The sequence below is a fragment of the Chondrus crispus genome, genomic scaffold, assembly GCF_000350225.1.
Source record: "Chondrus crispus Stackhouse genomic scaffold, scaffold_215, whole genome shotgun sequence".
NCBI lineage: Eukaryota > Rhodophyta > Florideophyceae > Gigartinales > Gigartinaceae > Chondrus > Chondrus crispus.
This window is the reverse complement of record NW_005179089.1, coordinates 2,327-74,068: the sequence shown is the minus strand read 5'-3', so window position 1 is coordinate 74,068 and position 71,742 is coordinate 2,327. Positions and strand designations below refer to the sequence as shown.

At 50.1% G+C, this 71,742-nt stretch overlaps 4 protein-coding genes across 4 annotated transcripts; 1 reads left to right on the top strand and 3 right to left on the bottom strand.

Moving 5' to 3' along the window:
* Positions 1–44,679: 44,679 nt before the first annotated feature.
* On the bottom strand, positions 44,680–46,227 carry CHC_T00008538001 (Serine/threonine protein kinase). Its single transcript, XM_005715389.1, has one exon. The coding sequence runs from the start codon at positions 46,225–46,227 to the stop codon at positions 44,680–44,682; it is 1,548 nt and encodes a 515-aa protein (XP_005715446.1).
* Positions 46,228–50,076: 3,849 nt separating this feature from the next.
* On the bottom strand, positions 50,077–53,547 carry CHC_T00008484001 (WD40-repeat containing protein). Its single transcript, XM_005715388.1, has one exon. The coding sequence runs from the start codon at positions 53,545–53,547 to the stop codon at positions 50,077–50,079; it is 3,471 nt and encodes a 1,156-aa protein (XP_005715445.1).
* Positions 53,548–59,646: 6,099 nt separating this feature from the next.
* On the bottom strand, positions 59,647–59,817 carry CHC_T00004147001 (hypothetical protein). Its single transcript, XM_005715387.1, has one exon. It carries the CDS (start codon positions 59,815–59,817, stop codon positions 59,647–59,649), a length of 171 nt encoding a protein of 56 aa, XP_005715444.1.
* Positions 59,818–62,211: 2,394 nt separating this feature from the next.
* On the top strand, positions 62,212–64,683 carry CHC_T00008589001 (Serine/threonine protein kinase). The gene has a single exon (XM_005715386.1). It carries the CDS (start codon positions 62,212–62,214, stop codon positions 64,681–64,683), a length of 2,472 nt encoding a protein of 823 aa, XP_005715443.1.
* The last annotated feature ends 7,059 nt before the right edge of the window (positions 64,684–71,742 follow it).

Sequence of the window (71,742 nt, the reverse complement as noted above, 5' to 3'; positions counted from 1 at the left end):
CTGTTTGACCCCGCCTTGAAGGTGGGATCAAACAGCCTAACTTGCGGAAGTTGCACACCAATCTAGTTCCCTTCTATTTGGCAAGTAAACATCCAGCGCAAAGGAATAAGAAAAAACTAACTAAGAACTTGGACGCTGTGCGGCATCTTCGCAGCCTTATGGAGCCGAAAATCACGGGGAGGTAGAATCCGAAAGCTATCTATAGCATGTCAAGTCTTTCTCAAAATCACAAGCTGAGTAGTTTTTGCCCGTGATATAGTCTTGAGGAAGGAGTTTGCATTTCCAGGCAAACTCAGTACGTTCCGGAAATTGGTATGTTCTTATTCTGTTGTCGCTTATTTGCTAACAAGAGTGTACTACAGTTGGTGCTTTTGTAGATGATGAGGGTCTAAATAAGTGATGTTCCGCTACTGAAGGGGAGCCGGACTGTCCCAAACGGACTCTCAGCGTGGGTGATTTAGATTCAGAAGGGGATTTATCATGGAGTGTGGCATCTTCGTTCCAGTGGAAACCCAAAATTTTGAAGCCGGAATATTTACTAGCTTCTTGGATAGAACCCAAAAGTCTACAGAAACGTCTGACTTTGGCCATTGTTCTACCAACTGCGACAAAAGCTGGTATGTTCAGTTGTTATGTAGATCTGAGTAGCAGGAAAGTTTTCGAAATGTCGGTAATTTGGCCGAGACCGCTGGCCACCGTTGAACTCATGCATAAAACATGGCTACCTTCTACGCGCCCGAATCGCATTCAGGCGTATCACCCCAAAATTTGAGCTTTCCAGGCTGCTTTGAAAGAGTTGAAGAGGAATTGTGGGAAGGACGCCGTATCTACAGCTAGGATATAGGTTTGCCGCTTCCGGTAGAGACGCATATTCACGAAAATGTTAGTTCAGCGCGGAGGGATACTTCTACGAAGTTGGTCTATGTGGAATTGAAAGCGGCGGTGGAAATGTATGGACTTCTCAACGACCAGCGGGTCTTCGAAGTTGTTGGAAATAATATTTTCTGGTAAATTCGAATTTCTCGCTGCTCCCAGGTAGTCGAGGCGTCCATCCGCTCGTGCGTGCTTGCGCCCAGGACCGATACTACGCTATCACACGCTAGCCGGGCCTTTGTCCAGGTGCATTGGCTGGTTGTAATCACCGACATAGCCGATTGAGGATCTCATCCGACCGCGCGAACACCTTCCTCCGCTCGAGAGTTTTTATGAGACACGATCCGTTTTCTCCGCCGCCGTCGATGTGCGCTTTGGTTTAATTTAAAAGTACGCGTCTATCATACAGCACAATAGTACAGTACGTACTGTACTGCACCGTTCTCTGCGTGTCGTTCTGTACCGTGGAGCTTTCAGCTCTCGGGGCCGCCAGTGCGCGGGTATGTGGCGTACTGTAGGGCACGAAATCAACATGATCTTTTCTATCCCTAAATCGAATTCGCGGCAATACTCAATATCGTTTGCGATTATGCTACAGCCCTGCAACATATCACGATGTAGTTTCCGGTTCATTCTTTAGAGATACGGCCCAGGATAGGAGGGCTCGACGCAGTTGAGGAATTACATCTTTCGTATCGTTGCCGGGGATGGCGCGCAACGGTATGCTTCTTCAACCTACGATATGAGGCCTTTTGCTTGAATGATAACCTATTTAGCCCTCTGCCACAGGGTGACAATTAAGGACATGCGGCCGATTGTGTGCAAATCCGGTCCTAATCAACTGAAGGATTTAATGTATTTTCTTGAACCCTTCTTACAGAAAATGAAGCAAATTACAAAGGGAGTTCCCTGTGACCTCTGAAATAGACACGAAATCTTCGGTCGATACCATAAAATTCAACTCGAGGGTTATCTCACGGTTTTATGCAAGCTATACTGTGTAAAGGGGTACAACAGGCTTTGGGGTTTATCTAATGCCTCATCAAAGGCAGTTTCGTCAGGCACGAGTAAGTCCCCAGATTTGAGAGAGAGGCCTCTAGTAGAAGGCGTGTATTTCGACGTCCCTTCGATTTGATATCGCTAGGTGAAGCAAAGATAGAAACTGTTGTTGGACAGAGTGGGTCTCCTCAACTGTCGATTCTGGGAGGCTCACAGAAAGAGTTGAGTAATCCGTGCAAATCGTCGGGCATAAACGGGAAATCACCGCTGTTCCTGCGATCAGCCCTTATTCCGTACATAGGTGTGCTGCTCGACTATATACATCTTCTACTCATCAATATTGCCAGTAGCCCAGTGGAACTGATACATGAGAAGGAATGGGTGAAAAAGAGAAAGAGAGGGAGATGGAGGCCGCCCTGTTAGACTTTGGGAGCGAAGTTGCCCCTGAGAGTCGTCGATCCGTCCGTTGCGGCATGGAGGAATGTTCAAAGCTGGATAGCGGAAGTTCTGGGTACTTTAATCTTCCCTAGTTGTCTTTCATGACCTTTCGCCGGAAGATTTTATGAGAGAATGGCATCTCCTCGTACAAATTCTTGAACTTTGCAGACGACCACACCTTCCAGAAGCAGATGTTGATAACCCCGAGAAGTTATGCAGAAAAGTACACTGCCTTCTATGAAGCAACATTTTACAACGGGGTACCGAAGCAAGTCCGATCATGCAAGATGACGGTACACAAGGTGCTGCATCTCGTTTATTCTGTGCGAAATTGCGGTTCTCTGCTCTGCTGTGTCCGAGTTTCCTATGGCAAGCTTTATTGGAGAGGCTTTCCAGGGCCTGGATGCCACGCAATTGGCGGCGGAGTCCCGACCTGGAGTTCTGGAACTTTCAAGCTTCATGCATTACCTGCTAATTTTGAACTGGTATTTCGTCCGGGAGGTTACGTGGTGTGCAAAATGCCACGCGACATCCTCGAGAAGAACTACACCACATATCCAGCCTACCAGAGTTTAATGAACTTCTGCTGTGCCACCCTTCGAGAGCTTCTATTATTGATGCCTTACATGCGAGGTTCGATGAGAATGTGTTCAACCTTTTGGAAGACATGTATATCAATCGGATTGAAATGGACTGGGACAGTGCGCGTAAACTCTAGATGCTACATCCCAATTGAACTCTATGGAGCAGAATGTCGTTTCGTACCCAGGTATCGGGCGAGTTCCCTGTGGTCCATGCACGTTGCACGGCACAGCACTTCGGACAGGAACGAATAAATAACTGATATATTGTTCGAAAATACAAACATGGAAGGCTACAAAAAGCACATTAGCACTGAAATATGGGCAGGTTTTAAAGTTTGTGGGAAATCTGATTGTGTTTCAGGGAGTGGGAATGAAGTTTTCGCTTGCACTTGTGGAGTGGGATGCGGCTGGCTTACAGAAGAGAGGGCAGGGTAAGTATACGCCAAACGTGGACGCGTCCATCCTCACCTTTTCTTCGACACAGTTTTTGAGCACGTAGATGTCATTCAACTACATATTTCAGCGGCAAAGAAGACCAGGGCCGTTGGGCGGCGCAAGAAGCACAAAGCTTACTTGGCAGATGGGGGTTCATTCGGGGGCTTCTGAAGGAAAGCGGCCATGCGATTCGATGGGGATTTGGAAACGGAATATGAATTACATAATGATGCGATGGTCCCAATGGTGATTGCGGGGGTTTTGAGGACGACAAATATTCGAAGAGGTGGTGGGCGTTGATAGAAAGACAACGACACATTTGTAACCGTCCCTTTTGTCGTAAAGTCGAGCAGATGAACAGGTCAAATCAAATCCAAGAATCATGTGCTATCTGACTCTTTCAATGGGCAAAACTAACAATTCATCATTGATTTGTTTTCAGCCGCAATATATGTATGGGAGCATGCTTTGCGAGAATTGTTCCACTACCAGAGCATAAAGGTACATGATGTAGCGCGCATAGAGAGACATGAGTGGTCCGTGAAGAGACAAGCTCTTGTCGGGGAAACGGAAGTTTTGTAAATTAGAGCAGGAACAAATCCAAGTAGGGGTCCATGGGTGGAGCACGGACTGGCACAGCAATAGTCCGTCTGGGTCCACTAACTTGTGTTAACACACCAATGCATTGAGTCTTACTACACCGTTGTCAGAAAATGTTAAATGTGGAACTATAGCAGTCATGAACCACTTACGGACCATACTGATGGATCAATGATTAGATCTAATCCACTAATGATGAAATTTGTTTCCGCTTGGGAGATTCTTCGGACGTTCTGGTGAAGAAGAAGTGGTCAAGTCTCTCGAAAGTGTGAAAATGCCGTACCCTTCCTTCTCAAATGTGTTCCAGCCCAGCGGGCTCCCTTGAACGCTGACCTTAGAAAAGACAGCGCCTCGTGGCGTTGGCTTGAGATAGGCAAAGATAAGTGGCCCTCACTTTTTGAGGGCCACTTCCGAAATAGCAGTCGTCCGAGCGACTCCCTCAACGACTTGAAGAATAGTGATCGACATATTTCTATAGCCGTAGATGAACTGCGCCAACGCATCAGCTGTTTTGGAGTATCCATATGTTTGAGACTATCGAACCGGGCAGGTTGCACATTGTAATCCTTGTCGGAGATGATCCGACCACACCACATGACCTGCTTGGCAAGAAACACAACTTTATTGCAGAAATGAAAATGCTGTGCTTGCTACAAATCTCAAAACATGTCTCAAGAAGGCTAAGCAAGGGGTCTTCGCCCTGGGAGTGTAGATTAGAATCATGAAGCCAAGCGTTCATACAATGCTGTTGTGACTGAAACAGGGGTTCGGCAGTGCTTCGGAAATACGATTTTGCGTTGCCGAGACGTAGGAGTACATGCCTAAAAGCCTATAATCCGTTCGGAGTGCCCGCCTGGCATGCTTTATATGAGTTCTCGTGAAGGGGTAATTGCCAGTACCCCGGAGCAAAACCCAGTGTTGCAAAGCATATGCTGCCCCGAAAGTCTTGTATTTCAGAGTCCAAGCAGGACATCATCCATGACTCTTTGAAAGTGGCTGCATTGACCGGCCCGATGTAAATGACCCTACGCATATCGGATTTTGATCCTGGTTTAGGGAAAAGCAGAGGAGCGGCTTGACATTCACCTGTCTCAATTTTGAAGAAAATCCATGGCTTGGAGAGGGTCTGTGTCCTTTGCAAAATCTCGCAGTGCTTGAGGATATTTGCGGGTTTTTATCTTAATGTAGCGCTCTTTTTCTACAAGACGAAATCTAATAGTTAGGGAGGCGAATTGTCATCACGGCCAAGCAATGTCGGGCAGATTGGAACAAATGAAGGGAAAAAAGCCCGTAGTCGTCACAAGAGATGTATACCGATGACGTTATTCGGTGTAAGTGCTAGATTAGTGTCACGATATGAATAGTGTCACTCACACTAACGCATACCAGAGACCGGAAACACGGTGTAAGAGAATGCGCCTAGAAGAATTCGAACCGTTAAATAGAATTTATGTCACATTCAAATTTGCGTTCAAGTTGCATTTGAATCATGCGAATGATCGTCACGTAAGCAAGCATTTCCCTCGTCATTAATAGTGGCTGCGGAAGACTGTACTTAACACGTGGATACGGAATTGATGGAGAGAGGCGAGGAGAGAGCTGCAGGGGCGTCTGAAACATGCCATCGAAAATAAGCACATCCCGATTTGAATCATTACAGACTTCGTTGAGGAGGCACTCGCGTGAAGTCGCCTTCACTTCTTACACACAGATTAATACATGTCTGCAAAATTCCTTCATTTGCGCCGGACCCATCTCACCGCGGCCATCAACTCTACTTCTATCAATCGAAATCCCTATCTGTTCTGTATTTTCGGTACCTCCTACAAGGTGCCACTCCAGTTTCACCGATTTGTCGTTGCTTTTGGACCGGCAATAGCAGATCGCGAATCGAGAACTTCGAATGCAAAACCTTAACGAGATCTAACATATTCAATTCAATGTTAATTTTAGTAATGTCAGTGAAAGTAACAGCATTTTCACCTAAATAGTGCAAGTACGGAAATAGTATTACTAACACTAATACATGTTTAGGGGTCGAGATTTATATAACGGAAATAACATCAGTGACACTAAATACTGTTCCCAGTATAGCGGACTGGCACCGAGAGTATAGTAGACTGAATCATGTACTCAGTTGTACCACCATGCAAGCAAGCCGGCAACAAAGCAAGTGTGCCCGACTTAGAGACCCCGGCTCAGTTCTTCGAGCTTCTAAAATTAATGTATTCTGTCGAAAACGAAATAAGCAGTACGCCGAAAGCTAAGTGTTGTGAAAACGGGGACTTCGCATGTATCTGTGATTAAATTGCGCCACTAACTTTTATAGTAATAGAAGCCCAGAATCAGTGCCAGTTGAAAGTGACACAGTCCTCTTGGGCACCACTGTATAATGCATTTTTCATCACTAATTATTTCGTGGCTCAATATCGTGACCCCTCAACACCGAACAGAGATATACGTGTGTCCTCATGTCTCAATTACTGGCGACTAGTACTAATTCACAGTACCAGTCAACTTCCCTTTCTTTCCGAAGCATCTACATGAGCAGATTTTATTGTGGACAGATGAGAGCGAGACACAGACACAGATAGGAGTTACAGGATCCAACCGCCTGTCATTACAGTCAAACATTAATATCTGCTCTTCCGTTCCTGAGCGATACAAGATATCTAGACTGCTACCACTCCGATACCGCCAAACCAGAGTGCCCTAACGTCTTGCAGTTATGGGCTCAGACCTGCCGTCATGACCGCCCGTCTCTTGAGACATTAGGACGCCCCCATGGACAGATGGGAAGGGATCTCAGAAGGTTACTATTATGCAGTAATGTTATGGAAACAATTTCATGATGCCCTACTTCTCAACAATCCGAACAGAATTCCCCAATGTTACATGGAATTGTTCTACAGTTGCAACTATATGGACGAGCTAAGTATATTATGAAAGCGATACCTATTGCAGAAATTACCTCTGAAGAAGGTTCAGTGGTTATAGCTAAGAAGATCCACAAAGTTGATATGCTCTCAAATGTTTCAGAGAGTTACGATCGAGTCACGAAACTACTTCAGACGACATGTAGGTCCTCTGAATATTTAAAAAACTTCGAATCTGGCCTCAATGCTCTTGCTTGTGGATTCAATGATACGTCTGACACGCAAGTGTAGTGCAATTGTGTACCACGACCACCCTGGATAGATGTGAACCGAACAGGGAGCAGGTGCTACTGTAGAGAGCGGGCGTACACGCGCCCGCCGCGGAGGACAGCAGTACCCCACGGATCACACGCGGTACAACCGCTGGAAGTGATCGTGGCCACCGGCACACGTGTTAAATCCCTGCGGTGGTTGGTCAATAAGTCATAGTTAATGGCACAAAGTAAGTAAGTGTGTACAGTAGTTGGTATACAGTAAGTAGCAGCTACTGTAGCGGTACAGGTGTCCTGGCGTCACACTTAGTGGTTAAGACCGGGGGTATGTGCTCCGTCCCAGAAAAGAGGAGGCAGAATTGCCTCCCTTCCCTTTACGGCTCTAAGCTATCACTGATCTTGGTTTCCCTTAGGGCTCAGGCTTCTTACCCGTGACCGGCCGTCCGGTTATAGCATCTCCGACCGGCCGAGCGTCACCGGCCACATGTGCCTTCCGTCTTTTCGAGTCCATCCGTACGGTTTGCGTTCGGGCGTGGGTAACGCAGCGGCGAGCGCCCCCTTGCCTGTAACCCCTTCGTTTTCGAGTGGTCGGGACGAGTATAGTTATACCACAACAACCTTCGCTTCTCCCTGAGTCATTTGTATCATTCATGCTACTCGAAAACAGCAACATTGATAACAACCAACGAATTTCTATCTTTGCTGCCTCTGCTCCACGGCCAACTGATGAAGACGATAATACCATACTTGACGAGATATCATATGAGAATGTGGCGTCGATCACACGCTTATCAGATAACCTGAAGCACCAAAGGGATGCTACCAATGATACTATTTACGCTCATAGCGCATAAATAATTAGTGTGTGACAGCCTAAACATCGTAAGAGATTAGCACCGCTTGAACTTGCTGATTTAAGAGAAAAGTCTATTTGTCGCGCCTGTGGCGCAAACGGGCATTGGGTGTCTGATGGATTATGCAAGTCTTCCGATGACTCAAGCAAGATATCTGTGGTCAAGCCACATAACTGCATTGATAATAATAGGGACGAGAACAGCAGCAACAGTAGCGGAAGTTTTGCATTCTTCAAGGCCAATGTACGCAATGACACCCCGTCAAATATTGCAGGACCTCTAGTTGATGAAGGTGCTCCCTACAGTGGCCTTGGCGTACAAAAGTTCCTCGAGAATGCTGAAGATATCATGATTGGATGGAACGAAAACATCGATCCACTCCCCGAAAGTGTACGGCACAGGCTGTACTCGCAGTATGGCAAAGGAAACCATTCCAGTACTCGGCGTCGCATCATTGGCTCCATTCTACTATCTATGGTTTCAGATTAAAATGAAAAAATTGATGTGGTTCACCTGGTCCTTGAAGGATCTTCGCAGTGGGTAATTGGGAGCACCTTCACATGCATGGCATATATCATCGACTGTAGCATAAAAACCCTCAAAGGAGAGGGGTGTATGCACAGTTCGAAGAAGAACCTGACGGGCTAGAAAACGGGGGAAGCACAACCAGCTCCGGACCTGGAACGAACCGGGAACCGGGCCCGGGTAGCGTAGTAGAGCCAGACGGATGAGGATGCGCACACGCGCGGGCCGATCTGCGCCTCGACGCCCAGGAGCAACGCTGGTTGACGTACCAGCCTTCACGGGCCGAGGCGGATCTAGGCTCGCTCGTGTGCTCGCACGTTCTCTACCCGCTGGGTCCCGTCTAAACGCGCGCGAAAACGGAGGAGCGCGTCTAGAATAGGCTGGCGGGCGGACCTTGACAGTGGCCCGTGGACAACTCCGTGCTTGTTCCCCTCCGTCGCTGTCGGTCCGCGCGCGTATTTATCGTAACATTACAGTACCGACGTACTGTAATGGACTACTGTAGTGCAGGTCGGCCTAAGCAGTAATACTGTCAGCCGCCGGGGCTGATAGTACACGTAATACCCGTATGTTCGCGTGCTTCGTTCACTCGTGATTCACGTGTGTGCGCGCGTGCTCCGTCCCGGGGGGGTACACGTGGACACGCGCGGTGGCACTGTAAAGCGACGGGCTCTACATCTGATCTCAATCTTGATCTAATCTAAATATAATCCCCCAGGCTGGTTATACTACATCCACCTGACCGGAAAATATATCCGTTTCATGCATTCGCCTGACCACTCGTACTCTATTGTACAGCTCATAGACCATGGAGCCCACAGCTTCACACCCAAACACAAGTTTTCCATGGCAACATTATCTCAGTCAACGACAAAGACACTGGATCGCTATGTACACAGTCCGCTACAGTCTCCAATAATGAAATTGGAAACATTATTAGGCATGTGCATGAACATGTCTGTGGACATGCCAGCTATGAGGATATCCACATCTTTCTTCAACGCAGCAATCTATGGATGATCAACAACAAAATAGTTATTGCTATCCATAATCGAAGATTGTCCTCACTGCATCATAGCCAAGGCTCCAACTGGCCTTCGCCCAGTTTCACTTTCACGCGTCAACTCAAGGTTCAATGAGTCTGTGTGCGTCTATCATTTCTTTATCGATGGCATTATAATATTCCATGTCATGGATAAGGCTACCAGATACTCAGTCGCTGCAACTGTGGAGTCGACAAAAATCTCTGAAGCAATTTTCATGTTCGATACCACCTGCGGCAATCAATACTGGTGCCCTGTGACTTTGTTCGGAGACGAAGAGTTTCATAGAGAAGCATTAAGAGCCACTTGAACTTTCACAACATTGCGTTTATTACAATACAAGCACACCGTCACAACAAATTAAAACATCAGGTAATACGAGACATCTATCTAGATAGATGTCTCGTATTACCTGATGTTTTAATTCAAATGGGTTTTTTGTTGGGAGATCTCCCACTCAAGGCTCATCTTCCCACTACTTCTTCAGAGCTACTTGTGATCAACGCTATACGCGTTTCAAATGATCTGTCCGGAAACGATGTTACTTCATCATATGAACATGCACACGGCTACACGAGGCCACTACATTCGTCCGATCCTACACCACTACCACCTGACATAGTCGAAGCGCACAAAGAACTCATTGCTAAGCGCAAACTCAATCTGATTCAGCAATCTCACGCCATCAAAGAGAATCGTATAAACACTGGGGATCTTGTGCAAGTTTTTGTCAAGAAAGAAAACGGTTAAACGTGGATCATGGTCGCAGCCCAAACGTGTACTACAGTACAATCATAACTCACGTGCACTTACTGTTGCTGGCAAAGGGGACAAATTTATGAAAGTGGCATTTGAGGATGTCAGATATGCATTGGCTCTACATGATCTAACCCAGTTACTACAAGAGGCAATGGATGTATGCGATGAGTTAGTAACTGATGATATAGCTAATGTATCTGACATCTCGACCAATGACTACCGAACGCCTGGTACAATTGCAGGAAGTGACGACTTTGCCGATGTCAACAATGGCTCCTCCGTGGGGCACCCAATAACGGATCAATTCCTCACATACACCCCTTGTGCAGGGACCGTGCAGTCAGCAAAAATCGAGTTGCCACCTGATACATCCATATCCAGCTCTATCCAAGAAGATATATGCTCGTATGAATCTCGATTTGGAAGCAAAGAATTCATGAAACACGAAGCAGAAGGCTTGCCCTCTCACATCATTCACAACACTTACGCTATGGAGGAAAACGCATCCCTCAAATCGTGTACACAAATTCACCGCTCAAAGGTCCCTAACGATGCAAATTTCATAGGAAGCCACGTTTTTGTACAGAATGAAAACGCTTGATGGCAACTCCAAGATTTGTAAATCCCGCATCGCCCTACATGAGAATCATGACAAAGAAAACTTAATCTGAAAACCGACTCTGCGTCATGCCCTCCGCTTGGTTTCCGTCTTATTATGTCCATATTCGTGATACACCATTGGTTTATGTAAAAATAGATGTGAAAAGCCCCTTCCTATGGTCTGGAAAGGCTAGGAGAAATGTCTATGTCACGCCGCCCCGCGAATGCAAAGAGAAGACATTCATCTGATTGCTGGATGTTGCCATGTACGGACTCGTCAATGAAAATGCTATATAGCAGCGGCATTCAGACGAAACGCTCCTCGATATCGGTCTGCATGCACTTGGTCATATCCCTCAAGTAAGTTTTCTCAAAATCGGGAAGACACTATTGATGGTTGTAGCAAAGGTCGTGGATGATATTCGTGAGGCTAGTTTCGACAAAAGAAGAGGCACTCTATCTAAAGGCTCAAAATCTGTTTACACACTAGGTACTGTGATTCACTTTCCACGGCAGTTCAAATTCTTTGGAATATCAGTCTCACAAGATGCCAACGCGAGTATAACCATCTGTAACGATGACAAACTACAGCATATAGCACCATATTGTTGATGTTAACTGCGAGCCACGACATTGCTGGCCTGAGTTGTTTAATGGCGTGGGAAGGACAAGTCCTACGTCTCGAGATATAGGTCGGTGTACTTTCGTGATTCCTTTTATGATTTGTACTGTACGTAGGTTCCACTCTCCGTTGCAAACGGCAACTGAGTCTTAGCCAGCCATCGTATTTGTAAGCTGCGTTTACTCTTTGCTCCCTCTAGGCTCCCCGTTCATGAGCCATTGACTATCATCAATAAAGTGTGACTTACTGCGTACTTGGAGTTCTTCTCGCTGAAAGGCTGAAGTATTCTATGAGTGCTAGGCCCGGCTAAGTGCCGTAGTCAACCTGGGAGATACACAACGGGCCCGCCCGGTCGCCGGCGGGATCAGAAGAATGGCTTCCCAATCCCTGCGACGATAGAAACGAGGAGTGCTGCGATATTTCTTTATCCTTCATCCACCATTACCCCTATTATTTCATCTCTGTCTCTTTCCCTTATCTACTATCCGTTACCTACAAAACCTCCTTGCCAAATTATATCCCGCGAGTAGTATCGCGCCAATTGCCTCCCCAGGCTACGAAGGAAGAATACTCATGACAACCTGAACGCTGTGGAGCAGCACTCTTTCGAGTCAGTCAATGGTTCTTTCGGATTTCTCCGTATGCGTGTGAGCCCATTTGCGGGGTTTTCTCTAGCAATTTGCAGCAAAATGGGCCCGGCAACAGTGCATGACCTTAACCGCCAAAGCGTCCAACTAAATGACGTGACACGTGTAGTATAACGACCGGCGCGCGCGTGCGGAGGTTATTATCCGGGCGGCCGTGTACGGAGCACACGTAAGCGGGTGTTCCCACATGTAGGGAGCGCGCGTGTATACCTACCGGTCGTGGCGTGGCGAACGTGTACAGTAACACACGTGTCGTCCGTGCGGTAGTCTGTAAGCATCACGCGTGTACAGTAGTGCACACGTGTAGTAGCAGCGTCCGAGCGGTAGTATTAATTATGGTGCTAGCTTTTTAATTGTGTACAGTACCCGGCACGCACTAGGCGGCAGGTACTGTACTACTGTACTGGGACAGGTGTCCGAGGCGTCCTTCTGAGGGGTTAAGACCTGACACCCGTCCTCACCAGTAAACTAGGCGAAGCTCGCCCCCGTCCCTTTCGCGCCCATATACGACCGTTCGGTAGTTCTATCCGCGAGCTGGCTTCAAACCCGTTACTAGTCGCTCCCGTTTACCCACCACGGGGCAACTGCAGGTAACCGGCCAGTGAGCCCCTCCCTTTTCGCGAGCTCGCCCGTATCCGATCTATTCGCGCCGCGCGTCCGCGTCGCGTGCTCCTTCTCTAAAGCCTCCGCATCTCACCCAACCCATGGCAGAGAGGAGTTATCCAACAAAACGCGTATGGGTAAAACATCGGCCTAAAAAGGCCCCTCTGCGAAAGGGCAACATGAGCTCTTCTTTATTGTGTTTGCTGATGCGGGGAGACCTTCAAGACATGGTAAACCAGGTTTTGTTGGTGGGTTGTTGATTGAAAATCTCAAGGCTGGATCCACAGTGCACACAATATCGTGGATCTCACACTTGTCCAATCCCTCTGTAAAATCCAAGCTTCGTCGGAGGTCCTCGCAGCTGCATGCGACATTGATGAGGGCAAGATCATTTCAGATTCCTATACTAATCTACTCGGTGTTACAGTTCACCATCATGTCTTTGTGGGTTCCAACGATCTTTTCAATGCACTGTCAACTAGCCGAGTTCCTGAGGAAAAGCCTATTACAGGAGAAACCGTACTCTTGAGATACAACTCTGAGAAGCAACATGTTAAAAAAGATCATCTAGATTCCCGGGTGTACCAATACATCAGGTCCGCTAATTAAGAAATATTCGGCTCTCAAGCACCCCTTTAAACTCATGCTGTTCAGTCGGGAACTTCCTATTGACTTTGACAAATGTGAATGTCGTGATTTATCTGCTCCATTTGGGTGATTACTTTCAAAACGGGTGGAATGTGTAATTCTTTGTTCATCACTGATTATTTCGCGGCTCATTATCGTGACGCCTCAGCAAAGAACAGAGATATACCTGAGTCCTCATTCTTCAATTACTGTCAAATAGTACTAACTCAGAGTACCAGTCAACTTCCCTTTCTTTCCGTAGCGTCTACATAAGCAGATTCTATTGTAGACAGAGGAGGGCGAAACACAGACACAGAGAGGAGCTACAGGATCCAACCTGTAGTCATTACGGATAAACGTTAATATCTGCTCTTCAGTTCCTGAGCGAGACAAGATATCTGTAATATAACCCCCCCTTGGGGCTTTTTTAGTAGATTAGATCAACAACAGGATCCAATACTGTAGAGCCCGACGCTCTACAGTACTACCGCGCGTGGCCACGTGTACCCCTAGGGTACAGGGCACACGCCTGTACACGTGCACACGTGTACCGCGCGTGAAGGAAGCGCGCACACACACGTGTACTGTCAGCCCCGATGGCTGGCAGTATTACAGTGCGGATCGACCTGCACTACTGTGGTGTTATGATAAGCTACGTTGTATATTAAATATGGGGCGGACCGGCGGCGGTGAAGGGGAACAAGCACGGACTTGTCACCCACCGACCGTCAAGGTCCGACTTCCCGCTTATTCTAAGTGTAGTGCAATACCCGGCATGGGAAAGGGATATCAGGGGGGGTACTGTAGTCTGGATTAGGGGACTTAAGTGTGATTCATTTTACAGTATTATTTTAATTAATTATTTTAATTTAGTTACAAATTAATTATCTAACATTATATTAGATTTAGGATCTAGCGCCGAGAGCTACTGTGGTGGCTCCGGAGGGGGGATATATACCTTAGCCCTCTGACTCACGAGTCAGTAAAGGTAACCCGAGTTGCCGGAGTTGAATGTCGCCTTGGTCGAAGTCCGTCTCTACCAAGACGCTCCCTTTTACCTAAGCCTACGGCATCCTTCAGCGCTCGGGGGTCCCCTTCCTTTTTCCTTTATTTCCCTATCCTAATATCCCTTAATCTTGAGTTGGTCCCACCTTGTAAGATTGCAGTCCGCAAAGTGACGTCATTAGCCATCGGGCTTCTGTGTTGGTGCACCAGTGGTGCTTTTCTCAGAGTTGGTTCCATCGGAATCCGGTTGAGACCGATCCAGTGTTCGTACCTTGCCATCGGGCAGTACGAAGGTATAGAGCTGCTATTGTTGTCCGTTCCGTCGGAGGCTCTTGCGACGACGCCTTCGACGAAGATCTTATCTCCTATATAAGATAGCGTTGGTTCCATCGGAATATGGTTGCGACCGATCCGGTATTGGTACTTTGCCATCGGGCAGTACGACGGTGTAGCGCTGCTACGTTTTCTTCTTTCCCGACGGGCTACGTTGCGACCTCCCCATCGAAGACCTTATCAAGGGTATAAGGTGTACAAGGCGCTCTACGAGCATTGGATTTACGACCCATCGGACCAGGTTTACCTAGACACCCCTCCGAACTCGTCGAGCAGTTGCCTTTACAAGACTCTACCACCATTTACTGATCTTGGGCTGGGCCCTTCTCTTTGCCCCCTATCAGGGATCCGAGCTACTGCGGGCCGCAAACCCGCTTAAAGAGTACAGGGAGCTTCGAGCACTCCGTAGCGCTGTGCCGTTGGCAGTTGTTGTTTGTGTAGGACCGTCGGACCTTGGTCTCTGCCTGACAGGCGCATTGCACTACACTAAGGTAAGGTTCCCTAATTATCTTAGAGCGGCACCGCGCGCGGGTTGAGGACGCGCGCGACACGTCCACGAGCCGGATCCGCCTCCGCCTGTCGGTACTGCATCGTTACCCAGTATCGCGCCGGGGCGTCGAGGCGTCGAACCGCTCGCGCATGCCCGCGTCCTCCCCGTTCCCGCTCTACCACGCTACCCTGGCCCGCTGCCCGGTGTCGTTAGCTGGTGTCCCGCTTCACTCCGTCTTATCGCCCCCCTCCAGGGTCTCGGTCGAACTGTGCATACACCCCTCTCGCTGGGGGTGTTTATGCTACAATATCCAGACTGCTACCACTCCGATACCGCCACACCAGAGTGCGCCTAACTTATTACAACCACCATTAGCCTTGCCCGACGAGATACGGTCTGCTCACTTGAGGGCCGTTCTGAACGAAGAGTTGCCTGCGCCAGCACCCGAGCACCCGGATATTTGGCATGAATGGATTGGTTGAACGGAAGAAAAAGCATTTCCAGTATTTTTCAACCAATACATTCGTGCCAAGCTTCATGGTGCCCGGGTGCTGGCACCGCCTACTCTTCGTTACCCCTGTGCTGAAATTTGTAGACGGTTTTAACATGCCCCAAATGGGTCATTTTAGCATAGCTCGACAGTGCGTCGGATTTAATGTTCGAAGCCTGTCTCAGTCAAATGCTGGGAGTGTGCTGACGACACAGATATAAGTTTCGTCTGTCTTCATCAGAGAGACATGGCCGGGCACGTAGTAGGCAAAAGAAATTTGGACCGCTGAGGGAACGGGGCAGAAAACCATCCAAAAGTGTTGGAGCACTCACCAAGAAATACCTGCACCGTCTCATTGAGTAATGTGATGGTATGCAAATTTTCATACGTCTACTAACCTGTAATAATTTTTTAGACGCTTGGTAGAATTGTAGACGGATACACAAACACCGTCTACAAGAATAGGAGACATCTACTGTTTGGGTAGCGTTTTGTAGAGTATGTATCATGTGTGAGATCACTCAAGTTATGTTATTTACTGTGTAGAGTTTCTACCTGCTAATGTTACGTTGTCGGACGTTTGTAAGACTTGACTCGAAGTCACGCTTCTCCGCAGCACTTGGGCGAGCTCGTTTAAGCTGACTTGTTCTGTGCCATTGGTCCCAGCAGCCGCTGCAAATTGCTTGAAGACAAACTCTGCACCACTGCACTTGGCGAGAACCTTTCCTTTTCACCTTTGATTTTCCGTCCCTTACTCCTCCCAAGTCCCAGCTGCAGGGGACACAGTTTTAGAGATTTGGTTGCTTTTGCGATGGAGTTTGAGTGAGTTGCTCTCTTTTATTTTACGAAGTCCAGAAAAACAACTTCCCTTTTGTAGCCATTCTATTCTCTCAATGTTTTGCTCCAAGTCTCACAGTCTTAAGTGTGCCTCTGCGCAACGTCTGAACAGTAGAAACCTTACGAAAGATGCGTAACCAACATAAACAGCACTCATTATCACCTTACCAAGGATATTACCTATCAAGATGTGACCAGACAAAGACATAGAAAATAATCAAATCAACTTAACCCCTCTGTAGGGACTACAAAACGCCTTACGTATTTTGGATAGAGTCCTTGCGAGAGAATCAGCATAACCTCAACACCCCCTCTTGATCGAAACAAAGACATTTCCAGAATCTGTTTTGCTTTGCGGTACGGATTTGATTGCAAGTCCGGCCCTTTGTTTCTCAACCTTGAGACGTAACAAGGGTTTTGTGAATATATCTGCCAACATTTCGTCCGTTGAGCGGTACTTTACACAGAGCACCATTCTCCACAAGGCCCTTCACGAAGTTGAAACGCACAGCCACATGCTTTGCACCTCTAATCCCAGAATTGATCCAGGACACAGCACCTTGGTTGTCTTCCCAAACGGTTATGGGAAGATTCGTTCCCTCATCCAACTTTTCCAACAGCTCTTGCACCCAAACAAACACCTTCGAGGCCTCACTCAGGGCAATAAATTTGGCTTCCGTGCTTCAAAGGGCAACGGACTTCTGTTTTTTGTCCTCCAGTACACTGTAGTGTCTCCGATCTTCAACACCACCCCCGTTGTAGATTTTCGATCCCCTAGATCTCCAGCCCAATCGGCATCGGAGAAGGCAACGAAACCACCCGGAGTAGGACTTAATTGAAGTGCGAAGTCCTTTGTTCCCTTCAAGTAGCGCAAGATGCTCTTGAGCTAAACCATGTGACCCGTTCTGGGTGATGCGCAGTGTCTAGAGAGAATACCAACAGCCGCAGCAATGTCGGGGCATGTCCTGGTGCTGAGAAAAAGCAGTGCACCAATCATCTCTTGAAACTCACGCTGGGGAAACGCATCATCGCCTTCCGTACCATTCGATCCGCAAATCCTGGGTGTGCTTACGGCTTTGCATTCTTGCATTCCAAACCGTTCCAGCAACTGCAGTATGTAATGAAGCTGTGACAGAGATGCCCCGAAATCATCCCGCTTGAACGCCACTCCTAAAAAGAGACGAAGCGCTCCCATGTCCTTGACCTCCAAATGCCTGGCTAGCTCTGTCTTAACGTCTTCGACATCGAAGAGCTCTTGTCCAATGATGATTATGTCATCCACATACAGTAGAAGCCATACCATTCTTCGACGGTATACACACTCATCACAGCGAATTGATGTGAATCCTATTTGATGCATTACTCGTCGGCACTTGTCATGCCAAAGTTTGGGCGCTTGTTTCAACCCATAAAGTCCTTTCTGCAGCAGTAAAACCTCTCCATTTTGACACAGCCTGAAACCCTTGGGGGCCGAATATACAGCTCTTTATCCATCTCACCGTGTAAGAACGCTGTGGCCACATCCATCTGATGAACAAAATACCCCCTCTGAACCGCAATTGCTAGGAAAACCCGCACAGTCGTGAAGTCAACGACTGGGGCGTATATGTTCTTAACAATCCCTTGCAAGTACCCTTCACAACGAGTCTGGAAGTATACTTGACGACTTTACCATCCTGCCCAAACTTCCTCGTCAACACAAATCGCGTTCGCAGTGGCTTGATACCCTCCCGCAAGCGCATTTTCTTCCAAGTCTTGTGCTTTTGAAGTAAATTTAACTCATCGTCGATGGCAGCTTGCCATTGTGCATAATCCGGTGAAGGGAGGGCTTCCTCAACACTGAAAGGGTCTGCTCCAATAGCTAAATTTGATGAACCGGGATTGTAAAACTGCGTCTGTGATCTGTTTCGGGCAGGGTACTTGGTGTTGGGTAGTGGCAACGCGCCCGGATCTCTTCCTGTACCGACATGACCATCAAGTGCATCTTCCGTCCCCACTCCATCCAACGTTGGGTCTCCCGCGACTGGACTCTGCGGATAATGTGTCAAAATCTCCAAGTCTAGCACCTGTGACGGACGATCAGGGACTCGCTCACGCTCAACTTGGATATATTCTGGCGCACTGCAGGAGACGTGCTGCAAGGGAGGGTTCTGTTGTGTAGGACTTGGAGGAGAAAGCTATTCACAATGATCATCATCTGACCATGACCGAGCCGGGAATTTTGTCTCATCGAAATGAACATGCCTCACTATGACAGACTGTTGTTGGCTGTTTATCCAAACCTTGTACCTATTGCGATCAAGGCACCGCAGGAAAATTCCTTCTTCGCTTTTGCTGTCCACTTTTTGGCGCTTCTCCCTCCGAACATATGCCCAAGCGAGGCAACCGAACACTCTCAAGCGATCGACGCGAGGTTTGAAGCTATGAAACAATTCGTACGAGGTCTTGGTGTCCGATCCCGGGGAAAGTAATTTGTTCCTTATATCAGTGGCATGAACGACTGCCTCCGCCCAAAAGCGACGCGGCTATCCTGCGTGTCCCAACATTAACCTTGCACTCTCCACGATGGTCCTGTTCGCCCGTTCGGATATTCCATTCTGCTGAGGCGCATAGGGCGCGGAGGTACTCCACTCTATAGGTTTTTCTCGAAGGTAGCCTTGCAAAGCTTCGTACTCGCCTCCATTGTCGCTGTAAAGCTTCTTGGTCACACATTGAAATTTCCTTTCGAACCAAGGACGAAAAGACATGAATTCTTGGCAAACGAGGCTCTTCTTCGCAAATGGAACTACTTTGATGTATCCTGAGAACTCGTCTATAATAGTTACGAAGTATTACGAGCCCCCAATTGACTTAACGGACATGGGTCCGCATACATCCGAGTGAATCACTGCTCTGATGGCCTGGGCACGAAATTGTCGGACGTTCATCGAGAGTCTATACTGCTTCCCCTTCACGCACCCGGAGCAGATATCAATCTGCGGCTTAGCTGATCGGCGATCTATGCCATAAACAGCGTCTTCTCGCACCAGCTCTCGGATATGTTTTACATCGCCATGTCCCATGCGTGCATGCCAGAGTTTTTCATTCGCGATTAAGTGCTCTAAACTTACATCAGAAGCATTGCTAGACTTTTGCTTGCCCTCAGCGCTGTTGCCCTGCTCAGTAGATGATACTGGCGTGTTACAGCAATTAACGGTTTTAACATGGTCTCCGTCGGGGTCGGAGTCCATATCCATGTCTCCTTGATGTGCCGTGATGACCTCAACACGAAGCAGATATACTCTATTCTCAAGTAAGCCTTCGAGCATGACAGTTCCGGATTGTATCGCGTTGCAAGTGCTACTTGTATAGTGACCTGCATAACGATCCAGGCACAACTCTCCGCATGAAGGCAGGTTGGATGCCATCCCCGGAACGTATAGTACCTCGTGCAACATGAATTCTCGAAAGTACTCATTTGCAAGGGTGCTAATCTTTGACATCAAACGAGCTGCCCTTGTTTCGTCGCATGAGCTGTTTTACCATTACTAAGGCTAATTGGTTGTGGTTTAAGCGAAACCGCACCATGGAGCCAATCCGCATGGCCCACCATGTGCATGGCCCACCATGTGGTCGCTCGCATCTGAATCCAGGAGTATCTTCGATTCTCAATCGGGATTACCGACTGCCATCAGCATCTGCGCCGTGTTGGCAGATTCATCCGGGCTATATTCTCCTGAGCCATCCTTGATCATTTTGTTGAAACAGGTCTTCTTATGCTCGCGATCTAGGTGGCCGACTTCATTGCAAACGTAGCATCTGCGTGTCTCCTTAACGGGGCCAGACTTGCTACGCCACCCTAGGCGATTGAACTGTATGACAGCTAGGGCTATATGCTTCTACTGACGGCGTCCGGCTTTACGCTGCAACGCTCAATTCTCCTCCTCAAATTCTTGTAGCAGATGAGCCGTAACACTTTCCCACGTGGGTTCACTTTCCGTCATCGGAAGTGAAGCAACCACCTGTCCATAGAGAGATGTACTCTTGTCTCCAAACGATGCAAGTAACATTGCAACTTGGAACTCTTCCGAAACACTACTTCCCATAGCCTTCAGGCGGTTGAATACTTCCTCGAAGTCATCTACATAGTTGAACATGACTTGCCCGTCGTACACGAATCTGGAAAGCCTTGTCTGTAGCTGTACACGTGTTGAAATATTTGAAACAGCGTCGCGGTCTCGTAGTCTCTCCCAAATCTTGTGCGGCTTCCCTTTCTCACTCAGACACAGACGCAAAGGTTTGTCTCCGAGACCTTGAATAATGATGGCCCTGGCCTTTGCAACGGCCTGCTTTTGCCCCTCATTCAGCTCAACATCACCTGTTCCGATCACGTCTGTAAGCACCACGTTCAGAACTTCTTTCGACTCCAATGCTGCTCCAGTTCTCGCAGACCAGAGCTGGAGATCCTCGCCTGCACGACCGAAGAATTTGTAATACGTTTCGGGTCCTCCATCTCTCAGACGTAAAGCATAAACAAATTGATAGCGATATCTGGGTCCCAAAACCTGTATATATTTGGTTGCTTTTGCAATGGAGTTTGAGTGAGTTGCTCTCTTTTATTTTACAAAGTCCAAAAAAGCAACTTCCCTTTTGTAGCCATTCTATCCTCTCAATGTTTTGCTCCAAGTCCCACAGTCTTACGTGTGCCCCTGCGCAACGTCTTCACAGTAGAAACCTTACGAAAGATGCGTAACCGTCATGAACAACACTAATTATCACCTCACTAAGGATATTGCCTATCAAGATGTGACCAGACAAAGACATAGAAAATAATCAAATCAACTTAACCCCTCTGTAGGGACTATAAAACGCCTTGCTTATTTTTGATAGAGTCCTTGCGAGAGAATCAGCATAAACTCAATAACAGTATGTAGCCCTTGATGTAACTCGTTAGTGCCGTAGGTTTCTGTTAAGCCTGCGGGCCTTATGAAGACCTACATTATACTTCTCTGCTGCATTACGAGAGAATATTGGAGAAATGATTTCTTCACCGCTCTGAACACCATTATGTAAACCTTTTGTTTCAGCGTCAGCCTGATCTCTACACTCTCGAGCTAGTGTTCGTATAAATCTCCCAAACGTCTCACACTGAGAAATATTGTGTCTTAAAGAGTGATGCCCCTTTTTGGTAGAGGTGCGGTAGTGATCTACGGAAGGGAGGACATTGGACTGACGGGTGCAGTAGAGGCGGTAACTCGCTGCTGCGTTGCTGGTTAGCATTGATAGAACCATGGCAATAATTGATACAACAGGACTCTCACTTATGTCGCACCTGGCCAACGTCTTCATGTAACGGGATACTACGTATACCGCAGGAGTCAGTCTAATCATCCTTGACGGTGGCAAAGGAGAGCCTCTCTCCTCGACGCAAGCTCTTAAAGCGCCACTGAGACTGTACTATGACATGAAGCTATGTATATCTGAAGCATAGGACTGTCGAAGCATGTCATCATACTCCGTAGGTATGTACATAGGCTCCCCTCCAATCCATCCGAATGCTGTGTGCCTCACACAGTCAAGAAGATATATATACTGATGGCGTATAATCTCAGGAAATCGAGCCATACATGAATAAATTACCCTTCCTTCTGTCATAGACCCTCCGGTTGGAACAACAAACATTACCGAATTAATTGAGAGTGCAGCTGCATGGTGCAGAGCTTGGGCACGATAGGGCGTCGTTGGGACTAGAATGCGGAACAGCTCCGTGCTTTGGCGGTCCACACCAACATCGGAGAGCACGATGTACGTTCCATACTGTTCTTTCTTCCTCGTTGCGGCTTGTACTGTGCGTGGAGCGGTCACTGTCTTTATCTTCACAGCAAAAACTTCTACCACAGTATCCCCATTTACGGCAGCTGCAATGCCATCCGGACTGTCTGCTAGCAGCTTGCAGCTGGTGCTTTCGAGAAATCCTGTACTGCGGATATGTCGAATACTCAATCCAATATCGCTCTGGAATGAATAACCGGAAAAACGCGTAGCCTTGACAAACACCCCTTTCTGGTTTTTAAAGAAAGCTGGCAAAGCTTTGATAACCTCAACTTCGTTTCTTGAGCCTTCTCTCATACCCATTGTTGGAACCAATGGTTTCATAACCCAAGCCAAAATGAAAGCTTGCAGTAAACTATTTTGAACAGCTGCTTTTGCCTCTGACAGTAGGTTCTCCTCAGACTGCACGCCTTCCTCAATTTCCTCCAAGCTGACGGTCTCATCAATGATGTCCTGCTTCAGTTGAAGTACGGCTGCCACAAGTTGGGATTTCGAAACTCTCATTTCAAAACGGCGACCGAATGCTCCCAACACTTCTTGAAGCTCGTTTTTTGTGAACGAATTTATCCTGGTTTGGGAGTAGCCCCGAAGCTGTCCAGCCACAACGTGTTTGTTAGAATGTCGCTCCATTGTCTGCTTCCGCATTCCAATCACACTAATAATGGTATCCCATCTTTCAGAAATACAACGCTCTACCTCAGTGACGTTATTTGGCAGTGAAATGCTACCGGGGCTTCTACATTTTCCGCGCACAAATGCCCCGACATACCACGCAGTCTTCCTTCATAGTCCCGGGCAATCGCGGATAGAAATTCATGTCCTGTTCTTGAAGTGAATCTGAAAGTTCTCAACAAGAACCAGACAGGATCCTCGGACTGTAGATAGGTTAAGGGGCGAACCCGATGTAGTACCTGGTCCACATATTTTTCCCCATCATTTCAGAGCCATGAGCGCCCGCCCCCACCGCCATTCCTTTCTGAAAACGCGTCGAACACAACCGCGGCCTGCTCTAGATCTCTCATTGACCGCTCTGTGCGGAAGGCTTCCTTCAGTACGACCGTAAAGCACAGAGACGGGAACAGGGAAGAATTGTTGTGTATAAGCACGGCAATTATTCCTAAGCACCTCTCCCTATATAAGCAGGCCTCTGCTAGCCGAACTCTGTAGTTATTTGCTGCACTCGGTCGTAGTCGAGCGTTGTAAACTACCCGACATCCTTTATCTGAAACCAAAACACCTCTGTGTCGCGCAGTTTTTGGTCCATCCCCAAAACATAGGGATACCACAAGTCCCTCTTATGAGTGCCAATAAGACTAGCTCCCAGTGTACCCCCTACAAACTGAATGGTGTCTTTGGAGTTGTATCCCCTATCTGCGACGAATATTGCCTCGGGCATAGGCAATAGAGCGCCATTTGTGGAAGCTCCCTGGATCAGCTGAGCTAGACGCTCCCAAGTATGACGCAATTTTTCCACGCGTCTTGTGAAATGGACAGCCATAAAAAACGGATTAAGAGCAGAGCACAATGCGTTGCCAACAGGACCAAGACCCTTTTTGGGGTTGTTGTGCTGTTGTAGGTAAGTCAGGTTCAAAACAGCCCGTGATGCCATTCTTAGGTGGTCATCATCTAGAGATAGCACAGTGGCACTCGGGACGTATGGCAACTCTCGGATAATTGACTCCTCTTCTGACTCCACAGCTGTGATCATAGATATTGCCCGGTTGGCGCTTCTGCACCAACCTGTAGAAGAGTAGTCATGAACAGCTCGTATATCTTTTGAGCCACTTAGCGCGGACCAAACTTCATGTTAGCCCTCCGATGATATTCCCATTTGTAGAAAGCTGCCGTGTTCTGAAGGATCGCAAACCGTCGTGGAAGATTAATTCTACATGGCACAGAGGGCATGTAGTACAACAATGCCGCGTAGCTCAGACATGGTAGTGCCATCTCTTTCACGGTGCCTCAAAACTCTGTTTGCATAGGCGACAAGTTTTTCTGGCAAGCAGTCTGTTATAAACGTCTGCATGCAGGCTAAAGGAGTCAACAGCGTAGAACCCGTTGGTGACTTATCACGACCACTTATATCTTCCAGCACATTGTCAAGGACAATGTTAGCCTCCTTCACGAATCGTTCTCCGAGCACAGCATCCACATCATCAATTTTACCTTAACTGAGGAAAAAGGGCTTTCGTAATCCCAGTGTGCTAGGCCCCCGTTTTAGTGGTTTGCAGCTCGAGCTTGAAGCTCTTCTTCAGATAGGAGAAGATACATCGGTATCAGTAGATTCGAAGACGCGCTCCCACGGCGCATGAAGGTGTCTTTCATCGTCAAGTTCCATGAAAAGACGACTATGTATGTCCTCGCATAAATCCCCCCGGCGTCGCATGAACCCGCTAGTTCGTTCGCAACCGCGGAAGCAGTACATAAAGAACGAAGGTCTGCATTTGATATTTCAGTGCCATCAGTAGCGCAGTCCGTACTGCAATTCTAAGAAGACGGAGACAGAATTAATTCTTGAGAAAAAGGCGCATCGCTTGAATCTAGCCAATCTTCATGAGGTTGCAGTGCTGTTGTTCGCAATGACCTTGTGATGCAAGATCGATGGCTCGGTTTACTGTGATCGCGTCTCTATCTACCTTATGTAGGGATGGTAGCGATCCGTAGGCCGGCGGCGATCGTGGTGAGTTGATCGCTGTTGTACGTGTGCTACGTGTGTGTATATGGCTCTCATGACTGCTGACGCATTGCTGTTGCGGCGTCGACGTTTGTTTTTATGGCTCTCATGACACTCCCCTGTCGACGGCGCTGCAGTTTTGCCGTCTGCAGTCGTGTGGTTTCTGAGCTGTAGTTTGGGGAGGAGGCGCGTGTATGCTTGACGACGCAGCGGTTTTGTGAGGATGTCCGCGAGTTGTTCGTCCGTGGGGGCATGTGCAATGGCGATTGTGCCCTTTTGGGCTTGATGCGTGAGGTAGTGATGCCTCAGATCTATGAATTTTCGCCTCTTCGTCGGTCCCGTGCTGTTGGCAACGTGGATGGCGGACTGGTTGTCTATCATCAAGGGAGTCGGGGATTTCGGCAGCATGTGCACGTCCTGTAGCAGACGTCGGATCCACGTGGTCTGCTGTGCGGCGGAGGTGGCCGCAATATATTCTGCCTCACAGGTGGATAAGGCTGTGATGTTTTGCTTGAGGGACCCCCAACATATCGGTGTGCCGTTGTATGTGTGGAGGTAGCTGTCCGTGCATTCTTGTGTCAGCTTGGGGCATTTCGAGTGCTATTTCTTGCTGGTTTGACATTTGTGGGCGCTCTGCAGGTGTTGTCGGGGCGTGTTGTGTTGGCTCTACGGGGGTGATCGGAGCTTGGTGTTGTGGCTCTACGGGTGTGGTCGGAGCGGGTTGTGTTGGCTCTACGGGGGTGATCGGAGCTTGGTGTTGTGGCTCTACGGGTGTGGTCGGAGCGGGTTGTGTTGGCTCTACGGGGGTGATCGGAGCTTGGTGTTGTGGTTCTGCGGATGTGGTCGGAGCGGGTTGTGTTGGCTCTACGCTTGCTTGCGGAGCTTGTGGGGTTGGGGCAACGGGGCTTTGTGGTGCCGTGCTGTCGTTGTCCTGATCTCGTCCGGGTGGTCGGTATACGAGATGATCGTCTTGTAGTGGTGCGTGGTTAGGGTCCATAACCTGTGATGCAAGATCGATGGCTCGGTTTACTGTGATTGCGTCTCTATCTACCTTATGTAGGGATGGTAGCGATCCGTAGGCCGGCGGCGATCGTGGTGAGTTGATCGCTGTTGTACGTGTGCTACGTGTGTGTATATGGCTCTCATGACAGACCTCGACGATTGTATGAAGGATTCCCTAACGAAGGTCTTTCGGTATCCTAAAGGCTCATGTTGCTTTGTAACGGATTGTGTGAGAGCTCTGGAGTTGAAGGGGCACTGCCAAGTAAAGCAGATGGTTCGTACAGGCCAAAAGGCGAGTCTGGCCGAGATTCAGATCTCGGTAAACTTTCAGCGCAGGAAACAGAGATTGGGCGGCACTGTTGTTCTGAACCACTGACAGTATGTGGCAGGTTTTCATGTAATGGCATGGAATGTTTGGTGATGGCTATTTGGTCTTGACCACTCTCATCAATTTGTATGAGTGGTTCCGTGCATAGCGCCATTCCGGGCGATAAATTATCCATCGCGCACAGTCAAGCAGTGCGCATCGGATGCAAGTAGGGCAGATTGTAACCCGGTGGATTTGGAAAGGTGATGGGGAGGATGGAACGGTGGGAGTGAGAGTATGCAGACGTAGAACACTCTAAATGACAATTAAATGACGATGCTGTGAGACGTCTCGTTGATTTACTTTGTTCGCATAGTGATGTTGAAGTGTGTGAAGAGCCGCCGCCGTCGATAAGATGATTAGTACACTTGCGTTGAGCAATCTGCGCCAATGTATATATTTTGAGAATTTACCGATTTTTGGGAGGTGTCCCTCCCCCCCTCCCCCATAGAAAATTAGTCGATTTTAGGGAGGTGCGGTTCGTGGGCTGTGAGACGTCTCTTTTTGTTCACAAAGAGACACTACTGTACAGTTGTCGGATGGGCCCTCGAGGCGTGATTGGATATGTCCATGGTGTGAGGCTATCGAGTGCCTATGATAGAGCAGTGGTGAGGAGAGTTGACCTCTCCAAGCGCAATCAAAAGATTCGGCACAAGCTGGGTGGATGCTCCTCCTCCCACCATTGTTTATTGCGGAGCACTATCCTTTAAGTGTGCGGATTAGAGGACCGTTCCGTAGAGTAAATGCAAGGACACATATGAATTGATAATACGCAATGGGCAATACAGACGTAAGAGCAATGTAGGTGCGACTAAGTGTATTCACATCGAGCATGATTCACACACACCCCACTCGATCTAACTAGATCGAAGTGTTCGAAAATATTGCTTCTAGTTCCAATCTGCGGCGTTGTGATGGTAGCTCCTTTTGAGATCGACATTCCAATGTCCATCATTCAACATTTCAGTTAGAGACTTGGAAAGTCTGATGCTTCTCTTTGTCAATACGTCGGCGACGTTTGCCGTTCCGGGGACCCATGTGATGGAATCAAGTTCCTCAGATTCGAAAAGCATTTCTGATCCTTGTCTCTGTTTTACGAAGGCGGTATTATTTCGCCTCGTGTAGTGTTGTGATGGTGTCAAGAAGCGCACTCGCATCCACAAGGACCTCGTGTTTGATTTTGGAGTGGGGGAAGATCGATTTGAATGACTCGTTGAGGTCATGCCCTCTATCTTCCGCGTCTGCACATGCGAGTATCTCTGCTCCAAAAGATGAGTAAGTGACGCGTTTCTGTTTGTGACTGGTCCATGACAAGGAGTGGAAAATTGGCGAAGCGTTTTGGGTCGTGTCGATCTTCAATCCCGAAATTACTCCGCTCTGTCTGTAGTCGAATTCGGCACCCACATATGAGGCGTCTGAAAGAGTGGTAAGAATGACGCTGCGGATTTGCGGATTTGTCCAGGATTAAGAAAGCAGATCATGGGGCTGAGATTTAGGAGCTCGGACAGCATGGGGTTCGCGTCAATGAGGTGTTTGACGGGTAGGTCTCCTAGCCTTTGTTGCATACGGGATGTGACAAGGGCCGCTTGTGGCATGACGCCACTAGCCAAGTACATTACAGTACCAGCAAATGACCTATATTCTGATACTTCTCTTTCGTTGCCACGCGTATCGATTTCTTGTGTCCGTGACCTGGAAATTTGCAGAGGTTTTAACCTGCGAGTATATTTATCCATGGAAAGCTTGGGATTCCCCGGCTTGTCTATCTCAACTTCACAAGCATTGAACATGAAATTTTCACAGATGCGGATTTTTCCGACGTCAAAAATTTGTCTTCAAATTTTGCATGAATTTTTGAATTTCGTGAATGGGACCTGACACGATAAAATCGTCAGTGACCTCGGCAACGATCAGTATCATCTTGTCTCTTTGGCCTCTTTTAACAAACAATTGGTTTACACCAAAGATGCGCTCCAGTTTGAAGACGTTCAGCATCCATTCTTCGATGGTCTTGAGCCACTGCCTCCCTGCCTCAACGATACCGTATGGGAGTTTTAATAGCTTCCAAAGAGTGTGTCGTGTCGTCGTACAATCTTTTGGAGGCCTGAGGTATATCTCCCTCTTAGCTGGCCCGCTCTGCATGTAAGCTCCCTTTATGTCAGCCACTCCAAAGGTGAAGTTCAAGATGACCTCGAGGCTGAGGACGAGACGGAATATCGTCATGTCGACGGATGCCGAGTCCTTGCGAATATCGTCTTTCTCGCGGTCGCAGTTTCCGTGGAAAGCGAACCGTGCCTTCATTACGAGTGAGTCGTCTTCGGACTCTTTAATTTTGAAGAGCGCATGCGAGGAGATGATGTTCGAGTTGCGTGGGACGTCCTTGTCCTTTATTTCTTCGTACGCGTCTTGCCAATTGTTTCTGTGTTCTGTCTGCATAGCTTTTTGTATTACCCAAGCAGGGGCGAACTCGAGATCTCTGGTCGTTACTTGCTTATTTCCGATTGCGTGGTATATTTCCTGTAGAGTCTGTTGGTCATTGCTCTGGAGTGTTGATCTCAGTTCATTAGGCATGCGTCGAGATGGGTCGGTGGCATACTCTCCAATGTCTCTAGACGCTCGTTCCTCTCCTTCGCTTCTCAGGACAACGTTAGATGTCATCATTGCGTTTGTGTGACGGCTGCTGTTTGTCAGATGTGCATGTACATCTATCTTCCCCCATCTGGCAAGTCGAGGTAGTGGTCGACTACAGATTCCATCAAGCGTTTAGTGAGTGGAGACTGTGGCAGTAGTGGAATGTCTTCGTAAGCAACTCGACAAGCGGGACCGCGGCTGCTCCGTCGAATTTCAACGAGTTCAGGATGGGTCGATTGTATTGTGCCTTCCAGCCACTCATCGGGTTCGTTCTGTTTAGTTGACCGGTAATAGAACAGGACAGTGTCCCCTTTTCTTATGTTGGAGGGGGCGACAGTGGACGGGGCGCGGGAGCGCAAGAGGCGTTGTAGGGCTCTGACAGCCACTTGCTCTTTATGAGCTGACAATAATTCCGTAGTGACGAGCGATTTGGGGACGCCGACGATGGATGGCGAATAGCCGCGTGCAAGTTCGAATGAACTTAAAATGCGCGACCCGGAGAAATAATTTGAAAGGAAGGTTGCCCGTCAGAGGATAACGTGGTCGGAGGTTCTGGTAGGTTCTTTTTGCAACCGTTCGAGAATCAATTTGAGAGTGCCGTTTTTTCTTTCGACAATGCCGGTTTTGTTGTGGCGGCGGGCTGGTCGTGGCTTATACCGTATTGAATGGGCGCCAAAGAATGTTTTGCAGGCTTGATTGTGCATCTCGTCGTTGGCAGAGACGGAAAGTGGCCCGCCGTGTCGGTGTAGCCATTGGGTTTTGAATGTGTCTTTGATGGTCTCCACTTTGCGTGATGTGGTTATGGCTGCTTCCGAATAGCCAGTGCCGGTATCTACAAGAAGTAGTACATTATGCTTTGCCTCGCGGATGGTACAAAAGGTGAAGTCTATCTGTGCCTCTTGATTGAATGCCCCGTTCACATGTGTCAATGAAACTTTCTTCGACGACTTTAGAAACCCAGATTCTGAGCAGATCCGGCAGGATTCGCAAACTTGATGGATTGCGGATGTCAAGTTTGGGTTGAGCCATCCGGCTTCGCGACAGATACCGATCAGGCTATTAGCATTCGCATGAGTATATCGATGTAAGCGCGTGGCCAGTGTCATGGGTCGTTGGAGGCTGAAAACGTTGGAGTGAGCCATGAAAGAGTTCGTGCGATTTTTGTGGGCATGCAGTGCGGGTACGACGAGGAGACGTGGTCGTTTCTCGAATTTACTCCCGTTTACGTAAATTGGGAGTTGTCGGGGGCAGCTGTCTGATGGTCGTGAGATGGTCCAAGTGCACGGATATGTCATGAAGTCCAGTTGTGAGTACTGAGTGATATCCATTCCGACAGTGAGCGGCGAATTGTCAGATGTAAGGTCAAACGTGATTGAAGTTGGCTTGTGATTCAGGTCTTGTAGTGTGAGGGTCCACGAGCAAACTATGTCTGTGGCGTTGAGACAGTCCTGTCCCCGCCCACGTTGGTAAGTGTCACGAGGTGGGTCAAGGGTTAGCTGCCAGTTAAGTATGTCGCAGAGTAGGGATGCGGCATCGATGCCGCCGGTGGATGTAGGGTTACCTGAGTCAATGATAGGGTTCGGATCGGGGGGTAGAGTCCCCGAACCCTTTATTGAAAATACCTCTCTGTGTTAATACGTTTAGACCTTTCATCCTCCTTGAGAGGCTTTTCCGAGTTGTAGTGCTCGTTAGGGAATGACACACGTTTGTTGTTCCCATGGTACTGTTCGCGATATTTTTGTTTCTTCGAGATTTGGTTTCGAAGATCTTTGAATTCGGAATCGTTATCGCTATCGTCGTATTGGTTATTGGACCGAAACTGGTTATTATATGTAGTCCAATGACCTCTCTTCCTCCGGTACTGGCGGCGTGCATTTTCACGTCGGAACCCTTTGTGGCGGTGCTCGCCATCTCTAAACGCATTGGGTCCCATGAGCGCCTGGGTTCTTGGTTTAACATCTTCCAAGTCCTTTTCCTCAAGACCGGCCTCCTCGAGGGCGGTGATGGCGTCCTGCAAGCTGATGAAAGTATTCAATGTTTTACAGTGTTCCTGTGCTTTGGTAGCAGCTTTCAAGGACGTACAGCACTCCTTTAACCTTTGTTGGTGGGTCTCGATGTCTAGCTGTGGTTCCCTTTTCGAAAGTCATGTCAAAGATTTCAATGAGTTGATCAATTCTGTGTCTAGAAAGTAGTACTGTCGATTCTTTGTCAGATGTACGATGTTTGGCAGTGGTAACGAGCGAGCTGACCAAATTTGTAAAAGTCTGTGACGATACTCGAGCGTTTATCATGAGGACGATCGCAAAATTCTGGCTATCAGCGCTATTGTTGCTCGCATTCACGAGGTTTAGGCACGCTTGGGCTGGGCCTTCGAAGCGTTCGATGTATTGGTTGATGGATTCTTGGGGTTTGCGTACACAACTGTGGACGTCTTTGTTGAGGCGAACCATTCTTTTTATTTTGTCGAACGCTGAGTCCTTTGCGACGATAGACATGATCTTTTCTACGTAGCTCATTTGATCAGACTCGGAAGCAGCTAGCCCTGCCCCGGAATTAAAGATAATTTCTCCCATCTTAACGGATTTCTAGACCATTTCCTTTTTATTGAACTCCAAAGAGCGATATAGGGTCATGGCCAGGGATGCTGCAGCGCCTTTGGCTCGGTTGTCTCCGCCAGAAGCACAGGCATTCAAGTTGAGAGCCCAGTCGCAGACTGCTTCTCGCCATTGAAGTTTGTCTGTGTTGCTCTTCAGTTTAGGAGAGATGAGGATGTTGCTTGGGGCCAACTCACCCTCTGGGCCCGTAACTGTCGGATGGGCCCTCGAGGCGTGATTGGATATGTCCATGGTATGAGGCTATCGAGGGCCCACGATAGAGCAGTGGTGAGGAGAGTTGACCTCTCCAAGCGCAAGCATAAGATTCGGCACAAGCCGGGTGGATGCTCCTCCTCCCACCATTGTTTATTGCGGAGCCCTATCCTTTAAGTATGCGGATTAGACGACCGTTCCGTAGAGTAAATGCAAGGACACATATGAATTGATAATACGCAATGGGCACTACAGACGTAAGGGCAATGTAGGTGCGACTAAGTGTATTCACGTCGAGCATGATTCACAACAGTACTGTCAAAACCGTCTGAAATATGAAGAAGAGCTTTGTGACAATCAGCCACCGTCTCATGTGAGAAGTATGCAAAATCGTCACATTTCTTGTACACCCAGTTACGGTAGATAGTGTCAGCATTTAAATAGTGTAACTATGTAAATAATGTCACTTACATTATTGCATGCAAGCTCGTGTTTTGGCATTTTGTAATTAGTGTCACTCATACTCACGTGTACACGTATAGTCAATATTTCGACGACGACGGGACGAAAATTGGATGGCATATTCCGTGATCTGTCAAAAGATGAATAATACATGCATTCCGGGATAGGGGTACAACCCTACCCCACACCACAAACCTCCTTCAACTCACTACGAAAACTCTCCATGGTGCTCGGTTCACCTTTTCTTCAATGCCTTCAACTAGGTGAGCAGCGCGGCGCACAACGCCCGACGGACTCAGATGCCTCCACGCCAACCCATGATCAACAGACCATCCAACATGACCATTCCCAGCCAGATAATATCAAGAGATCCGTGCAGTACGTACTCAACATAGCTGATCGTGCTAAGATCGTGGCCTGGATGGTGGCTACCGCTACAAGCGAAGGAGAAAAATGTATCGCCTCGAAAACGGTGAAGCATTTTCAGCAGTACTTTCGGTCCAGCAAGAATGCCAACATCGTTCGAACGATGCGTCTTTGGAAAGATCGGCTTCATTACACTAATGCAAACGGCCAGATACAATTTAAAGGTGTTACGTCTTCTATAACAAGGGCAACCAAGATCGGACTCAAAAGAATCCGAGTAAAGGCACGTTTGGGAAGAGGCAGAAAACGGGCAATGTGGGTTGAAGCACTACATAATGACCACCGCAGCGAGTTTGACCGTCTCCGAAAACTCGATGTTAAATTTAACTTGCGTACCCTGAAGTCTCTTGCAATGCATATGCTTGAACACAGTGAAAACGACGCGTACAGTATGAATATGGTCGACCCTCGGACAGACATGGCTTTGCACACAAGGATTGCACCAAGATGGATTCAGACATTTGCGGAACGATTCCGTATTGTCAGCCGTGCGCATACCGGAAAGCATATGTTGAGTTCTCATAAACAAAAACAAATTGAAATCGATGTGGCGCATTATCTGGGGAACATGAAGCGTTTATTGACAACTGGCGATATTGATGAATGGGACATTGGCAACGCCGATGAGACTCATTTTATAATTAACGTTGACAATGGTCGCACGTTAGGATTTGCGGGGAACTCTGAAGTTAAATATGCCGATGTTGTTTCAGGAGGAGAAGGCATGACCATGTTAGTCCGGTTAAGCGGAGGAAGAGATGCCACAATTGCACCGCCAATTATGGCATTCAAGAATCGAGATCGAAATTATCCTATCCGGGGGACACCTGAAGATATTCCTGGTGTAGCCTATCGTACCGGGCCTAAAGGTTGGATGGATACAACGGTCATGCCTCAGTGGCTGACAGAACGTAGCGTTATTGCTGCACTACCTAATGGAAGGAAGCGGATTTTTTATGTGGACAACTGTAGCGGTCACAATAGTACTGCCGCTATGGAGGCTTCTGCAGCAGCTATCAATACCGAAATAAGGCAATTTCCGCCTAACGCTACGCACCTAATCCAACCTTGTGATTCCTTCATTATCCAAAAAATTAAGTCGGTCTGGACGAGGAGGTGGGAGGCCTACAAAATGGACATGATCAAGAATGGACTGTGGAAGGATAGTTCTGGAAAAGTTTCCAATCCTGGGAAGCCTTTCTTCCTGAGGCTCGCAGCTTGTTCTGTGAGAGAAGTGAACCAGCAGCGCGATGCTAATGGCATATCATACGCTAGGAAAGCTATGATCATAACCGGTATGGCGCTAAACACTAATGGCCAATGGGAAGAATCTCAGCTGACCCCTGATCTACATAATATTATCCGCAAGCACCGCGAATACTTTAATGGGAAGGAGGTGCAGATAGCCAGCGATGATGAGTAGTATGGATGCGAGCTAGTACTACACTTATTAGGACTAAAATGGTGCCGTCGTACACCAACTTGTACTCTTAAGGTTGACTCGTAGGTTAAATTCCAAGTTACACTAATATTGTGTGACATTAATACTGTAACTAACACTATTTCCGTTTACGGTTAAATAGTGTCAGTACTGAATTAGTGTCAATGACACTAATGTATGCAGGATTGTGACGCTAGAGCACTGTGCTCGCGGGCGGGATGATAATCGAGCGCGCGCTGGAGCTCAAAGGTACTGGAGCCATGTCCACGCGATGAGTGGGGTGCCTACTACTTTACTCGCGCCGGCTCGCGAAGGCTTTTGAGGAACGGTCTCTCACTGTCAGTGGGAGAAACAGTCTCCTACTGTCTTTTGGAAGAGGCCAACGCGCGAACGGTCGTCTGTGCTGGAGGCAAGACACCGTGCGCTGAACGGGCTTGCATTAGGCGATCTGCCCAAAAATGACTTCGAATAAAGGCAGCCTCTGGGGACGAACTGCAGGAGCGCAGACCCCAGAGGACGTTGGCCATCGTTTTGCCCTTTGCTTTCCTTCCCTGCTCGCGAACGCTCGTCTGCCGCAAGACGTCACAGTAATTACTTTTTTTCTTTTCGCAAAGGAAGTCTTTTGCTATGACGAGTGGAGAGAAGAATGGAAGTAATGAGAAAAGAGACACGGTTCGTCAGACTATTGTCGAAACCATCGAGGCACCTCGCCTCAAGGATGTTGAAACCGCAGATTTCGTAACGTTCAAGGAGAAGAGGGAGATCTACGAGGGCCTCATTCAAGAGAAGAACGCCGAATCTGGCGTACAGATACCGCTAACTACGCTCCGTAACTCGATCGAGAAGAGCGTTTTGGAGCTTTTCATCGTTGCTAACTGGGTGACCGCTGCTGATGTTAGAAGAATCACCGAAGACCACTTGCGCAAGTGCATCGAAGAGCGCGCGAAGGTGGACCCCGCGGACTACGATCTTGCCAGGATCGAGCGTGAGATCCAAAGTGTCAAGCTCGGGAAGGGAGACAGGAACTGCAGTCTCGAACGCCAAGTGTGGAGGCTTTTCCTGAAGTACAGTAACAAACTCCGGGAGTGCGGGTATGAGAACTTCGTCAAGGAGCAACCGAAGCTTGCCGTAAAGCACATCATGAAACGCGTCACGCATGTCGACTTGCACACGCGTATGGTTCTCACACTAAAGCTCCACAAAGAGGAGCTGCGCAAGGACTTCGCGAAGTTCATGCGCCTACTAGCCGAAGAAGCCAAGATCTTCGACCGACACGACTCCGCGAGGGCATACAAAGCGGAACAGGAAGACTCGGATGACCTGGAGATTACTCCAGTCAGCGACAATGTCAAGATTCGTAGAGGGCGCGGCGGTCGCAACCGCAACAGAACAGCGAGGACAACTTCGGTACCCGGTTTTGCGGCGGCCCCCGTGGCTGAACGGAACGACAAAGCTGGAGGCAGAGGCACGCATACCGGGAACAACAAGCGCTCACGCGAGCTGCCTAATTGTTTGTTGCCGCGTTGCAATAAACTGCACTATATCAAGGACTGCGACCTTGCTACACACGAGGAAAAGGATAAGTACCTCGAAGAGTACAAAGAGAAAAAGCGCCGCAGGCGCGAGGGGAAAAGTGTTGGCGCGATTCACGGCACCAGCGCTGTTCAGGAGAACTCCTCATTATTCTTTGCAGGATTTTGCATCGGTGCTGTGGAAGCAACTGTGCTGGCTGACCAGGGTTCAGATGTCAACGTCATGCCATCAACCCTGTTCGAGGCCTTGACCAAAGCTGATAGCGCGATCAAAGCCGACAAATTGGCGAAGGCGCGCACGTTCGACACAGCACGGGCGGGGCTCCCGCCGATCGCCTGTAGCCGCATGGTGCAGGCTGATGTTGAGTTGCGAATTCGCCACGGTGAGAAGTTGATCTTGCGCAAGACCAAGTGGTTGGTAAGCGACAATGGCATGGCGCACGCGTACATAGGCCGTCATGTGCTGGCTGCGCTGGGCATCGACAATCGTGTCATGCTAGCCGCTGCACGTGACAGGCTGGGGGGAATTGTGGACGTGCCGGATGTGCTTAAGGCTGCCGGACACGAGGACGACCCGTGTGCTGACGGCGCCACGTCTATTGGCAGTATCTTGCGCGACCATGGGTTCGAGTGGGGCAGCACGTTTCATAGCAGCGGTGGCGCAGAAGACGATAAGCTCGACGAGAGTGATGTATATATCGACCTGGGTGATGACCCACCGTCGGCCCTCGACGAAGCCCTCAGTGCAATGCTCGAGCGAGCCAGGTCAAATGGTTTGAGCTCCGCGGGGACGGCGAGACTTGCTGAAATGTTGAAACGTTTTCGCTCGGTTTTCGAGTTCGGCTGGGAAAAACCCCTCCAGCCCACGTTGCCCCAATGAGGGTGCGTCTGAATCCAGACGTGAAGCCGGTGAGAGTGAAAGCAAGACGCTACTCTCCGGAGCAGCGCATGTTCTTGGATAAGTACATCGACACTTTACGCGCGATGAACTTCGTCAAAGACATGCCTACGGCCACGTGGCAAGCGGCGCCGCTGCTTGTCCCCAAGCCGGGGTCAAGGGCGAAGTACAGAATGGCCGTGGACCTACGACCCGTCAATGCTGCGACGGTCAAAGAGGCATGGCCCATGCCCCACATAGATTCGGAGATTCGAGACTTCGCGGGTGGCACCTGCTTCGCCTGCCTTGACTTCGTATCGGGATACTGGCAGTTACCAGTTCATCCGGAGTCCTACACCGCGTGCGGGATCGTGACCCCACGCGGAGTGGTCGCATCGACACGCGTGCTGCCAGGTCTTGCTAACGCCACCGCTTTCTTCCAAAGCTCGGTAGAGCCGCTTTTCAGCATGCTTCGAAATTGGTTGAAGGCCTGGTTGGATGACTTTAGCCTTCACGCGCGGAAAGAGGAAGTTCTTCTCGACAAGCTAGAGGAGTTCTTCGCAATCTGCCAAAGCAAGAATTTGTGCCTGCACGCGAGGAAGAGCAAACTTTTCGAGAAGGAGTTGAAGTGGTGCGGGCGGATTGTCTCTGCAGCAGGGTTTCGCCTGGACCCAGCACGTTTGGAAGGACTGAAGGACGTGAGCATGCCTGAAAACGCAGAGGAGTTGGCGCAATTTATATATTGTTGCCGCTGGATGTACATCGCAATCCCCGACTTCACTGGCCGCACTGCACCATTGACAGCAGTCTTGGAGCAAGCATACTCCAAGTCTGGTAAGCGGACCAATCGGTCTATTCGCCACATCAGGTTGCGTAGTCTGTCTTGGGGCCCTAACCACGTGAAAGCATTTCTGGAACTTCAAGACTGTCTCCGCAACGCAGTGCAGCTCGCTCATCCCGATCCGGAAAAGGTTGTGTGCGTTTATACGGACGCTTCGGAGCGCTATTGGTCTGGAGTTGTAACACAAACGACGCCGGAACAGCTGTCTCTGCCTGTGGAACAGCAGGGTCACGAGCCGTTAGCCTTTTTAGGCTCTGCGTTTAAAGGTGCCGAGCTGGGCTGGACGACCTTTGAGAAGGAGGGATTCGCCATCTTTCAAACATTTGAAAAGATGGACTACCTTTTCCAGTCCCAACCAGGGACGCACGTCTACACGGACCACAGGAATCTGCCTTTCATCTTCGCGCCCTTGGCGCTGGAGCCGGCGCTCGGCAGACATGTGGTCTCCAAGGTTCAGAGGTGGGCTCTCTTTTTGTCGCGATTTTCGTACGTCATAGAACACATTGACGGCAAGAGGAACATATGTGCAGACATTCTTACACGCTGGACGCGAGGTTATCGCCGTGATAGAAGCGAACGCTTGGCAATTTGCAGCATGCTACTGCAGGAAGCGGAGCAGATGGTCCCGGCACCGCGCGACTTCGTGTGGCCCAATTGGACCTCCATTCGCGCATCGCAGCGCCTACCCTCGCAACGGCCGAAGGACCTGAAATTTGATGCGGCTGATCAACTCTGGAAGAAGGAGGGGAAAATATGGATTCCCCAGGATGACAGGGAACTACAGCTCAAGATTCTCGTAGTGTCGCACGGGGGGACCGCTGGACACCGCGGAATAGATGCCACCCTGAGCACTTTATCGGAAACTTTCTGGTGGTCCGCTATGGAACAGGACGTCAGTACGCTGGTGCGCGGGTGCCTCCACTGTATAGTGACTAGGGCTGGTGAGGTGATACCGCGACCACTTGGCAGTGCGTTGCATGGATCCAGGCCGAACGAGGTGATTCACATGGACTTTTTGTTCATGGGGCCCGGACGCGATGAGAAGAAGTATATCTTGATTATCCGCGACGACCTCTCCTCGTATATTTGGCTGTGGCCTACTGTCGCGTGCACCAGCGAAGCGGCTGCCGACGCGCTTTGTGTATGGCTAGGAGTGTTCGGCAACATGGTCTGGCTTGTAACGGACCAAGGATCCCACTTTAAGAATCGGGTATTGGCAGCTCTCATCTCGGAGATCAAGGTGCATCACCACTTTACCACGGCATACTCGCCGTGGGCCAATGGATCCGTTGAACGAGTTTGCAGGGAAGTTTTAAGAGCAACCAGAGCACTGCTAAGCGAGTGGGGACTCGCTCCTAAAGACTGGCCTGCTGTCATAGAGTGCGTCCAGAGCGTGTTGAATCACGCCCCTCTAAAGCGCCTTGGGCCCCGGGATCCGAATGTGAAGACCGTGTATCGTACCCCTTTAGAGGTTTTTAATGGGCATTTGCCTGTACGTCCTTTACTTCGCGCGATCCCCCTGGTGCCGTTCAAGGATGAAATACCGTTAGATGAGCTTCGAGCGCGGCAGCTGATCGACATAGACCGCACCCAAGCTGCTCTTGACGACCTTCACCGCGGGGTTGCTGAAAATGCTGAAGCATCCCGTAAGCGGATGATTGAGAGGCACAACGAAAGAACCAACGTTCACGCAGCCGACTTTTGCGTGGGAGACTTCGTCTTGGTGCGCAGGGCGGTGCCCGGCAAGCACAAGCTCAATTTCAGGTGGGTTGGACCGCGTCGCGTGACAGCTGTGCAGTCTGAGTGGGTGTACCAAGTGGAAGATTTGCTTAAGCAGAAGCGAGCTGTCGTACATGCCCGGCGTTTGCTGATGTACCGGGCCGACATGGACGGTAAAATTGTTTCACCGCGCCTGCTAAGGGCGGCGGAGCGCTCTGAGACAAATTATGAAGTGGCCCAGACGATACGCGCAGTTTGCGATCGAGAGGGTGGACTAATGGTTCAAGTGGAATGGGAAGGCCTCCTGGATTCTCAAGATTTCACTTGGGAGCCGTTAGAGCGCTTGTTTGAGTACTTGCCTGGGATGCTGGAAGACTTCCTCCACACTGCTGGAGATAGGGATCTGAAGCTCCGGGCGCTCGAACAGTGCTCACTTGCTTCCTAAAACCGGTTTCACGCTGCTGTTGCGCGAAAACCGTGGGGCCCTGTGACGCTAGAGCACTGTGCTCGCGGGCGGGATGATAATCGAGCGCGCGCTGGAGCTCAAAGGTACTGGAGCCATGTCCACGCGATGAGTGGGGTGCCTACTACTTTGCTCGCGCCGGCTCGCGAAGGCTTTTGAGGAACGGTCTCTCACTGTCAGTGGGAGAAACAGTCTCCTACTGTCTTTTGGAAGAGGCCAACGCGCGAACGGTCGTCTGTGCTGGAGGCAAGACACCGTGCGCTGAACGGGCTTGCATTAGGCGATCTGCCCAAAAATGACTTCGAATAAAGGCAGCCTCTGGGGACGAACTGCAGGAGCGCAGACCCCAGAGGACGTTGGCCATCGTTTTGCCCTTTGCTTTCCTTCCCTGCTCGCGAACGCTCGTCTGCCGCAAGACGTCACAGGATGGAGATTAAAACAATCACCGCAATAATGTAAGTGATGTCACTTACATTATTGTCAACACTCTCTACAGTAACTGGGTGTAGACCCCAAAATCGTCTACAACGGGAGCACAGGGTTACGAATGGCCCTGAATTCCTTGTGCAGACTGTGCGCGAAAATGGGCGCCTTCTGAAATCCTAAAATCCCAAATTGTGTTGACCAAATCAGGATTTTGTAACACGCAGACGGCGCGTTGTGCACAAACAACGCGCTGTTTTCTCGGACGGGCGACCCCATGCTAGGTTAGATGTGTATCGCACAAATGCCAAAATGCGCGCGCGTACAATCCAAATTATCTGTAGTTAGAGCTTTGACGGCGTCATCGTCGGCGTCTGAGTACAAATCATGCGTATAGTAGGGGGACCCACATTGTGTCCAAGGATTTCCGTGACGAAACTCATTTTTTGTGCACAAAAAAGAAAAAGATGGCTCCGACACAAAAAATAATTTCCGGAGGCTCCCAATGACATCTTAAATTAGTTGCAGTTTGTCATGATTCCCATGTACAGCACACACACCTGTGACACGCTTACATATGTCGCAGGTGGGACCTGAACAGGCAGGGAATTCGTCACTCCGCCGCCGCCATTCAGTAGAACCATGAACGCTAGCCTGAGTAAAAGCAGAGGCATCGTTTCTTGCAATACACAGTTCTTATGAAGAGACGAAGAAAAGCAAACATGTCACTCTTTAAAAAAGTACACTTGAGTAGCTTGCCATTACATTCAGGGCCAGAACAGCCGTTTGTGGTGTCAGATCATTTCGATTATTTCCAAGATTCTCTTTACGCACTTGGAATTGGAAATCATGCCTCGTTTCCTTCTTACATAGAATTGTATTCGGATCATTTACAACTCGAGGTCCCAGGAGATTTTTGATGAGAAGGGGACTCAATAGAATTTGTTTCTGCCGAGCATTGGGTGGTGCAGAACCCGCATCGGCATGAACTCAACTTATTGTAGTGTAGGGTCAAGTCTTTTATTCACGTTAACAAAGTACTTGATATGACGCAAGAGAAAACTTTTTTGCGGATGGAAACCCGAAGTGGTGTTCGTTGACAAACATCACATATTCCTTTGCTTGTCGCGAAATTTAGGGACGTTCTTCTCTGCCGCCTCTCTAACACGCTACTGTTTTGAGCGATGTTGTAGTTCATGTGCGGTTCTCCGGTCTGCTCTCCTCATGGGTAATTGGGGAGGTCGTGCAGTAGATGCGAGCGACAGTCTCTGCGACACGGCAGGGAAGCAAGTGGGCAAGAAAGAAGTTTGGGGAATCGCAACAGCCCTTTGAAAATGCTCGACAGGTTGCAAAGCATGACGATCAGTTGCAAGTGCGTAGGCCGTCAAGAACAACCTCCATTCTAAATCGCTTGCCTGTGTCGCGCACACCATGACGGGGTACGCAATCATCGATGTTGTCAACGTCCACCTGTTGACACGGACATCACGTGACGGAAAGGTGTCAAAACACCGGCCAATCACATGCCGCATAACGGCGCAAGACCTGGCAACTCAAATTGACATAGATTCTGCGTTTCACGGTGCTCGATCATGACTGGGAATCACTTTTATCGATACTTCATTGATGGCACATTCCGCGTCATGCCACAAGCGGGACAAACGCCACCGACACGGATTCTGGCCGGTGATGACAAGATTTGGAGCAACACCATGTCACTGCAGAGCGCCTTTCGCGAGCACACGAATGAGGGAAGCAGGGGAGCAGCCCAAAGCACTGAATTTCGCTTTATTTTTTGGGGCTCTGGAAGCAGCTGCCTGCTTCCAGAGCCGAAAGAGCAGGCAGTACCCAAGGGTACAGTACAGCAGCAACCTGTCAACACCACGGGCCTCACTGTCAATACGCCGAGCCTGGTCCTCCGCCGTGGTTGCATCCAGATACAGTAGGAGGATATCACAGTAGATAAGGCACATCCACATAGGGCCGGCAAATCAGCACACAAAGTCACGGCCGGCCGCTTCTCCCTCAGGGGGAGAGAGGGCAGCGGTATTATTGGCATCACATCCGTCAGCGTTCCCGTCCGCCGCCCGTTTTCGTGCTCCGCGCATACCAGCCCTCAACTCGCCGGCGGTGGCCCCGCCCCTCTCTCGCCGCACGCACCGAGCGCGGGGCAGGGGCGGTCGCCTGTCGGCAGCGGACCTCGATGTCTACGCGCGAGACACCGCGGCAACAAGGGCAAAGGACACGGAGTCGGCACGCGCGCTTGCCGTGCCGGTGGCGCCCGTCTTCACCAAGCGTCATCCGCAGGCGGAGTCGCGCGACACCTCAGAGCGTATCGACGAGGTCGGGGCCGTCACCAGAATAGGACAATGCCAATAAGGCGCTATCTACTCTGTAGGAAATAAAGGCGCCGTCGCCTCCGCCACGACCGGTGGTTGGAGGCATCGGACTAGTTCTTGGCATCACAACCAGGCGTCATTACTGCATGGGTGAATGCGGGTGTATGCGGGTGTATGCGATGCGCGAATTTTAGTTTCGTTCCTCGCCTCGCCTCGCATGTCCCCTACCTGTCGCTATGTATTGGAGGCCCACCATGTTTTTGCGGAAATGGAATTGAATTTTATCGGTATTTGAACGCGTGTGGTTCTCAAGAAGTGCCACAAGCGAGACAAGATAAGAACAAGTCGCGGCTGACCATTGATTGCTGTGCTAGGAGTGGCACTGTGCTACTGCAGCCCGAACGCGTTGTTTATGTGGTTGTGGTTCCATGAACAGCGATGGCCCCTCACTCCCGCCTCGAGTCTTCGGGCGGCCGCTGGTGACTCATTGTGTAAGTCTCGTGCCCTATTGGCTACCTCTTATCGTAGGTCTGTGACTTACTTGTCTCGGGATGCAACCACAGTTTCGCTCGCCCTCGACTCCCTCTGTCAACCAATGTTGAAGGGTGGAAGACCCTTGCGCACCGGAGTTTTCCGCCTCTGTGCCTTTCGTAGCTTCGTCAGTGCCACTTCGTTCAAACGACTTGGTATGCCGCTTCGCAATTCGACGGCACAACACTCATGCTAACGCCAGGCGTCCCCGCTGCAAACGGACCTCTACTTCGTTGCATACGGAAAAGAGTGCCGCACTGCATTACTGAACTTGCCAAGGTAGCCGGAGTGAATCCTTTTCACAAAACTCTCCTTCAATAATATTGACTCCAATGGCGCCCGACGACAGCCCTTAGTATTCCCCGCACTACGCAAGAGCAGTGGTTTGGACCCCCTTGGACCCCCTGGTCGTTGTTTTCCTTTGTCATGGCACATTTTGTTTACATTTAGCAGCAGCTTCCGCCGCTACAACTCGTGCATACGGCCGCCTTTTGCACACATACATGAAATGCGCAATACATTTTGCCAAGCACCATAGCGCGACACCGATGAGAACGCTTTCAACGGCAGTGTTCAAGTGAGAGCGAAACAGTTCCTCCACGTGTATGTACATTAGCACATGCACAGAGGTTAAGGAAAGAAGGGTGCTCCGTAGAAATTCCCCTTAGTTGCAAATAAAGATAGACTTCTTTTTTCACGCTGATTCATGCACATATTTCTGTGAATGGTGCCTCAACAAAAATCGCTAATGGCTCATTTCGCACGTTTGACAAGCTCACGTGAAGCGGAAGCGACCAGGCAGCTCCGCCCGTACGATAAATCCTCCGCGGTCTGCAAGAGAGCTCTCTGCACAGTCACGTGAACCGATTTCATATGGAATAGGCAAGTTCATCGTGGGCAATTCCATGGTTTGCAGAGGTTGCAGAATCATGCAGTGTCTGTCTGAGCAGGGCAGAATCCTGACGCTACCGCAGAGATATTTCATGTCGTTGGTAGTTCGCAACCACCCCAGTGCTTCTTCGTAGTTCAAATCTACTCCCATACACGGTTGTTTTTGTTTTTCGAGACATAAATGGAAAATAGCCTGACCATATGAATGTGTCGTGTTCACTCCAAACAAATGTGAACATAGTTGGCCGTTTCGGGATTTTTGAATGATATCAGTTCTTGAACAGAAATGCGTCTCCGCTCGTCAAGAGGTAAAAGAAAAAATATTGCAAGTCAACCGCAGATTGCAGGGCTGAACGCCTCCGGACTAGGACTTGCAAGAAGCGAAGGCACAAGGAGGGCTGCGTTTCTGCCTGCAATACTCGAATGTCAGCCAGTACGTAGGAACATGGTCCATGACTACAAATACAGCTTTCAGGCGGACAATACTGGCTTCCTTTCGGTGGTCGCCTGCACAAGACAATGCAGTTGGTTTTGAGTTTTGAGCCCACGTCAAAGCTATCCGGCTGTTCTCATTTTGAAGTATTACCCTCGTTCTTTCATAATGAGCTCGGGTTTCGGCAACCAGTGTACCACCTTTCTTTGTCGAATCTTCCCTGAGCAGGAATGATGAAGACTTCATGTCATGTAGTGGGATAACTCAAAACCTGAGAATTCATAACGAGCTGCAAAGAAAGTACGCAAGATTTCAAAGCCCCAACTTTGGATCTCGTTTTATGCAGCAAACGATCTGGCTCATCAACTTTAGGGGAAAGAAAGCCTATATGGCAAGGAAGGCGGTGGTACGCAAGTTTTTTTCTGAGTTTACTTGCTACATGGTCTCTGCTAAAGCCTCCTTCCTCATGCTATGAGCGAAGGGGAAAGAACTACTATCTAATCTTGATTGGATTGCATCAACCGCGTAACCGGGATCGCCGAAGGTTGCATGCTCGTGAGATTCGACACAGCACGTCGGTAGAGGCCTGCAATCCCAAGTTTCCCCTTCCTCTCGACCGTCGGGGGCTCCTGAACCCTCCCATCACTTTGCACCAGAATGGAATCCAAACCAACCCGAGGACTCATGTTAAGCTTCTTGGGCATAACAATGCGTCGGAACGAAGGTGTGCGAGGAGCCATACAGCGGGGCCCAGACACAGAAGATTTTGTGATTCTTCTGCGATCCTGCAACTTCTCTTCGCCAGGGCTTCCAGTTGGAGAGGCACTTTTCGTTGCAGAGGAACTACCCTCAACCCGGACCAATCTCCTTTCTTCACTTGGAGATGAAACTTCAGTTGGCTCTGACACCATCTTAAGTACAGTGTTATCCTTTGCATCCTTGATCCAAGCATGATTCTTCGCATCTGCAACGGTGAACCGCTTTTTGACGTCTACTTGAAGCAACCCGTGGATGAATTCCTGTGCTTGGAGGGATATACTATTCCATGCTTTGCCTCCAAAGTCAAACGCTCCCATGGCAGTGTTTTTGAATATCCCGGAGATGCTTGTCCCATTGAAAGGTAACTCGCCGCTGAGCATGTAAAATGCCGAAGCCCCTACGGACCATAGATCGACTGCCGCAGTATACCTGTTGCTAGTTAGCACTTCAGGAGCCAGGAATGATGGCGTTCCCATTCGTCCTCGCAATTCCTTGCTAGTCGTTGCCCCTGGGGTTATGGTACCGCTGAGACCGAAGTCCGCAAGCTTGACATCAAAAAAAGCTTCAGTCTTCTTAAGCAGTATATTAGCCGGCTTGATGTCTCTGTGAACGATACCACGACTGTGCAAAAACTCCACAGCATTGAGTACTTGGCCGATGATGAGCGCGGCATCGTCTTCTGGGATACTTTCAACCTCTTCTAAGATGCCCTCAAGAGATGTACCACCGTGTTCCATGACAATGAACAGTTGATCAATCGTGTTGAAGATATCCAAAGTCCTGACAACGTTGGGGTGACGTACGTCCTTCAAGGCGAATTTGGTCTCCTGTTTAATAGCGGCTGCTTGATTCATAAGCTCCCCATTTTTCTTCATGGATTTCACGGCGACAGTTTCCTGCTCTGAAATGTCTATGCCTTTCTGAACTTCTGCAAAGTTTCCGTGTCCAATCAATTCTTGCAGGTCGTAAAAACTTGTCACTTTTCGCCGCGAAGCACGACGGAGATGGAACTCCCACGTGCATGCATCTGCCTCGGTAAACGACTGGAGGCGAATCTTAGAAGTCTGGGCGTCCAAGACTATCAACAATCCCCGGCTATGCGTCCTCGAAATTGTTGCTTTCCAGACGTTGATGGACCATTTCACGGAGTCGCTGGGATCATTCCTGCATTCCAATACGCTGTCGAATAGCTTGAAGTGACGAGCTTTCATTTGAGGACTGCGACGACCGCGCTTGAGGAGGTATCCTGCATAGGATGGCGGATCCCCATTTCTGAAATTGGCCATCTTAGGGTTGTGAGAGTCAGTCGTTTGATGTCGAGAAAGTGCTGGGGAAGGCAAAGAGCGTCGATTTGTGTGTCTTGAAGGAAGTTGAGATAGGAGGTGGGGTCTGATGTTTAAGATCCTTTTATACTGAGAACAGCTCGCAGTTTACAGAGACAGATGGCGGATGGATGGAATCTGGAAGATACGCAGTCAAGGTAGACTCTCTTTCAGGCTTCCAGATGTTTTCTGTGATGCTGTCGGTGATTTAGCGGGGCTCGTACAACTAGAAGGATATCTGAAGTTCCTGTGACGTTCTCAGACATACTTTCATATTTACGTGCATCTTAACTATAGTGTGTGGTGTCTTTTCTAAGTAACAGTGGACTCAGTACATTCATCCTGTTAGGTTGTCGCAGCAGATCCCGCGTGTATCCATTAGAGAACTTCTCCGAGCCAACATTCTCAACAATAGCACATTTTCCATCCATCGACAGGACTGAAAAGTTATCACGCCTTGTGCTATGGAGATATAGCCGTACACTAAATTGAATACTATGAAAGGCATGTAACTGAAAGACTAGTACGGCTTGAAGGCCGCAGAATTTGGGGAAGACTCGCTGTTTTGGTGGGTCTTCTAAAGTTAGACGAATATCTGAAACGGGAGCCACCGGTTCCGAGAAAACCAAACTGACAGTTGCAGCAAGTTCTCCAAGCCAGGGATTTCCCAAAATTGCGCTTGTGCGTGGATTTCTGAATACAATCCTTCCAGTCGCTTAGCTCACCTTCCGCTCCCCATTTTGTGATACGTATCTTCGCAGGAAAGAGAGCTTGGTACAGAACAGTACACGAGAAAAGTACAGTGACACGTAAGGTACTGTACTGACACACCCATCTACGGAGAAGGTGAAAGGCAACAGCCTATTGGATATTTCGAACGGTGCCATGGCATCGTTCCGTAACAGGCACGGGAAATCGAAGCAGTGTGAAGGAAGAGTAGAACGCACGACCGCACTTTATCGATTTCTTTGTTCCACAGTAGAATGTGATGGACAGATGAGCACAAAAAACAGTGACCCTTCTGTATCTTTTGAGGAGCATGAAAGGGCATGTGGATCCGATTTTGTACGTTTACTTGAACTCTCATGCATACATTTTCTTTTAAGTTGTCGAAATCACGTTCATCACTTAGCAGAACTTCAAATGAGCATGCCAGAAGTGACGAAGAAGAAAATTCTACAGTTCCTCTCAGGTTTTGTTGTTCCATTATTCCAAAACAGAAAGCAGTTCCCGGGAAATGCTCCCAAAGCCTTCCACCATTCCCCACTCCGTACTCTTCATTATGATGAGCTTCCATGTGCGGGGAGGTATGCATTCTGGGCCCGATGACCGAATCTGTCCCCACCATATGGTCTTTCCCTATGGCCCTATGGCGCAGTACGTAAGGATCTCTTGAAAGTCATTCCCTGTTCCTCGATTCACCGTTTGCAGTCCGTTCCACCCTGGAAGGAAACCTTACCGTTGCATATTGAGAGTGGCAACTTTCCTTCTCTTGCCCATTCAGGGTTGTTTTTTAACCTTTCATGCTGAGGAATGAAACGGGGGGTGGTTTCTTACAACCACACAAACAACATGACAAAAGGCATTCAGCGTTGGTATGAGCATGCTAGGTTCACGGCATTGCAGGAACTCCACTTGTCCTTAGCCAAAGTTTACTCTTCAAAAAAAAACTTGTTTGCAAATAGGTTGCAAGCAAAAGTGGATACACTAAAATCTGCGTTGAGGGAAGAATGGAGATACTGTGCAGACCTAGAGGACAAGCAATAGTCTCCGTTTAATTTTCGTATTCCTTCATTCATGCCCTTCACGCGCCTGAATCTTATAGTAACCTTTCAACCCCACAAGATATGGGACCTTCCCCCGAAACCAACCGTTTAGGGGAGGACACAAAATAGATTGGTGTATTGACTTTTCAGGTTTTTTTTCCGGGTTAAATTGTCGCGAGTACGAATCGCGAAGCACATAAGACCGCGGCAACAATTTCGTTTGAATACATATTTCTCTCATTTTCCTCTATATTGCATACCCAGTTCCATCAAAGCAACACACGGCAAAGTATTTGCAAAATCTATGCATCAGAGACGGCAACGACATCTACTTTTTCTCCTATTCTTGCTCCTCATGTAAACGTTCTCCAAACAGCCATGGGTTTGAACTGTAAAAAGTACTCACCAGCCCAGTTGGAATAGCATGCTGTACAGTATAAAATAAATATTCTACCATTAATACCCTCTATGCTGCTCTCGAGTATGGAATATTACATTCTGTTTTTGTGACAGTAGCTTTCCGCTGCCACTGGTCCACACCGGCAGCTCTGGGAAACGATTGTGAGAAATGGAGACACGGAAAATGAGACCAAGCTATTCCTGAGACGAGAAGTGGTGTAGCTGGGGTTCTGTCTACCCTGTATTCTTTATTGGGTTGAGCGCGTTCTGCTTATATACTGTTTAGGTTGCGTGTAGCTCTACTACGGGAAAAGGGTGTTGATAGAGTTCCCATTCGTTCAATCAACTGTTCCGACGGCCACAAGGTATACGCATTTCCCATGACAATCAGGAGCAGTATGTTGCCAACCTCCTAAGGCTTGTCGCCTTCCCTTTGTCCCATTTGTAGTGAGAGCATTGTTATACCAAAGCAATCATTGTTGTACTGTATACTTGCAAGAGCATTACTGCCCGCAACAGCTATCCCCAGGATTTGGCCATCTAAAAACATGTGCCTCACTCATGAAAGCATGCTTTTGCCCAAAAAGCTTGACCAGATGCAAATACTGGGGCTTGGAGTCAACAAGTCATGACAACGACATAAAAAGTGTGTTCCCGCAGCGCAGGGTTCCGAGACTTCACATACACAGTCTGGCACAAAGTATGGACCTAGTGTGTATCGAACCGTTAGTCCTCATAAGAAGACAAGAGTTATTCTGTTTTTTCTAGACAACGCAAACCGCGATTTAAGTTCTGTTTTTTTGCAACTAGAAGTTCATCACTACAGGTAAAGGACCTGCTCGTCAATTCTAGCGAAAACGATTTCGTTGATGCACATAAAGCTGTTCAAAAGAAATGGTTGGCTTACAGTAAGCATTTCTCTTTAAGCTAAATTTATACCACTGGCATAGAGACGTTCCTTAGAGTACATTCTATTCGGTTATACCTTCGCTAATTTATTAACGAGTCAACCCACCAAAGAAAAATGGAAACCGTAGAACGCTTAGTCGGATAGACACTAGGTATTGATGTTCTGGAAAGGAAACGGTGTTGCTAAATGAAGAACACTATAGATTCGGTACACAAATTAACATCATAGAAGTTCAAATTTAGACGAACGCAGGACGTGAATGCAGATGTGACTGTATTTCTCACAGTTAATGAAAGATGACCTGACATCAGAAGGGCAAGGACAAGTGCTCGACTTGCTGACTACTGTCTGGCAGAGGAGCCCCGTGAATAGAATACAACTAAGCTGTGTTGAAAGCAACTCCTCCATTATACAAGTTTACTATGGAATGTTGCAGTCTAAATCTGACGGTTTCCATACTCAGATGCATGTATAGATATTCGTAGTGCATCAAATGTACATAGCAAAAACAAAGACAAGGAAATGCATCACTTCATATATCTTTCGATCGAAAGTACTCTGCCCCAATCTGCGCCATTTATGTCCCTTCAGTCCTTTTCTGCTCCCCGTGTTTACAACGAGATCTCCGACTATGTGTTGCGTATTCACAAAGAATATGTTGTGCTAAGACTTAAACGAGGACACGCACTCTAACGAAGGCAGGGGCAGTGCTGCTTTAAAGGATATGGAAATGAACTTTCATTCGCTGAACTCCAGCCATATTAGACGCTTCCCATCCCATACCGTCAAGTGACGGCCTGACGGCGAGCAACGATTACGCTGAAATTCCCCAAGGTCGAGGGTAGCGAGGCATTTCTCTTCGCTTTCTGTAACATGAAACACAGACTTTCCTCGCACTCTGAGGTTGCTAGTCACCACCTCATCGATTTCTTCTTCTGTAGCGACGTCCCATACGCGCCTTCCGTCCAACGCTTCAGAGATCACACTCGATCCATCCGGTAACCACTCTAATGTCCTAACCGAGCTCTCATGTTCACCCAGAACCATTCCAGAGCCCTTTCCATTCACTACGTCCCAGATGCGTACCGTAGTGTCATAGCCCCCGGTTGCCAACTGCAATCCATCTGGTGACCACGCCACGCATTGCACAGCTTTGTTATGCCCACGTAATGGTTCTCCAACTGCCTTCATAGTCTTTGCTTTCCAGATATTGACTGTCCCATCCACTCCGGCAGACGCCAGATGTGACCCGTCCGGTGACCAACCTACACCTTGAACAGAACCTTGATGCCCGGACGGTATGCCTCCCACTGCTTCACCCGTCTGCATATCCCAGATCCTAACTCCGTCCCCTTCCCCAGCGGAAGCCAGCCATGACCCATCTGGTGACCACGACAAGCACAAAATGACACCGCAGCAGTTCAGTGACTCTCCTACTACTCTGCCAGCATCCGAATCCCATATCACTACTGATTCTTTCCCAATCCCAAAAGCCAACCGAGACCCATTCGGAGACCATGCGCCGAGCTCTCCCAAAGTTTCACGTCCTGGTTTGACCTCTTGAATAACTTTTCCTGTCTCTACGTCCCAAATTTGAAATACTTTGTTTGCTCCCCAGCACCCCAAGCGCGATCCATCTGGTGACCAAGAGACGCAACTAGCAAAATCGTTCCGTAAGCACGAACCGCTTCTCGTGGCTTTTTGGTCCTCGACTCTCCATATTGTTACTTTCGCATCAGCAGCACCAACGGCCAGCTGAGTCCCATCCGGTGACCATTCCACGCAATGGGCTGCATTCCCGGGCTGAAACAGTACCCTTTCCTTTGCCTCACTGGTCTTCACATCCCAGACCCGAACAGTTCCATCAGCTCCCCCAGATGCCAGCTGCATCCCGTCTGTAGACCATGACACGCAATGGACCGAACCACCATGTCCCTTCAGTGCTGTTTGCACAGCCTTGCCTGTCTCGACATTCCAGATCCAAACTGAGTCATCCCAACCTCCAGAAGCCAAATGAAAGCCATTTGGTGACCATGCAATGCAGGAGATATTGCTACCCTCGCCCCGAAATATCTCTTTCATAACTCTTTGATTTTCCAGATTCCAGATCAGTATTGTCTTGCCAGCCCCTGCTGACGCCAACTGCTTGCCATCCAGCGACCACGCCAGGCACATTATGTAACCCACATTCCCAAGTAATACGTTTCCAAGTGTCCTCCTAGCGTTCACATCCCAAATCTTCACATCGTTCTTATACTCACCAAAAGCTAGCCGTGAGCCATCAGGTGACCACGCGGCACATACGACAGCATTTTCGTCCTCTCCTATCGCTTTCCCAATAGTTTTCCTTTTTCTCACATCCCAAACTTCCATTCTCCCATTCTTGTATATTATAGCTGCATGATCTCCATCCTTTGAAACGTAGACGCGGCGGACTTGCGAGCCAAAACTGCTCTCAGAGCTCAAAATCTCGTCGGAAACGACGGGATCTTCGGCACCAATACCGCCGTCGACGTTAGAATCCCTCGTTTCATTCTGCTGTCTTTGTAGTGTTGAGCTCTCCTTCAACTCTCCACTTACAAAAGTATCAACAAAGGCGCCTTTCGCGCTTCGTCCCCAAATAAGTATGTTTTCCTTTCCCTGAAATGCACTAAGTCCGTACACCCTTCCGCTGCATAGTAGTATGAATTGCAGAACACCTGGAGCACTCAAGCAGGGCCTCATGGCCCTCAGCCAGGGCTTGTCCGCATATTTCTCAATGTCTGCGCTGTATTTCTGTAATAACTTCGAGTGGTCAGCAACATCGATCAGCCGTGCGTGCAACTGAAACCAGACTTCTTCAGTGTTTTGCGACACAAACGGTGCGCATAATCGCGCCGCCTCTGCAATCATCTTCAGCGACCACGACGTACTTCTGCGCTCCATCTTGTTGTCGTTTCCTTCTTCCAACTGGTGTCGTAGAATTCCAAAGTCTCCTTCAAGTCCCAAAATTTCCCTGCCAACCAGCCTTCTCACTACCCATTCCGGATCTGTCAGTAACTCACTCAAATCTACTACATGGCCTGCGCCGAGCAAATGACGACTGACATTGTTTCGCACATAGTCATCTTCAAATATATCATCCTTGGCCCATCTGTCGCTCCCTGCACCTGCACCTAAATATCTCTTCGATTGCCAGCGGCGTGCAATCTTTTCGTGCCACTTCTTTACTTCCCCATGCTTCCTGCATTTGTCCTCCACAAAGTCCAGCTGGAGATCATGAAGTGTAATTCCAGGACACTGGCTCCCGTTCAAAATCCTATCTCTTCGTTCTGCTAAACTTCCTGCCGAAAACACGTTCAGTACTTCAGTCACTTCGTCTTCGTCTTCAAGTCCCCACAGCAATCCAAGGACGCTCACGGGCAACCACCCTTGGCGGAGTATCACAACAACAGAGCGATACATCTCGTCATACGTCATCGGGCATCCAATCTCTGAAAGCAGCGTCTCGTCGAGCATCTTCAGTGACGTCTCAAACGCTGATCGCAGAGTCTCGTAGGCGTCACAACTTACTTTACCATTAATAAGGCGTCCTGGATGCTTTCCGAGCAGACGCAAATATTCATTCCATATCTCTCTTAAATTAACGTCGCGAGCATTCCTCCTACGCATGCTGATCGCGCTACCAGCAACAGATAACGCCATGGGGAGTCCACCGCATAAATCTAACGTCTTATTCACCAATTCTCGGTAGTCTTTCACTTCTTCTTCTGCTAGTCCTGCAGACCGAAGCAAGATCTCGCGAGACACTTCTCGGCTTCTTTTGGAAAACTCAACGGCCTCGCTGTTGCCCACAACGCTCCAATCACGCGTTGTGAAAGCCAAACGGCTGCCCTTTTTGGTATCAACAATCTCGCATAATCGTCGCACAATATCGCGGCCCACATCGTTCTTGTCCCACACGTCATCGACGAGCAGCAAGCTCCTTTGGCCGGAGAACCATCGCCTCGCCTCGGACACCGCGCCGTCAATACTCTCTTCTTCAAGCACAGACTTTGCAACCTTGACCCCACCACTTTGCTTCGCAATACGTGCCACACGACGCACGACATCTGCCTCAGTGCAGTCTTTGCCCAGCACGATCCAGTATATCCCACCGGAGAGGTGCTCTTGCACGTCTGCATCGGTCGCAAGCCCTTTCAGCGCGCAAGACTTGCCCACGCCTCCCATGCCCTTCATGCCGACAGTGCGGTCCATACTCGTGCCGACCGCTCCGACACTGCGCACCAGTTCGCTTCGCAGCACCGCTTGCTTGAGTTGCGCTTCTACGGTTATATCTGCTGCATGGGTTCCCTTCGAGTCGCGCGTGGAGCTGAACTTGAGAACGACGTGAGGCGGGTTACTTGGAACATCATAGCATGGATGAAACTCGTCGCGGTTGTCAATCGTTGAAGTGAGATTCTGTATAGCGGCCGTGATTTTTGCCGGTCCTTCAGCCTTGGCGAAAAATTTGGTGAGGTCAAGCAGCGCATTGTCAAGCTTTTCAGCGAGCGCGGACTGCTCAGTGACCCACTCGCTGACGGTTTTCGCGCGCACAAAGCGATATCGAGAAGTTTCGAGCCTTGCCGATATGCTTTGAATGTCGGCGTACACTGCGTGCATGCTTTGAGAGAAGGATTGGAGTTGGTGGTCAAACTCGGCCAGGACGATTGCGGAAAACTTCATCTCATTCTCCTTCCGGATAGTGTGCACGCGTGCGACACGGGCCTTGATATCGTCAAAACGCCGGGAGAGATCTCTGACTAGCTGTGGGTTCTTGCAGGCCTTGGCGAAGCGGTCCTGCACTTCATGGTAGTAGACGGATAGCGTCTCGGCGATGGAGATGGCGTCGCCAATAGACCATGGGTTCGTTGCAAGTCGAATGTGGCTGGGGTGCCCTTGGCACGGCGAGTATAGCTGCAGCGCATGGACGCTAGTTCAGATGGGCGGTGTCGTGAAGTGCTCGCTCTTGAACGATGTTGTTGGGTGTGTTAGTGTGGTGCAAGATCGATACCTTCCGTTTACTGATGCCTATCGTGTCTCTACCTTATAAGGGAATGGGAGGGATCAGTGAGACGGCGGTGAATAAAGATGATCTAATTGCGCTGTCGTGCGTGTGCTACGTGTGCACGTATGGCTCTCATGACAGCGGCGGCATGCTGGTGCGGCGTCGGCACTTGTTTGTATGGCTCTCATGACACTCCCCCTGTCGACGGCGCAGCAGTCTTGGCGTCTGCAGTCTGCTGGGTTGTGAGTTGCAGCTTGGGTAGGAGGCGCGTGTATGCTTGGCGCCGGAGGGGTTTTGTGAGGATGTCCGCCAGTTGCTCGTCGGTGGGGACATGGGCGAGGGTGATTGTTCCCTTTTGTGACTGGTGCGTCAGATAGTGGTGACGCAAGTCTATGAATTTTCGCCGCTTTGTCGGTCCTGTGCTGTTCGCAACGTGGATTGCTGACTGATTGTCAATCCTCAGGGGTGTTGGCTTGGTCGACAGCATGTGGATGTCCTTGAGCATGCGTCGGATCCATGTTGTTTGTTGAGCGGCTGCTGTTGCCGCTATGTACTCAGCCTCGCAGGTGGACAGAGCAGTGATGTTTTGCTTGAGGGATCCCCAACAAATCGGTGTTCCATTGTAGGTGTGTAGGGTCCCTGAGATGGACTTTCTGTCCATTATGTCCGCTGCGAAGTCCGCGTCTGCATAGGAGATGAGAAGGTCCTGTGTCGACTCTTTGCTGGTGGACTTGCCAGCTCGGAAGATGAGGCCTGTCGTGGGGGTACGTTTTAGGTACCGAATCAGTCGCATTAACGCGCTCCAATGCCTCTGTGTCGGCTTGTTGGCCGCGACGGCGAGTCGGTTTGTCAGGAAATATATGTCAGGCCGGGTGGAGTCGGCGACATATCGGAGGTCCCCAATTAGTTGTTGGTATTTTTTGAGGGTTTCCATTTGGATCTCATCGGTGTCCGTTGGTTTGTGAAGCATTACTCCGTCGCAGTACGGAGTTTCCTTGCCGTTGCACTGCGCCATGTCTGCTTGTTCAACTATGTAGTTGATTGCATTAGGCTGGGAGACATGGATGTCTCCATTTGTGCTTCGCTGTACAGTCCATCCTAGGAATGTTTTGTGCTCTCCTAGGCGCTTGATGTTGTACGCTTTGGCTAATGCTTTTGCGAACTCCTCCTTGAGCTCGGCTTTTGACGCGACTACAGTAAAATCATCCATGCTTACTGCGGCCATGATGAGGTTCTTTCCAGTCTTTTTTGACCAAAGGCAGAGGTCAGCTTCGCTTTGTTGGAACTTGCTTTTGCGTAGTAGGGCGAATACTGCTGTCAGGTAGGTGTGTCCTGCAGAGGGCGTCCCATATATGTTCATGTTCAACTTGCCTCCTTGGCATGGGTGCTTGTATGTGCCGTTGAAACGGGGTGGTTGTTTCACGTACACTTGTTCGCTGCCGTTGTGTGCGAATTTCTCATGTAGATATGCTGACTTGATATCGATGTGCTCTATGTGCATGCGGTGTGTTGCTGCTATGCCGAACAGTGTCCTTACAGTTGTTTTATCCGCCATATAAGTTGTCGTTTTGGCAGGGTCAAAGTGCTTGTGTGGCACCATCTTGTCTCCGCGTGCTGAGCATCGCGCTTTTCTCGATGCTATTTCTCCTGCGCTGTTTCTCTTGTATCGGTATCCCATTTTTAGAGGTATGAGTTTTACTTTTTTGGGGAGGTTGGCATCTGGTGTCCATTGTACGACGTTCATTTTGTCTAGGTTTTCCAATTCCACGGTGTGTGCCTTTTCCCACTCTGCTGCGTCGGGATATTTTTTGGCTTGGGTTGTGCTGGCAGGGGCTGGTGTTGTGCGTGTCACTCGTGTGGGTGTGCGGTGTGGAGTAAACGCCTTCCTCGCGTGTGTGCATGACGCTGCGGGGTCATTTGCTCTGTGGTAGGGTTGGAAGTTGACACAGCGCATTCTTCGAGGCTTGTTGGTTTTTGTTTCGAGTACCATGATGTGGTGCTCATCTATCCCATGTAAGTATCTGGCGGGGGTGGCTCTTGGGGCGAGTTTGGATATTTGTTTCCTGTTGGCCAGTTCCGGGATTGTCCCTAGTTGCCCGAATAGGAGAAATTGGGGGACTCTGGGGGTGGTGTTGGTCCACGTTGTGAATGGCAGAGAGTTGGTGGAGTGGTGTAGTATGTTATTATACTTGAATGCTGCGTCTCTGACGGCGTCTTCCCAGTGAGTTTTGGGGAGACCACTGTGGTGCAGCGCTGCTCTTGCAGAATTCATCAGGGTTCCGTTGATCCTCTCTGCTATGCCGTTCTGTTGGGGTGTGTGCGGCACTGTAGTGCTGTGCATGACATTTTGTGAGCGATACATTCTGGTCGCATATTTGGATATATATTCTTTAGCGTTGTCCGTGTGTAACAGCTTGGGCTTGCATCCTTTCCTTTGTTTGAGTGCTGTAAGTATTTTGTTCAGTCGGTGCGGTGTCTCAGCTCGTGATTCCAAGAAGTCGACAATGAGGTATCTTGATTTCGTGTCAATTATCGTGAGTATGTACTTGTTTCCTTGGCGTGAGGGCGGGTTGAACGGTCCGCATATGTCACTGCTGAACGCTGCTCCTACTGGGTATCTGTGTGTGGTTGGGTAGTGCGGGGCCGGTTGTTGTTTCGCGGCTGCGCAGCTTGAGCAGGTCATGCGTGGGGGTCTTTGTCTCAATGTGGGTGGGAGGTTGGGCAGCAGGCCGAGCTTTGCCATTTTTTGAAGCGTGGCGGGGCGTATGTGATTGAATATCACATGGTAATGGTGGAAGTCCCGTTCGACTGCGGGGTGTGCCGGAGTGTACGGCGGTGGCGCGGGGTTGTGCGCTACATGCAGAGGTATTCTTTTTACTGTCGGCGCCACTTGTCCGAGTGTTGGTATGCTGCTTGGTGTAGGTTTGGCCGTCGTCCTATTTTTTTGGGCTTGCGGTGCTTTCGTGGGCGTAATTTTTCTTGCGGGGGCGGTCCTTGCTGCCATAATATTTCCTTTCTCCTTGGGTACTTGCAGGTAGTACATTCCCTTGGAGAATTTTGCTTTGGCTACAGTCTGCGGTGGGCTTATGCTCGTATCTAGGATGAGTGCTTGTGTGGGTGTGAATCTGACTTCTCCCCATTGCACTGCAATGTCGTGTACGGAGAGCAAGTTGGCGCGCAGTGCGGGGTTGGCAATGGCAGGGATCCGTATCTGTCTATTCGTGCCGGTCGGGATGTGGAGCATCCCCTTCAGGTTCTTCCTCCTCGAGGGCCTGGTATACAGTGCTGTCGTCATACTCGTCGTCGGCGTTGGCGAGTTGTCCTGTGTTTTCTGACATGAGACGGGTGGGCTCCTGAGTCGAGAGCATAATGCTTACCTTCAGGTTCTTCCTCCTCGAGGGCCTGGTATACAGTGCTGTCGTCATACTCGTCGTCGGCGTTGGCGAGTTGTCCTGTGGTGGTCTGGCGCTGCGGATGGGTGCTGCGCGCGGGAGGCCGCTTGTGGTTAATGGGGGTGGTCCATTGCTTACTGCGGGGCATTGGGGTCGCCGTGCCTTGGTGAGGCAGAGGATTTTGGCGGGGCGGATCGGTGCGCCATTGGGCTTGCCGTGGTTGGTACGGGGCGCCTCTTCCTGGCCTTCTGCCGCGTGAGCGGGGTGGCGGGGGCGGGGTTTTGATCTCTGGTACCCATGGCGCCGGGTGGGGCATGCCTTGTGGTTCTTGGTCGCGGTTGGCCTGCTTTTCTTCGTCTCGCACTTGTACTGCCTTCAGGCGTTGTGCGAGATTATTGATGTTGGTGGGGACTGTGTTGTTTGCGATCCACATGTCCGCAAGGTGGCGGAGTGACGGGTGCGAGCTGAGGCCGTTGATTATGAATTCAATGGTGACTGCTTCATCTTGCTGGATGCTGGGGTATCGGGCCATTCTCATTTTCATCCGGATTTTCCTGTGTTTTGCGATGTAGTCTTCAATGTCTCCCCCTGCCGTCAGCTTGGTTCGCTGGGCTTCTTGTTTTAGGATGAGGTGCGTAGTCGGGGTGGAGTCCGTGAAGTGGGCCGTGATTTCGGCAACCAGTTGTTGCGGTGTGACGGTGGACTCTAGGTCTATCGTACTTGCTAGATCGGATGGCAGGCTTGTCATTATGGTCATGCGCAAGAATGCGCATTTTCTCCTGTAGATGTGATGCTGCGGGCTTGTGATGGGCGGCGGTGGTGTATCAAGGGCTGCCTCGACATTGTTGATGATCGCGATGTCTTGCAATGTTTGTTTCCATATGCCGTAATTGGTCCCGTCGCTGAGGAGAGCGGGGAGGTGACCAAGCATTTTTGTGTCGATCGACGGAGTTATGGGTTCCATTTCTTGCGTTGAAGACTTGGCGATCGGGGTGGGCTCGACGCGGTGTTGCGGAGCTGTGGTTTCCTGCTCTACGGTGGTGTCCGGAGCGGTTTCTTCGGGCTCTACGGCGGTGGTCGGAGCGGTTTCTTCGGGCTCTACGGCGGTGGCCGGAGCGCTTACAAGGGCCTCTACGCGCGTGCGCGGACTTAGTACGGGGGCGACGGGGCTGGTGGGTGCCGTGGTGTTGTCGTCTTGACCTGGTCCGGGGCGATATTCGAGGTGCCTTTGATCGTCTTGCAGTGGGGCGATTTTCGGGTCCATAACCTGTGGTGCAAGATCGATACCTTCCGTTTACTGATGCCTATCGTGTCTCTACCTTATAAGGGAATGGGAGGGATCAGTGAGACGGCGGTGAATAAAGATGATCTAATTGCGCTGTCGTGCGTGTGCTACGTGTGCACGTATGGCTCTCATGACAGTTAGCTACATGCGGAGGGGAATGAGTAGAATGGTGACGAGGAGGTCTTGTGGGACCGAGAGCAGCTGATTTTATGCCACGTCCTCCTATTTCGCATGTTCCACACGTGTAACCATTGGACACGGAATACACGTGGAACACATGGACATATATCATAGCGATATACCAACCCAGATTCAAACATGGTCTCTTTTCAACATCTATTGCCTTGACGCAAATACCGCACGGATATCTTCATCATTAATATGTTTTCAGAGATTTGCGCTCTCTAACCACGTCGCTCTACGCTTAACTACTTTGTCGCAACAGCTCTCTCAACTTTTGTAGCTGTGTTACATGAAATGAAAGTCATGCATCGCGGACATTGGGCGTATTTCTGTTCGCCTTCTTTTCATGTGAAGGGTGAATAGTCTATGGTAAAAGGAAAGATGCCTCATTCTTCCAGGGGGAGACAGCCGAGGGTTCACTATTATGGACCGGAGGCACGGGCCGAGGCAGCCTCTGCCACCTGGCCTAAGAGTATCATGACCGTGCCTTCGATTGTCGAAGGGACGACATGAGAACACTTCGTTGTTTGGTATTTCGCTATGCATTGGGGCAGGCCAGACGCGCAGCCCATCTCAGAACCGCATTGTTTCATGGTCGAAGGAGGGATGACGCCGACGCGGCATGTCGAAAAGAGAGAAGAACGCCAAGTGTTTGTTGTCATGTCGAGATGACCGACCACTTGCGCCACAACACGCCTTTAATGTCCGTCGTCCCATTACAGCAGTCCGTCCTCGTCATCGTGGGGAGCAATTTCGTTACCGAGATTTTAGCGTGCTATATGAGAGATGGAACATACTTATATGTTAACTTTTAGAACGCACATACTCATACAGTGCCACAGAAAAAAGAGGGCCTTCTGCAAAGCATTGTCCGAGTTTCTTTCACATCAATAGCAGCACTGTGCTTCTAAAAAAGGACTTCATCACTTACAGCCAAACTGTAAGTGCTGTCGAGTAATCTTCTCCGAACGTGGCAAAGACACCTTTCAACTTGCTTTTCTCGCAGGGGCTGGGCTATTCTCTCGTTCCTTCGTCAATCACCCTTGCCTGCAAGACTGTCGACGCCAAATCTAGTAGATGCAGGGTTCGCGCCGATCGAAGCGCATGGTTGCAGCCGTGGAAGAACAATGTACGCTTGCTTCATCGAACAGCCACCAGTGACTCTCTTTCAACTACCGGCTGCTCCTTTCACATTTCGACAGCAACATCCATTCATGAGAGTCGTAATTATCCGCATTATTGACGAACATCAGCAGCGAGAGACGCGAGAGAGCTTGTGTGACCCGTGTCTTGAGGGAGAATTCAAAGCCGTCTTGCTCGACAAAGGGATCAAATGGATTCATGAAAAGCTTTACGAGCGCAATGCTCCAGTTCGCACAGCCTGATGAGATTCGGCCTGATGATTTTGAATCTCAATAAAATTTCTCGACGGGATGCCGGAGAGAGTTGTTGCAGTAACGGCTTGAAAAATGCTCGCCAAGACTCTTTCAAGTGGGTGCCACCTAGTAAAGCCTTGTTGACCAGTCGAGCTGCTAAACTTCATATAGTGTGCATGTTTTCCGGCGCTTTCGTGTCTCATTAGTCACGACCTTTATCCCTAAATTTAAATATATATGTACCATAAAAACGTAGAAAGGTTCTACATCGCGTCCACATAATTTGCAATCTCTTCTGAATGGATGAAGTGCAACAGAGGAATGATTTGCATCCAAAATAATGAAATATCAGCTGCCGAGTTGTTGCGTAGCAGTGGTTGATGTTCGGGTCGGAGTCTGTTCATTTTAGAAACATCATAGCACCCACTTCGCCTTGTTTCTGGTAGCGCATTCGCTTTGGGAGGCAGAAGGGTCGGGGCGAAAACAGCTGACTTGTTCCTCCATACGTTTTAAGTCTTTTCTATACCGCTGTGTCTATGAGCTATCATTCACGATTCGCCTCCAGCGCTTTCCATGTGAAACAACGAGGACTTTTGTTTAGCATAAGTTTCAATCTATTCGTAAATCTAAGGAGCGGAAGATATGCCATATCATTACTGCAGGAAAGAGGCAAGTCCACGAAATGGCGGAACGAAACGAGTGACGCATGAGAAGCATTGTGTACTCACTATCAATTTAAGTAACGTATCTGTTGCTTCTTCACATATTCAAGTTCAGGGGGGAGAGCCATTACGGACGTGCCACAAACAAGGGGATCCAGCAGAGCGAAACAAGGCATCAAATTTTATGAATAAAGAAGAAGGGTCATGGACCAATCGTAAACTGGTTCGATATGGCGCGAAAGTATGAATGAAAGTTGGAACGAGAAAACCGCAATTTTAGGGAGCTCGGGCATGCAAAAACGGTTACTTTATTCAACCTGAGAGGCAGATATTTGAATTAGGAAAAGTGCTGTCAGTCTCAACTCGATGGATAAAACTGGCAGGAACACCCCAGAATCGCAGCTTCAAGCCGGCTCAGCCTGTTTTCTGTACTTTTAGAGCACAGCACCCTGTACTGTCCAACTTGCATGAAGACTCACATTTTCCAGCTTGCTCTAAACAAGCTCCTGCATGGAGGAACGGAGGGATGCCAGACACTAGTTCACTTGAATAGCGCTGTTTCAATGGATACTTTTCGCTCTCATTGGACGGAGACGGAGAATGAGTGATACCCTGTTCCGTATCTGACTAAGATCTAAATGTATCCGATATTAGAGATCTATTTCCCGTTGCTATCTTTCTTACACATAGCAAGAAGACAACAAGCTTCTATATCGCTGCCACTCAAACGTTTCAAATCCCTGCATACATCAACCCTAGCATCGCGACAACAACCTCACCGAGAGCACACCAATCTTTCGACATCTTTGCGAGAGCTCACTCACTTATCGCCTCTCTCTGCAAGCCAAAAAGGTATTGACGTCAAAGGTGGACCGCAAACATCTCTCTACGGGGGAGTAAGGACATTTTAGCCAAACAACCTTCTTCCCTTCCCTTTACTCTTCGAAGAATGTCGTCAAGTTTCCAGGAATCTCAAATGCTGAACATCAGAAATGACGACCCAGCGTCTATGGAAGGATTCCTTCTCCAACGTGGCCAACGAACCTTGCGAATGAACATTCTCCACTTCAAATTGTTCGACAATGTACTGGAATGCAGAGATGGTCCCTGCTGCACACCGACCTGGTCTGTCAGCGTATTGGACGCAACTATTTCGAGGGTTCATAAGCGTGGTATTGTGATCACCTTGAACGGCGACAAATCCAAAATTCGCTTGCGAGCTAGGTCCAATGGGGAAGCATGTGCATGGGAATTTCATCTCCGACGGGCTTCCCAGCGAAAGATCACAGATCGTTACGAGTTACAGGATAGAATTGGAGAAGGGAATTTTGCGGAGGTGGTGAATGGAATAGAGAAGTCGACCAGAAAAACGGTTGCAGTGAAAATAATGGAGAAGGAACCCGATGAAGTCGACCAAACACGAGCGATAGACTGTGAGGTCGAATTCGTGCGGAAAGATGTTCAGCACCCCAATGTGGTAAAGACTCTAGACGTATTCAACACAATCGACAAGCTGTTCATCGTCATGGAACATGGGGGAAAGTCTCTTCAAGCCATCATGCATGAGCAAGGGACTCTCTCAGAACGCGAGACAGCACACATCGTGGATCAGCTACTGGATGCTTTAGAGCATTTGCACAGTCAAGGAATTGTCCATAGGGACATCAAGCCGGACAACGTGCTTGTAAGTGAGAACATGTCGCCCTTCGATGCCAAGCTGACGGATTTTGGGCTTTGTGGAATGATGTCTCCCACGTCAAACAAGCAGAGTTTGGAAGGCACAATTGGTACTCCAGCTTTCATTGCACCTGAGGTATTGACAGAATCAAAACACGGTCGGGCTGTTGATCTATGGTCTCTGGGAGTGCTCACGTATGAAATGCTCAGTGGAGGATTGCCATTTACGGGGCTTACCATGTCAGCAGTTTTAGAAAAAGTTGAGATCGGCTCGTTTGGATTCTATGGAGCTGTTTGGAATGATGTTTCAGAAAGCGCGAAGGACTTCGTTCGTGGTTTGCTGAAAGTGAAAGTTGGGGAGCGGTTATCAGTTCAAGAGGCGAAGAAACACAGATGGATTCAAGGTGAATCAAACAGAGATGGAATGCCGAATGTTTCCAGCTTGAACGCTGAAGTTTGTGAAGCCTCTTCTGTAAGCGATGGGACTCTAGTATGTCCGTCTTCAAACGATGCTTCGGAGGTCCATTCCATTGGTGGAACTTTGACTTCTTTCGTAGACAAGCAGGAGGAACACGGTCGGTCATGGGGGGTTGCAATGAGGGAAAGACTGTCAAATGCCGACACGTTTGGGTCATTTCGACGCTTAACATCTTTCGGAAGTATTGAGATGAGCCCTCTTGAGGACAGAAAAGCCCTCAGAGAAACTGGGAGGGAGCGAAGGCCAACACGGAGAGTTGTCGAAGGCCAGAAACCAATAATGGAAAAAACTTCTGCCTCTCTTCGACCTACGATCAATTTAGGGAGTATGCTAATCGAATCTCTGCAGAGAGGAGCAAGCTCGGATGAGACGGGGACGAAACCACAAGAAAGCTTTCGATCAGTGATTGGAAAGCTACCTAAAATGGCCAAACGAGCCATATCGTTTCGACCCCACCGGCGCCCAAGAGAGATGGAAATGGGTCACTCTCACGACTCTACTTCCTTTGGCGATGCTCGAACAAGCCGGTGGATGGCATGCAGAAAGCTTTTGGGGCAATTGCCGTCGGTAACAAAACTTCGAACCTTCTTTCCCACCCAGACTCATGCTTCTCTTGGCGATACGGAAGCAGCCCGAGCGAGCTACGGCAGATTAGAAAGGGGAGAGACTTTGGTAATGCGAAAGCACGTTGTTTCATTCTCCTCGCGCGAGAGTCAGCGCGATTCGCAGCCCACAGCGTTCCAGATTGAGGCGGGGAGAGACATGGCTCCCGCTGACAAGTACGACGAGATTCCGCTGCTCGGCAGCCCGAGCGAGGCGCATGACAAGTCGTCCGAGACCGAGCCGAGGAAGGACATTGCAGGCACCGATAAGTGCGAGAAGAGTCGCCCACCCGACAACCTACGCGACTCGCAGCCCGAGTGGGTTAAAAGCGAGGCGGGGAAAGAAATTGCAACCGACGACATACCGCGAGGTGAGAGAACGCACGATGCGCACCCCAAGTCGCCCAAGAGTGAGGCAAGAAAGGGTATTGCCCCCGCTACCCAGTGTGACGACATTCCGCTGGGCAACAGCCCGCGAGAGGCGCATGGAAAGTCGGCCAAGAGCGAGGCTGGTAGAGATATTGCAAGCGCCGACAAGCGCGACGAGGATCAAAATGTAGGTGAAAAGGACAGACGTGGTCCCGATCGGGGGTTGCACGCGGTTTGCGTTGAAAGGCTTCAAGGACAGCGAGTTGGCGAACAATTCTGTTCACACCTCCCTTGAATAACTCAAGGACAGGTGTAGTCTTCTTCAAGCGATCATAGCTGGCTACTTTGTAACATTCGCCTGGGTCGTTTTTGGTTTAGGATAGATACACTTGCTAAGCATCGTGATAAACTAGCTGTTTCACGACCTGGCTCGGCATCCTTCCGTTCACCACACATGGGCACGATAAGCGCGGCCACGCTCGCTGCACGGATAGATGAAGCGAGTAGAAGAGAGGCAGACACCACGCCTCGACAACTTTCGTTTTGCAGTTGGCGCAGCCTTGAGCCAGGCAGCACTCCCCGTCCAAGCCTGCACCTTCGCCCTTTCCCGCGCCAAAAAGAAAAGGAAATGGATCACTCTCTTGACCCTGATTCCTTGCCGCCGTTTGGACAAGCCGTTGGATCGCATGCAGAACGCTTTTGGGAGAGTGGCCTACATTCCGACACTGCATTCCTACATCCACGGTTTTGCGGAATCTTTTCGCCGGTGTGCTTCTCTGAGCCATACAGAGAGGGATCGAACAAGCTACGGCATCGCGGAAAGGGGGGAGTGTTCGTTAACCTGAAGGCGGTCCGTCTTATGTTTGCATTCGAGATCCAGTGCGATTCACAGCCCAAGTCCGTCACGACCAAAGCTGAGATGGACATGGCAGTCGCGGTCACATGCGATGAGCCCCCGGCGCTGGACAGCCTGCGCAATTCGCAATCGACGCCGCTCAAGAGCGAGGCGGGGAAACGCATGGCAGCCGCGGACAATTGCGACGCGAACTCATGGCAGGCGGAAAGGACAAGCGTCTTCGCGAACAGAGATTGCCCTTGGCGTGCCGCAACAAGTTTCAATGATATCCAGATGCCAGGCATTTCTGTTTACAGCGTGCTCCAGTAGACCCAGGCACAGATGTGGACTTCTTCAAACGACCATTGCTTGCCACTCCGTAGCCATTCGCCTCCTCTACCCAGCACACCGTGACAAGCCAGCTCTTCCGCGATCCAGCGCCCGCTCCTTCCGCTGGCTCCACACCGGCCCGCGCCGAAAAAAAGGGACCCCTCGCTCGCCGAGCCGCGCCCCAACCACGGTGTCACCGTCAGCCACCGCCCCGAGCCAGCGCGGCCCGTCGTGCGCCGCCCTTCCACAGCGCGGCGATCCCCGTGGAGGAGCCGCGCGATCGCCGGCCGCGGCGGGCTCACGGCCTCGCCCGGTTGCAGCTCCGCGCGGAATGCATGCGCGCGTTAATTGTAGCGAAATCGCGTCCAGCCCGTCGGCCGGCACCGCCGCGCACGCTCTTGCGCCCATTGTACTACGCTTCACCGACGAAGCGGGGAAGGTTATGTACGGCATAGTGAGCCCGCCCCGGCGAGACGTCGCCTCCCCCCCGCCCCGCGCGTCCCAGCAAGTAGAACATGCATGCCTCGGCGACCGCAGTGTCGAGAGCCCTCTTCCGCGGCGACCCACCCCACACCATCCCTTCCTCTGCCGCCACCGCTCCGGCGCGGCCCCATCCGCCCGCGAGCCCGCCCCGTCTCCGCGGCAAAGAGACGCTGCCTCGGCGCTCGGCCCGGCCGCAAGCTCCCGGTGGCCCTTTGCGAGCTTCCGTGGTCGAAGGAGCGCCCGCCGCCGCGGCTGGCGAGGACGCTGACCCGCTGCGGAGCGGACGGCATGCGGCAAGGCGAGGAGAACCGCGTCGGGCTGCGTGCGGATGGGGCTTCTGCAAATCATCGAGCCCATGCGAGCGTTCTTCGTGACGCGGCAAGAGACTCGAATTTTTTTCGGAGAGCCGTTTTCTGCGGCACTGAACACATTTTTTGGGGGTAGGGGAGGGGAGAAACGTTTGCGTTGCACGGGGCAACTGCACACGCTTTTCAGAGTCGTCCGAGCTGCAGGGAAGGGCTGCTAGGGAACATGAGGGTGTGGCAAGTGAGAGAGGAGAAAGGGCAGTCTGTGAGAAGAGAGAAGCACTGCATGTCTGGAGTCGGCGATGCTGCTGAGATGGCGTGAAGAGGCTGAATCTGATGGACTCCCACGGATCCCGGTGGGCTGTGGAACGTGTGGCGACCTGCGAAGAGCGCTTGGGTAAGAATGAATGAGGTCATGATCGGCAGGAGGAAGAAAGAAGTTGTCATGCAGCTCAAGTTGGAAAGGGCAGCACCATGACTCGAGAGCAAGCAATGCGTCTCGACAGAGCAATGCTGCGTATGTGATACTCTGCAGGACGGGGAGATGCTGGATTTCTGTCGAGATCAAGCGACAACGTGACCACAGCACTTGGAAAATCACAAGGCGGCAAGAGCATTGCACACTTTGAGACACTCGTTAGCAGCAGGCTATCCGGCCGCATAGTGAGCTTGACTCATAGATGCTCCTTTCTATGCATAACAAGATGGCATCAGGTGGTGCCACATCCTGTCTATGTAACAGAAAGACATTGACGTGAGTATTTCTACTGTTAGGTGTAACTATGCGCATTTGTCACTGCGGACAATTTCCGCCCACTCCCTTGCAACAAAGATAGACTTTTCCAGGTGGCGACTAGAGTGCGACTCGTCGGCTAGTTTGTCATGTTTGTTAGAACACAGCTTGACGGAAACGACTTTCGGTCTCGACACATGCTCTCCTTACAGAAGAAAACGGAACAAACCCTCGAAAAACCACTCCATTTGTGCGAAGAACTTTCGCCCGGAATTGGCCTTTGCGTTCGGGTAGAATGTACTGACTGCCTCTTGCTACGCCTCCCTCTCACGCTATAAGCACAACAAGCACAACTTGAAAAACATTGTTGAGATATTAATGCGCTCAGTACACAATGAGACAAGCATCAGGGGCATGGTCAAGAGCGAATGGGGTTGGCAACACCAAGTGATGTCCGAAGGGTATATATTGCTGCTGTCATCATATTTGATTGTATACGATTGAGCAGATGACTGTCCTATCTCTACACCTTCTTGTCCCTCTTTTACTCCTAGTCCTCTACAGAAAAACAAACGGTATATAACGACGAAATGGTCAGGAGAGTATAGAACTAGGTAGTCTTGGAAAGAACAGAACTCCAATAAAGATACCACCTCCGTCTCGAGAAAGGCCTGATAAATGCAATGGGCAGACCTCAGGAGGACCGACGAATACCTTTGTCTGATTGTCTTGACTGCAAGAAGGGTCAGGTTGCAAGGAAATGCCCGAGGACAAAAAGCAAATCTAGGCGGTTACTTTATTGTTGCCCTCACCCATTTTCTGTCTAATGAATGCCACGTCACCGCCCGTTCCCCCTCAGTACCTGAAAAGAGCCATTCAAAGCGGAAAACAGGCACACAAAAGACCCCTCAACCAAAATACACCCGTTCGCCCGACAGAGCCCAGGCGCAAGGGATTTCACCGACCGAACCCTACGGATAGGTGCCATGCAGCCATGTCATGACCAGACCGTCTACCCCTCCTTACGGGTCGCACGCGAGAGGCTCATGCATAAGGGGCCCCAGATGTCGTCCGAAAGGTCGAAGGAGAACGCCTCTGGGCTTGTCGAGGAAGATAGTCTTCGCCCCGAGAAGCGTCGACGGAGAGTATGCCGGGTCGGGTAGGTTGCACATGCGTATAGATTAGCTAGTGAATGTCGTGCGATGGGCGTTACCCCACTTTCTACGGAACTGTGGCCCTTTCCCTTCCTTCCAGTTGGAAACTGAATGGGCAACTGGGTGACATATCACCCGGTGCAGCAACAAGCTTGTTCATTGCTCACAAGCGCAAAGCCATGCCCCAAACCCCCGCCCCCGTGCAGACCACCCATGCCCGTGCTGCGCCGCGTAAGCGTCGGCATTTGCGACACGGTGCCACTGACAAGCCTGCGAAAAGCGCAACAAACGCGTACTATATCGCCGCGGAAGCACATCGACCCCCGAGTGTGAGCAGTCCTTCACCTTCCTCCGACGTCTGGTTCGATTCTTACGCCGCAAAGCTCGCTTGCACGGTCGGCGCACGCGCGCGCGGATCGGCGCCGCGTGAGCCTGCCGGGCAGGTCTTTCGTCCCTGCGAGCGCGGCGGCGGGAGGACCGGCTGCGCGCTTGCTGAGACCATGGCAAGGGCGAGTGAGGCGAGGGTTGCCCCCGCAGGCGCGCTCAGAACTGCTTCGCGCTTTTAGAAAGGCTGGCTGTGGCTACATGTTGGCAAAGTTGACAGCGCCGGGGAGGCTCGTCGGACATGGATAGCCGAGAGAGCACAAATCCGTGTCGATGAGATTCGGCAACGAACGTAGAGCTGAGTGTCTTGTCGGAAAGCATGATAAGTGCCGCGTCGCCTTTCGTGCATTAGAGCGAGGGTAGACGACTGCCCAGCGAGAGCAACTCGAGCGAGGGCGACGGAACCATGTCTGTCCGCCATGCCTGCTGCTGCCCATCGCAGCCGCCCTCTGTTGATCTCGCGTGTGGTTCCACCCAGATAAGACAGCATACTAGACAGTGCACTGCCATTAGGGCAAAGATCCCGCACACTCCAATAAAGCCGCCGTCGCCCCCCGACCCACAGAGGTCGAGGGGGCATCGGACTCTTTCTGGCACCACAGGTTATGGGCACCACACACACCACTGCCAACCGATCCGCGGAACAAGACTAACCCTCCCAACCGCATCAAACAAACTAACAACTATCTCTCACACGTGACGCGAACGCCACCCATCACAGGAACGCACAAGATGACCGATCAACAGAACTCATCGCACGGCCCGCTACCACGACTCAACACCGCCAACCATACATATTGGTACGACGCACTTGAAATATATGCGAGAACCATCGACGCAACAACCCAGCTCACAACGCCATCAACAAATGACACAGAGCAGGAACCAGATGTGATCAACCAACGCAAGACGGATCAGATCCGCAAGGCGATAATGCAAAGCATAACAACCGAAGTAGTCAAGATGCTCTCACCGCACATACTTCGCTATGACCCATGCACCATCTGCCACATAATCAGAAGCACGATCAGCACATCCAGCACCGAGAGTCACGAACTGTTAGATTCCGAGGCCAGGACCCTAATCTACCACCCAGGCCAAGACCTCACAGAATACGTCACAAAGCACCGCGAACTGAGATATCGCATGCAAGTAGCACAGTATCCGAACATCAACGAAGAAAGAACGACCGTTCAATACATGATCCAGGGACTAGCAGAGAACCCCGACATGGGACAACTGGCTATGATCATGGCAGGGAACCCCGCGCTGACCATCAACCCATTTACGAACCATGTACAGAAAGTACAAATCATGCAGTCGCAAATGCAGCCACCAGCAAGCAACCCCACACAGAACACTCACCACGCACCACACAAAACCAAACCGCAGGACAACAAACCACGCGCACGCCCAGGCAGAACACAATACCAGAGGCCAGCAGGATATCGCGGAACGTGGTGCAGCAACCACGGCAGCATATCGCACGACACCGATCAGTGCTACGCGAGTAGAACCAAATACAAACGCACAACAACACGTGCGAACGCAGCGTACACAGGCCAAAGCGATCCCGACGAGTCCCACGACACGTTGCACGAGTTGCAAGAGAGGTTATCCGCACTAGAACCCACATGGACGACCAAAACAGCACGGCCGAAGGTAAGAACTCATACATACTGGACTCCGGTGCTAACCCCACTCATACCGTCACACCCCACGCGCGTATGAAAACCAGCACCGGGACACTAACAACCACTGCCACTGGACATCGCGCCCCTGTTACACACATGGGACCCATCACCATACGACAGAAGAATAAGCGATTCACCGTACCAGCAGTGCATGTAGTGTAATGACCGGCGCGAGCGCGCGGAGGTCATCGGACGGCCGTATACGGTATACACGTGGGCGGCTGTGCCCACGTGTAGCGAGCGCGCGCGCATGCCGAGCGGTCGTAATCTGGCGTACGTGTACGTTAGCACACGTGTCGTCCGTGCGGTAGTCTGTAAGCAACACGCGTGTACAGTGGTGCACACGTGTAGTAGCAGCGGCCGTGCGGTAGTAGCAATTATCGCGCTAGTTTTTTAATTGTGTACAGTACCCGGCACGCACTAGGCGGCAGGTACTGTACTACTGTACTGGGACAGGTGTCCGAGGCGTCCCCCTGCGGGGTTAAGACCTGGCACCCGTCCCCACCAGTAAACGGGGGCAAGCTCGCCCCCGTCCCTTTTGCGCCTACGTACGTCCGTTTCGGTTGTCCGCCGCGCGCGCTGGCTTCTAACCCGTTACCGGTCGCTCCCGTTTACGCACCACGGGGCGACTGCGCGTAACCGGCCAGTGAGCCACTCCCTTTTCGCGAGCTCGTCCGATCGGTTCAATTGGCGCGTCGCGTCCGCGCCGCGTGCTCCCTCGCTAAAGCCTCCGCCTCTCACCCAACCCAGGGCGGAGAGGAGTTATCCCACATTTGGTACTCTTGTGGAGGGGATAACTCTCGAGGTTGAGCCGCACGCGTGGTCGCTCGATCGCGCGCAGAACCGTACGGACGGAAAAGGTTGAGAAATCACCGCGTCGATCGCGAAGCGTATTCGACGATGAACCGACCGGAAGAAGGGGGAGACTCCGCCTCCGGGCGTCTGAGCACCCGCAGTGGCAGTGGCGCACCGCGCCCCCGGGTGGAGAACCCGGAAGCCCTGCTGCGACCGCCACCGCGACCGGGCCGCACGCGAGCGTCCGCATCGGATGTTACGCCGGCCGTGTCGGCAGGCACCGAGAATCGCGTCCAATGGATGGTCGACGCGATTCAGCCGCGCATCCAGGCCTGGGTCGAGGAGTTCCTCGCTACGGAACTCCCCCAGGTAGCGCGCGTATGCCTCGACCGAACGGTGCCCGCGCTTGTGGACGCGCACGTACGCAGCGCGATACCACCGCTTTTGGACGAACTTCTACCCGCTCAAGTCCAATGCGAGGTGGTGACCGCGCTCACCACTGTGGATGAAGAATCCCCGTCCGGTACGGCTCTAAAGGGAGCGATCAGCTCCGCCGTGGCCAATCGTCTGGCCACGACCTTCGCCGGAGCAGGAGTCGACGCACGCGAGCAGCGCGACTCGACCGCTCCGGATCCTACGCT

What these genes read in the sequence shown, in the direction of transcription:
- CHC_T00008589001 (XM_005715386.1), top strand. Translation starts at nt 62,212, where the DNA reads ATGTCGTCAAGTTTCCAGGAATCTCAAATGCTGAACATCAGAAATGAC.
- CHC_T00008538001 (XM_005715389.1), bottom strand. Translation starts at nt 46,227, where the DNA reads ATGGCCAATTTCAGAAATGGGGATCCGCCATCCTATGCAGGATACCTC.
- CHC_T00004147001 (XM_005715387.1), bottom strand. Translation starts at nt 59,817, where the DNA reads ATGAAACAATGCGGTTCTGAGATGGGCTGCGCGTCTGGCCTGCCCCAA.
- CHC_T00008484001 (XM_005715388.1), bottom strand. Translation starts at nt 53,547, where the DNA reads ATGGGAGGCGTGGGCAAGTCTTGCGCGCTGAAAGGGCTTGCGACCGAT.